The sequence below is a fragment of the Papaver somniferum genome, chromosome 2, assembly GCF_003573695.1.
Source record: "Papaver somniferum cultivar HN1 chromosome 2, ASM357369v1, whole genome shotgun sequence".
Lineage (NCBI taxonomy): Eukaryota > Viridiplantae > Streptophyta > Magnoliopsida > Ranunculales > Papaveraceae > Papaver > Papaver somniferum.
In genome coordinates, this window is record NC_039359.1 from 192,098,027 (window position 1) to 192,170,115 (window position 72,089).

Below are 72,089 nucleotides of genomic sequence, written 5' to 3' on the forward strand. Positions count from 1 at the left end.
CCGTCTAGCATCATCCGTCCCGTCCATTTAGCACCAAATTTTGTGATATTCCAAAAATTGGGTATAACGTGGTTAAATATGAAATTCATTGATACCAATATTCATCACACAGTAAAATGTTTAGCATTGGTATAACAGTTTGCAAAATAAAATATTACAGAGCTTTTGTCTAAAATATTATTTCTTTGATTTTTCTGATGGTGGTGTCTCCGCATTCGATGGATCATTTTGTAACATTCTCGACGCGCCAAACATTGTTTGCATGTGTTTCCAATCCGGAAGTGGATATTTCCTCTAGTCCCCATTTGCATATTTTTACGTGGTGTTTGCTTCTCAGTAAACATTTCAGAGGCTTTTTGATTCTCAGAATGTTGATTGGATGCTTGGTGCTCTGCATTTCGTTGATCATTTGCTAGACTGCAAGGTATTCTTAGATCACTGTCCGGTTTTTTCTCATAATCTTGAACTGGTTCTGGCTGCTTTTGAGGTTTTCCATGCCGTGGAGTTTCATGCAACAAGAGAGTAAATGTAACATATGAATACATCTCAAATCCAACGTGAATTCATCTATCATATGAATTCTCAATAAGACATGGATAAAATCATATTCCAACAATGTAATAAAGCCAACTTTATTGAAGGTTGCACCATTTTTCACAATTGACGCCCATAATCAAATTGGTAACCAATTATCTTGATTCAGTAAATTAATTCTCTAACTTACACTAGTATTCATGTTTCATTTAGTTGCTAACATATTTATGTCTTGTACTTATTCTTTAATTAAACTGCAGGATACACGATTTATGTAAAATTATATACTTGATTAAACAAGCAAAAGAGCTAAGAAACTAACATTGTCATCAGAGATAGTACCGTTAACTTTGGTCATGCCACAAAACTTTTTTCAGCATCGTCCAATGTCTTAAAGTCACCACTTGGTTCGGTCAACTCGAACAATGATTCTACAACCTCCTTAATGTTGTCATCATAGCAGTGATTAGGAAGATCTTTTTTCCATGTATTTTGTTGTTAGGCACCGTAGGTAAAATACTACCTCTAGCAACGATGTCTTCCCCAGATCCATACGAAAAGTGGTATTTTGGTTTCCGCAAAAATATACGACATATGAACATCATATAAAGAGAAGAGGCTAGAATTAACAATACAGATTTAAAAGCCAACAACCAAGAAAAAAAACATACTCCACTAGATGTCTTAGCCAGAGGTTCTCCCATAGATATGCACGACTTTTGTTGAGATATTGAGGGATTTGGTTAGGAATTACTAGTAGACTTCTGCATAAGATTAAGAGACTCGTTCTTGGATCCATCAGAGAGGTTGTTATATGCAGGAGACTTCCATAAAAATATTGATGAAGGAGTGGATTGGAAATTACTGGTAGAGTTCTGCATAATAATAGAAGAATGTTTCTTAGTTTCTTTTGAAAGTTACCACATATTTCGATTAGTCTAGGTTCTCTAATTTACTTTTGGATTCATGATTCACATAGTTGATATCATTTTTGTGTCTCATATATCCTTCTTAATTAATATGAACTAGATGGTCTGGTTTATGTATATTCAATAAACAAAGCAAACAAACCAAGCAACTAACCTTAACCTTAGAAGGCTCGGTAAAATAAAACATCAGACTTTGGCCAAGGAATCACTTTTCCAAGAGTTTGTCCTAATGTTTTCACACTACCACATCATACGGGAGACAGATATTCCCCGTCATTACTTTCCCAATCATAATTTTGTAGCAATCAACATCCATCTCATTCTTTCCATGTACTTGGTGTTTTCCTTTTAACTTGAAAACTTTACCTTTTGCAATGACGTTTGCCATAAAATTCTTTAAAAGGTTGCAACTTATAACCTGTGGGAATACATGGCATATGAACATCGTTAAGCGAAAACTATTAAACAATTTGAGATTCAAAATACATGTAAAAATAAAACAGATACCAGAGAAACTGCTTTAGTTGTCGTAATCCGAAATTGGCTTCGATTAGGTTGAGCTTTTGATTTCACATCTTAAAATATGTTTCCCCAATTTTATTTGACTTACCTGCAACAATAGAGTAATAATTAATATTCATGTAACAAATATAGCAAATTCCAACATGAATGCGGTGTGCATGTGAAAACACGGATAAAATAATATCCCGATAATGTAACTAGCAAACTAGAATGAAGGTCATATCGTTTTTTCTAGTGATTTGATTATGGCACGCTGCACAACTAACTCATAATCAAATAGGTAACCACATATCTAAAATACACTACACAACTAACTCATAATTAAACACAGATTGTTAGGCCTTTTCTTGTTTGCCTGCTCTGATACCAATTCAAATGACAAGGGTACCAAGTATAGTACAATTTTTTAAATATCCACTTATAAGTATGATACCTTGCGTGATCTAATATAGACAAAGACTTTCAAGATGATAGAAACCACAAGGTATACACTTGGTATATAGTTATTAGTTCGAAACCGAACCTAACTATAGAGATCAACCCAAGTGTTTGGATTAACGTACTAGTGAAATTACTTTAATTATAAATTAAACAATTATAATGCGAAAATGAAGTAAAATCACAACAAGATTTTGTTAAAGAGGAAACCGCAAATGCAGAAAAACCCCGAGACCTAGTCCAGTTTTGAATACTCTCAGAATTAAGCTGTTATACAAATACTACTACTAACTTCGTATAGTTGAGACCAAGTAAACTATCCCTAGTTACCTAGTTTCCAGTATCTTTGCGCCTACAACCAATCTGGCCAATGTACGTGAATTCTAAGATAGAGTCCACTATCTTAAGTTGCTTCAGCCGCTGTGAAGACTTCAAGCACTCAACTCCTTTGGATCGTTTTCCAAACAATAAAAGACTAATCTGTTTGGTAACCGCTCTATCAATCTTAAGAAGTAAATCAGAGATTATTTTTGAGTACGACAAAGACTCTTATGTTAAAATCAATAAAGTCTTTTTTCCAGTTTAGATCAATCAAGATCTAGATTACCGAAATAATTAGATCTATATTTACAAACTATCAGAATTCGGACACTGAAGAATACCACCAATAAATTGTCTATCAAAGATAAACGAGATATAGTCGGTACCCAGATGATCAAGTTTGTGCACGAATCAAATTACAAAGATACGAAACTAATCAGAAATCTTCTTGTCTTTTCAAATATTCAATTTCTTCTTCTGTACCTGCACAACAAAATTTGATTCTAACTTATGATCAATCACGCGCAGACCGGAGTGTTAAAAATTGATGATCAGAAGTCAACTCATATCTAAAGACATATCTAAACTTACGTTAATCCCTTGACTAGTTTGAGTGACCTTATGTCAGAAGAGAAAGCTCTCAAGAATAATCAAACTAGGTGCAATCAAAAGTTAACATTTGTTAGTCAATCAAATCAATAGCTGAAAACTAGAATAACAATTAATGCAGATTCTAATTTCCCACCAACGGTACTATTAGATGCTTCTGCATCCCAAAGAAGTCTTCAAACTATCAGACATAAGAGATTTGTCTAATTAGGTTACTCTCCTCTCCAAGATAGTATTACAAGTAATATTATTAGTCGGCTACAACACTAACTATAAAATAAAGTGCCTGCCTCAGGATAAGTTTGTAAGAAGAAAAAACTTCATTATTTATAGACTAAGGTAGTTCGGACACTAAGGAATTTTCATAACCGAAAATGTTCTCAAGATATGTAATAAGCACCTAAATTCGGTTCTGTCTAATTCCAACCAATATCCAACTGTAATACCAAAATCTCTGTTGGAAAACTCAATATTAGCTAGCACTTAACTAATATATCTTCCAGAGATATGTTTTGCTTGCTGGAAAAACAAAACACATATATATATTTTAAAACCTTAACAAAAAGATTCTCAAATATTTCGGTTTGGGATCTCACTTTGAGTATCAAAGAATATCTCTGAACAATAAAATATAATATTTGTGCTCATGTTCAAATTAATCATTATGTCGACATATTGAACTTCCCTATTTTGCAAACCCAATTCCAAAATCACATAAACCTTAAAGTGTGTGTGACAATAAAAATCGGTTTCGCCTATGAGGATCGGTTCTACCTTGATTCCCATATAAGTAGGGATCTGAAAAGATGAGGGTACCCAAATACACCACAATTTTTTATTTATCCACCTATAAGTCCTCTACCGAAAGTGTTTGTCTATGGAAAAAGTCGATACAATGTTACGAATCGATTCACACTTTGTGTGATCGTCTATGGATACAAGATCGAGACAATACGATAACAAGTTAACTTGTGTGATTGACTATGGATACAAGATCGATACAATACAACAACGAAGTATGATACTTGATAATAGGTTCGGACTTAACCAAACTCTATAAGATCATTATAAAGTATATTCGGAATTAACATTTGTGTATTTTACTTCTAATTATAATTGAAAAAGAGGGGTCTAACAACCACACCCAATATTTCGCTTAGCAATCTGTATGGACAAACTCCAATATAATTTTAAGAGAATTAGTCAGACTCAATATTAATAAAAGTATATCAAAGAGTTATATCTCACTTTCTCGATTCAATACTTACTCAAGAAAATAGGAATCTGCGAGTCAAATTGAATACAAGAGAAATCACTTGAACGGTACCAAAGACCAAAGTTCAAGGATCAATCAATTTCAATCAACAACCAAAGGTTGGATTTCCAAATTTATCGATTCAACGCACAACCTGTGATATTTCAATTATATAACCAAATATAATGCGGAAAATAAATAACACAGACACCAGAAGTTTTGTTAACCAGGAAATCGCAAATGCGAAAAACCCCGGGACCTAGTCCAGATTGAACACACATTGTATTAAGCTGCTACAAACATTAGCCTACTACAAACTAACTTCGGTATGGACTGTAGTTGAATCCTAATCAATCTCACACTGATCCAAGGTACAGTTGCGCTTTTTAAGTCTTTGATCCCAGCAGGATACTACGCACTTGATTCCCTTAGCTTATCTCACCCACAACTAAGAGTTGCTACGACCCAAAGTCGAAGGCTTTAATAAACAAATATATATCACGCAGAAAAGTCTACGGTAATAGATAAATCTGTCTCCCACAGAAATACCTACGAGTTTTTGTTCCGTCTTTTGATAATCAAGGTGAACATGAACCAATTGATAACCCAGATTTACATTTCCGAAGAACATTCTAGAATTATCAATCACCTCACAATAATCTTAATCGACTAGTGAAAGAAGATATTGCGGAATCACAAACGATGATACGAAGATGTTTGTGACTTCGTTTATATCTTTCCTATAGGAGAAATTAATCTCAAGCCAATCTTACGATTGTACTCAAACACGATAGAAACAACAAGATCAGATCACGCAACTACAGAGAAAATAGTTGGGTCTGGCTTCACAATCCCAATGAAGTCTTCAAGTCGTTAACCTACATGGTCTCGATAGAATCCTAAGGTTAAAGGAGAATCGACTCTAACTAATACAACTAGTATCACACAGAAGGTGTGGGGATTAGGTTTCCTAGTTGCTAGAGTTATCCTTTATATAATCTTTCAAATCAGGGTTTGGAATCTAAGTTACCTTGGTAAAAAAGCATTTAATATTCACCGTTGGATGAAAACCTGATTAGATTCAAGCTAATATCTTTCAACCGTCAGATCGAACTTAGCTTGTTACACACAAATGAAATGCACGTTAATTTAGGTTTGTATAATCGTACCCAAACATGTACACTTAGTTGGTTCAATAGTAGTTAACCAAATGGTTAGCCATATGAGCACTTTCATATCAACCATATTCATCTTAACCATAACTAGTTCAAATGACTCAAGAAAACTAGTTAGAGAGTTGTTCAATTTCTTAGATCTCATAGAAGTATACAAGACACAATTGAAGCAAAAATAATTTGATTCACTTGAATCAATTCATGAACTTTATAGAACGGTTTGCAAGTATGCATTCCTTAGTTTATATAAGTTTAAGTTTATGAATAATCGTTTTTAGAAACTAACCCACTTAAGTACGCATACTGGTACGCGGACTTAAGTACCATGAATAAGTTTGTTTTCAGTTCAAAAACTCCAGCAGAAATTTACGGGATGTGAACTTCCGACAGTACCCGTACTTGTACGCGGACTTCAGCTCCGGTTTTCCTGAGCAGCAAAGTACGCATACTTTGGTTCAAGGAATAAGGACTTACACACGTATGAGTGTAGATGGGGAAAAACGATTTGCTGGTTTTTACGGAATCGAGGAGATGACCGTGCGGAGGAGACTCCTTGAACCGAGCAAATTTTCAACCGCACACAGATTCACTGAAAGAAGGGAGTGTTTAAGTTCGAGATATAAATCTGTAGGACTCCAGCCTAAACCAAGACAATGTTCGTTCCAGAGTCAATTCGGTCACAAGAGAGGTGGGTTGATTTGTAGGAGGGAAGCTGAGAAATATGTGAGATCAATGGTGATCGAGATTGTAGGTGTGTTGTGTATTATGTGTAAGAAAGTTCTGAATGATTGAATTTTACTCAGTTGAGAGTGATTGCTCATATGATGAGTTCGTGCAGACGAAAGATTGTCTGTGTGAACTTGTCGAGAAATTCTTGTCTGTTTCAATCATGATTCAGAGGCCTTTTATATTTCTGAATTGAAAACACCATGATCCCATGAAGTGTGACAGTTGCTGGAGTCAAAGAGTGGGGAAGTGGAAAATCGTGTTGAAACCAGTTGCTCATCGTGTAGAGACTTGGTTAACTTTCCACCCACTACTTTGCTAACTCCTCCAACTGATTGCACGACTTGCTCACATTCTCATCGTGTGTATGAACACTCGTGTCGTAGACCGCCAGACCAAAATCCCAGTTAATATCCCCCAATGTGACACGATTGATATTTCATGAATGTGGAGTCTGCAAGACAGACGTGTATTTATTAGTCAGTTGCTGACTTTATGGGACTATGAGTCCTTGTATTGCTGAGTTGAACATAATTTGCAAATATTCTGAGATTCATGAATCGAACATGTCTGCTGAGACAGAAAATATCATTGTCGAGTAAATGTTGATAACCTGAGCAAACTGTGCTGCTGCATCGTTGAATATTGATAGTTGAACCAATATTCCTTAGTCTGAGAAAATATTGCTAGTCTGAGGAAATGTTGCTCATCTGATGAATTATTGACTATTGATAGTTGAACCAATATTCTTTGGTGTGAGCAGATGTTGCTCATTTGAACAAATGTTGCTCGTCTGAGCAAATGTTGATTTAAGATGCTGGCATCTGAGCTGAGCATAATTATTAAAATGTTGACCACGGGATTAACATAAAATTGTTAGTGTTTGAATATGCTCAGAATTATGTTTTTTGCAGAGCTCTGGATTCGAAACCCTAATTTTGACCAATTGCTGAATTGATGATTTATTAAAAAACCATTCATGATATGAAGGAGGGACCGGCTACATGGGATGATGAACCGACTGTGTAGCTCCCATATGCTCAAGTGAGCAAAATACCAAAGTCTCATGAAGACCGGTTGGTGAAAAGATGATTAAATGCTGGTTTAATCATTTATTAAAATAGTGCTCGTGTGAGCGTCAAGTAGTAAAACCTGATTATGGAGAGATGAGAGACCGACCAAGGGGGCATGAGACCGGCCCTTGGTGATCATGGGACCAGCTGATGGTCGTTTGAGCAAAACTCCAAGTTCTTTGGGAAGAGTTTGGACCCAATATGAGTAATTGAGTAAATTAGGTCAAAATTGTTAAAACACGTGGGACCGGCTCTTTGCAAGCCTCAGGGCCAGCCATGGTCGGTCAAGGAGACATGCCCGTGTCACCATAATGTCAGTGTCTCAGTCCTGAGAATTTCGATATTTTCCGATGCGAGTTTGAGCAACATTTTGAGAATATATGAAGGATTCAGGGTTTTGCTGAAACTGGGGAATCTTCATGAGATGATGAAAAATAATTAATAAAATAAGGGATTTGCAAGGTGTGGGACCGGCCATGGCTAGGGCATGAATGGCCAGCTAGCAAGCTCGGTCCCGCAACACCTTTCCCAATTTTATGTGTTTTCCCTAATGTGAGGTAAATATCATGAAATTTAGGGAGTCATGAAGTTAAAGAATTTCCATGAGATTATGAAAATAATAATAATAAAATAGGGAGTCATGAAGTGTGGGACCGGCTATGGCCAAGGCATGGCCAGCTGGCCAAAGAGCCCGTCCCAAGGCATTTTTCCCAATTTTATAATATTTTTCATGATTTAGAGAAATATCATAAAATCAAGAGGTTTGTTGAAACCAAGGAATTTGTTGAAATCAGGGAGTTTCCATGAGATGAGGGAAACATAAAAAATAATAATAATAAAATAAGGGGCGTGTCGGACCGACTTGGGCATGGCCTGCCGGTTAGGGCCCGGTCCCATGAGTTTCCCTAATTTTACATGATTTTCATGACTTGAGGGAAATTTCATGAATTCAAGGAATTTTCATGGGATGAGGGAAATAATAATAAAATAATAAAGAGTCATAAGGTGTGGGACCGGCCATATCTAGGGCATGGCCGGCTGGCTAGTGAGCCTGTTCCACAACATCTTTCCTAATTTATTATTATTTCTTTGATACGAGGAAACACCATGATATTGGGGAGTTTCCTTGAGACGAAGGAGATTTTCTCAAATGAAGGGATTCTCATGAGATCAGAAAAAATAATAAAAATATGATAAAATATAAAATTGGGCGTGGGACTGGCCACGGCACGACCGGTCGGCCAGTGGGCCCAGTCTCCCAGCGTCTCAATTAATATTTTATTATTTATTATTTTCTTCCTATTTTGCATAGGTCCATCGTTCCTGCGTGTTTTGGAATGCTTGTTTGTGCATTCAGGTGTTCGTTTGTGCATTATTGCTGAGTACACTTGCACCATTTTGGTCGGGGCTTACTCGAGAGATGCTCAGATGCCCGTACGTTGAATATTTATCACTAACCCGTGGAATTCCGCTGGGAAGAACCACAAATTGAAGTGACGAAATATTACGAAAAATCGTAGAATATTGCTGAATATTCAATTAACGATTTAGAGATAATTAATTGATGTCTCTATACTAGCAGGCATGTTGTCTAGGAGCATTAGTTATCTGAGAATTGAGAGATATGAGCTTGTTGAAACGTCATATTTCTCTTATATATTCAGGGAAAACCTTGTTGCATCCTGAAGACGTTATTGCTCTATACTAGCAAGCATATTGTCTAGGAGTCGTCCAATCTTTCGATTATATATAGAAACAATTACTGAAATTGCTCAGTGTTCATTAGATGTGTTGTTGCCTTAGCTGAGAGACTACACATCTTCATAGACTCTGAGAGACAATATTCTCAGTCAGAGATTTTATGGCATGAGCTTTCATGCTTCAATGAGAGACATGAACCTCAATACTCATCTGATTGCCGGATCAGGAGCATGTATAATTATGGTTTTACGATTTTAACCCTTGTCGAAAATCCACCAGCTACATTAAGTCCCCTGCTTAGTGAGGTACAGTCATGTTCCTCAGTCAGCACTGAATGGTGGTTTTCCAGTTACAGATAAAATAAGTAATTGAACTTAGTCATAAAATAAGACGTTGCCGGATTTTGACTGAATGAGCAAACCATGGTTTGAATGAAAACCCCAGTGGAATAATAGAGCGTAGAGCATAAATTGGTGTAGAACCGCTGATTTGGTGATGGAACCTTGGTCGGTTTAGGATTCACGGATCCGAACCCAACAAAGGAATCTGTTTTATTGCGGACGTTCGTTCGTTAGTTTAAGAAACAAACAAAATAGACCTGAGTCTAATGATAAAAATTTTGTCTATGAGCTTTCACGAAAAACAAAATTTTATTTTTTTAAATACGTGAGATTTCACAAAGTGGAATAAATTCTCATCTCAAAGGTGGATGCTCGTACGAGAGAAATTTTTTTTTAATAGACGTGCGTCTGTTAGTAATAAAATTTTGTTTATGAGCTTTCATGAAATTTTTTATCTTCGAGCTTTCATAAATCTTTGAAAATATACTCTCGCTCCAAAGACAGATGCTCGTGCGAGGGAGCAAAAAAATATATATATATTTTTCAAATTTACGTGAGGTTGACGTTAAATATTTATATATTTTGTAAAATCATGTTTTGATTTTTGAAAAACTGTTGAAAGTAAACCATTATACATGGTGAAATAATGTATGTATGTGAGTTTTCACAATTTTAGAATGGACGTCTGCCTAGTTTTCGAAAGACCAGTGGATGTTAAAATTCACGTGGGTTGTTCACGGTTTTATGAAAATCAAGTCATGATTTTGAATAATGAATTTTTTGCTCGTCTTTGCAGGTTTGAAGGAACGAGAAAGTTTTCGAAATTCTGACGTTATAATCACTACAACTAGTGAAATTGTAAATAGGTAAGAGTTGGATTGTTACCATTTTTGTTGCGTGTTTGTTATCGATATATCCATGACTCCATGTCTTTCACCTCAGATAGTGGGTGACTTCTGGTTACAACCACCCTTCTGGCTCTTTCGGCGAACGCTCCAGAAATATCTAAGTCAAAGATGAAGACTTCTGCAGATGTTTATGCCGAGGTGAATCAACTTTTCAGAGACGCTGGAAAACTGGTACTTTGTATGTCTCTCGATCATCTGGGAGTCGTCCCTTATCAGTAGAAGCACCGCCGACTTCAGCAAATGAGACTATTGGCTGAAGATGAAGTCAGGATTTGCGTTGATGGTGTAGGTCCTGATTCAGATGTGGATGAACGAAGAATTTCGTCATAATTCGTCATCAGAAAATTCAGAAGTCGGTCTTTCAGTAAAAATGTTGTAGAATCTTCGTCCGATGTCGGATTTTCACGGTCTAACCATGTTTTTTCATCCTCAGAAGATTTCCAAGCTCTGGAACAGAAGATTTTCGATTTTTGAGCATGTTTAGGGGCCGAAATAGGCGAAACAGTAAACTTCGAGGAGATTTCCAGAAAATTTTCAACTGGCATGCAGTCCAATGTTTCGACCACATCTCTTTGCTCGTTCATCCAATTAATATGAATTTTGGATATGTTATATAGGACATCCATACGAAGAGAATGGTATATTACCCATCCCTATATTCTTCACCAATTTCTCCCAGCTCGATTATTTGTGCAGGACAGTGTAAAATCATCTCAGACGAGCTTGTTTTAAAACACTCTTGTTTTGTCTTTGGACCATTCGCTTGTATCTTGAACGGTTGATGAAGGATTTCAATGTCATTGATTCACTTTGAGATCAGGACCTATTGATTGATACATGAGCATGGTGCTTGCAGCCATCTTGTTTCTGTTAGTCGTAGAAACATCACTTCTGGAACCCTGGTCACGAGACCATAACTGAGGTTGCTCTCAAGAGGGGGTGGTGTAATGACCATGGTTTCATGTCCCGGTGGTAGCATTACTTTTATGATGAATGATTGGTACATGAGAGTCTGGTGCCACGGGTCTTGGACTGTGAAACTGATCTTCATGATTAGTGGACCGTCAGTCCCCAGTATTTTGTTAAATTTCTCTTTTTCGTTTTCTTTTCTTCTGGCAAGACTTGGATAGAGGACACAGCTAGAAAAATTAATGTAAAGACCTAGGCGTTCGAAGTTGGAGGTACCTTGATGAAGTACTTAGTGGAAAGACTTGGTGGACACCGATCGACTATGGAAGTTGTGAATCCCGTCTAAGAATTGCTGCTTGCATGTTGTACGCTCTAGAAGCTGTAGGAACCTCATACGACGTCAGAATTTGATGCTTGACCCCAACTTTTGAAGATAAGAGACTGAGTTATCACATGAGAAAAGAATCACTCAATTTGGAGTTGTAGAGGTCAGCCAACGAAGCGTGCACATTTTTAATTTGTAATCCCATACAAAAATTTTCAGATTTCGTAGACCTGATGGTAAAGACCAAAACTTTCAGCTCGTATGTACGATTGATGCTCCCTTTTGATATGTTGTATAAGAGATATAGACGAACATCTTTTGTTGAGGAAGTATTGTCCCATTACTCACTCATTGGTACGTTTTTGTAAACCCATGGGCTGAAGTATGTTGTATCTCATTTATAGAGGTGATGATAACTTCTTTTAGAAGACTTGGGATTGTGCCCGCCTGTTGTGCAAGTTTCAGAAAGAATTTCATGTGAAAATATTTCATTTCTACACACCTTTATATGAATCATTAGTGCTTGGAGAAGTCTGATCCATCGAATAACACTTCAGAGAAGGGATAGTTGATGAAGCTGGTCATAAGGATGTTTCCCCTGAGACCGTTGTTGATGCTGGATCACGATAAAATTTTCTCCAGAAATGCTTGTTGATGCCGATACTATGGTCGGAGTTTCTCCAGAGTCCGAAAAGTCTAGATCCATGATTATCGACATAGTCTTTACTCCTTCATCCAGTGATCCTTTACATTCACGAACTAATTGATGAGTTGAGCGTCCCTAAGATGAGGGTGTAGGGTTTAACCCAAATTCTCCCGAACATTTACTGTGAAGTACCTTGTCAGGGAATCGATTTTGTTTCGGTAGATAGCATCGGAAATTTCCATTCTGGATGTGATCGGTGAAGAGAGGAAATTCCTCAGTCGTGCAGGGGTTGCGATGTAGAGAGACCCGTTGATGGAGTTTCATGGAATCACGTCAGGTCGCAATAATTTTTTATGTAGATAACATTTATTGAAATATAATTGATTTATCCAATAAGATCAAGTCCCCGGTGTATGTTGAAGAAGTTTGTGCCATCGATGGATGAATGATGTTGCATCTGCTTCAGAAGTCTTATCATGGGATAATGAAGACTTATCGATTGTAGTTGAGTTGTACATTGATCGTGCTATTGTTGAATCATTGTGTCATCGCCGAGATATTTGTGCTAAAGCCAGATGCGCCATTATCGAAGGTGTACTATTTGATTGGGAGTACAATTTGAAGGCTTCTTAGATGCTTGAGCGTTGAAGCATACATTCCTTAAGCATCGAATGTCTTAGGGGTTTGATCATCTCGGCCTTGGAGTATCTTCTGTTGATTCAACATCCCTTTCGTTGCGGTAGTGGGATTCGACACTTGTGCAGACATCAGAGCCTTCTAGAACACATAGACTTGCAGGAGAAACGCTCAAAGTGTTCTTTGCCATGTTTGGACATCATCTCAGTAATGAATGTTTCAGTGCTTGATTCAGAGAAACGTCAGATTCAACCACTTGGTAAAATACTAATGCGGTAAAGCTATCATTCATGACGTCTTGCGGAGTTTCTAGCAGAATTGAGTCCTCATGCTAGGATAGCATGTGAGAAAATAAATGACATAGACATGGAATGAGACTTTCCTGAGTGTGGAACCTCTTGATGAATGTCTATGTATCTTTTGCAGGTTCTTGCTTCAACCTCGTCAAAGTTTGAAATTCCTCCACGTACTCTGATGATGGAATGTCCGTCAAATCTTCTGGATCAGAATTTTCTTCGTTGGAGAGATGTGCAACCAAAGGCGCTTCATCAGTACCCATCTTTTCAGCGTGGATCCACGCTCGTCTAAAGGACATGTCATATCCTGGATCTTCCTGATTATGTGAAACTTGGTTTCTGTCCAGGTTGAACTTATGTTCACTTTGAGAGTGATGTAGCCATAAGAATTTCCGAGCGTTCCTTCAAGATCCCTGATTGAGATGGGAGCATGAGTAGTTTCTTCTCGAGTGATGCATGTGGATCCGATGGTTTTCAGTGGAATGTTGTTGATGGCGGTGCCAGCATCGATCAACGTTCTTCCAAATTCATTTCTCCTGAGATTGACTGTGGTAAGCAGTCCCCAGTCGTACATCTCTTGGTTTGTGGCTGGAGGCTCAAGAAGTATTTCCGGAATGGACTTCTAGACATGATGTGGTTCAGTGCTGTGAACATGTCTTTCCTTTGAGCCTTTTATAGGTGCATCAATTCACAGGCATGTTCAATTAAGGATTGAACTGCTTCCTTGACAGGTTATTCAGAGAGTGTAAAGGTTCTGATTGGGAGAGGATTCTTGTGTACTCCTTCAGTACCCAGTTGAAGCTATTGTGGATCAACCTTCTCTTTGAAAATGTGCTTCAAAATATTGCAGTTGCTTGTTGGATGATTGATGAATCTATGAAGGTGACAGTACCTGGGATTCTCCATTTCTTCTTCAGTTGGCTCTCTCCTGATGAACGAAAATTTGATTGTACCATCTTGAACCCAGACTTCCAGTAACTTGATCACTCCTTCGTGAGAAGAGAGAAGTTTGAGTCTGTCAGGCCATTTCCCCGTTCGTTGATGTCGGGTCGAGGTTTGTGCATTTCAGGATTGGTTATCTTTCTTTGCGCCTTCATAGGATTCTGGGATGTTGGAGAAGCGCTTCGATGCCGTGTCTCGGCTTTCCTTTCATTCTTTTCAGCAATAACATTTGTTGAAGGCTGGAGATTGTACTGATTATTGACTAGGTGTCGGCTCCTTCGAGGTTCCTCGATCTTGCAGACTTTGCTCTTTCCCGTAAAGCAGGTGCAATAGTTGCCGATCTCTTAGCTGCTTCGTGAAGTTCTGAAAAGGCCTGGAACCGGAGATTTTCCAGTAAAGCTCTTTAGATTAGGATCATTCCATTGATGCACAAGTATACAAGTTGCTGCTATGTGACATTTGGATCATGACAGTCCAGGGTTTGAACTCTGAACCTTTTCACATAATCATTAGGATGTTCTTTGCTCCTTTGAAACATCCTTCCAAGATCAGAGAGGGTGGTTTGCTCTGAAACAAAGAAATATTTTCTGTAGAAAGCATTAATCATTTCTCCCTAAATGGTGATACTTCCTAGTGCGATGTTGTTGTACCAGATGTATGATCTTCCCGAGGCTTTGAGAATTCCTTCAGATAGACGACATGATTGTGTTCATGCCTAATGATTCTAAGAATCGAGAGACATGTTCTCGAGCATTTCCTGTTCCGTTGTAAAGCATGAACGTTGGAGATGTGTAGCCTTTCAGGAGAGGAGTTCTCTGTGTGGCAGCGGGATATATGGAGGTTGGTGACGTTGGACAGATGATGTCTTGTCTTTTCCTCGATCCTCCAAAAGGCGATCCAGGTATTCACGAGTGATGAAACTTGCAGGTTCCTTCGCTGGCGAGTCATCTGCAGCCCTGCGGATTTCTTCATCATCTACAACATGGATTGGAGTGACTTCAGGATCAGCAGCCAAAGATGTTTATTTGGTTTTTCCTTTCTATTGATTTTTCTCTGACATCTTGTCTGTAAGAGTCTTGAGATAATTGCATAATTCCTTCTGAGTGGCATCCATGTCAACCTGATTCTTGGCAAGAGTTTCTTGTATCTTCATGAGATCACCATGGTAGGCGGATTTTCTCTGACTTCTTCAGGGACCAGCCAAAGAGAGGATTGTTGATGGCGCCAGTACCGTCGTTTGCATGGGTGATCACTGGAGCACCAGTATTCAGAGGAGTAGTATTGGCAGGTTGCGCTGGAGGAGTGGTATTAGCGGTACCACTAGAGCTTGTAATGTTAGGGTTGGGTGTTGAACCCGAGTTTGGTAACTGAACCAGACCTAAGACTGACCATCTTGTGAAAGTTTCAGATTGCAACCGAGAGAATGATCTCCCACTGTGGACGCCAATCTTTAAATGGGGGAAAACCATTTGATGGTTTTTACGAAATCGAGGAGATGACCGTGCAGAGGAGACTCCTTGAACCGAGAAAATGCTCAACCTCACACAGATGCACTGAAAGAAGGGAGTGTTTAAGTTCGAGAGATCAATCTGTAGGACTCCGGTATAAACCAAGACAATGGCCGTTCCAGAGTCAATTCGGTCACAAGAGAGGATGGGTTGATATGTATGAGCGAAGATGAGAAATGTGTGAGATCAATGGTGATCGAGATTGTAGGTGTGTTGTATATTCTGCGTAATAACGTTCTGAATGATTGAATTTTTACTCAGTTGAGAGTGATTGCTCAGACGATGAGTTCGTGTAGACGAAAGATTGTCTGTGTGAACTTGTCGAGAAATTCTTGTCTGTTTCAATCATGATTCAGAGGCCTTTTATATTGCTGAATTGAAAACACCATGATCCCATGAAGTGTGACAGTTGCTGGAGTCAAAGAGTAGGGAAGTGTAAAATTTTGTTGAAACCAGTTGCTCATCATGCGGAGACTTGGTTAACTTTCCACCCACTACTTTGCTAACTCCTCCAACTGATTGCACGACTTGCTCACATTCTCATCGTGTGTATGGACACACGTGCCGTAGCCCGCCAGACCAAAACCCTAGTTAATATCCCCCATGTGACACGATTGATATCTCATGAATTTGGAGTCTGCAAGAAAGACGTGCATTTAGTTAGTCAGTTGCTAACTTTATGGGACTATGAGTCCTTGTATTGCTGAGTTGAACATAATTTGCAAATGTTCCGAGACTCATGAATCGAACATGTCTGCTGAGACAAAAAATATCATTGTCGAATACATGTTGATAACCTGAGCAAAATGTGCTGCTGAATCGTTGAATATTGATAGTTGAACCAATATTCCTTAGTCTGAGCAAATATTGCTAGTGTAAGCAAATATTGCCCATCTGATGAATTATTGAATATTGATAGTTGAACCAATATTCTTTGGTGTGAGCAGATGTTGTTCATTTGAACAAATGTTGCTCGTCTGAGCAGCGAACCAGATTAGGGTTCGTGTTTTGGAGGAAATTTAATTAGATACAATGGCTGAAACTTCATGGGATGACTGGATTAAACTCAACAGGGCTGGTAATGGTCTTCTTTTGGACCAGAAATTGCTAGAATAGTGGATTTAATGATTCAACAAATTCTCGGGTTTATCTTCCAGCGGAAACCCTGTTAACAATTTGGACAAGTTTGAGTAAGACTCGAGCGCTGGATTTGGTTGCTTCGGGCCTGTTTGGACAAAACATGGATGGTATATGTGATGGTTTCTATTCAGTTGGGATGGATACTCAAATTCGAACAAAACAGAGAGAGTTCAAACAAATTGGTTTCTGCGGTATTCCCTGGATTTGGTTTGCATGAGTTCTACATGGATTCAGTTGCTGATTTGGTTTGCTATTATCCTGTTGCACTAAAACAGGACCGGTAAGTGACCTGGAATCGAAAAAAAGAAGAAGATATCGTGTCCACACGATACAACAGGGAAGGAAAGAATATCGAGTATTATTGGATTCTATTTCATTACGGAAGGATTTCGATATATCTTAAACAAGGAAAGATATCTTGAGCCAACTCAGTCAACAACGCACAAAGAGTATTCCCATTCCAAACTCGATCCGACAGGGTGTGAGATATTCCCGTGTTTACTGTGTAAATGGCTTGTGACTGCTCGTGTTTGACTCACTCTGTGACTTATTGGAGTTTGTTTTCTGCGAGAATAATTCGTGTAGAAGATATTTGACAGCAGCAGAAGCCGTGCAGAAGTAAAGAAGGAAAGAAAATCTCAAGTTTTTCCAAGAGAAATAATGAGAAGATATTTGCATTTAATCGGAGGATTTGAAGGTGTTATGAGTATAAATAGGCTTCACAGGATTCGTAGAAGCAACATCGAGAGTTTGGGGCAGAGACTGAGCGTAAAATAGGAGGTTGCAGAGTGAATCATCACCTGCAGGAAGAATAAGCCAGGAAGAAAATAAGACTGCAAACTGTTGTCGTTATTTCTAGTGTCTTATTTTTCCAATATCCTAGTGTCTTAAATTTTGTAACAGTCCATTGTAACAAGTAGCTTCAGTTTGCAACAAATATTGTAACAGTGATTTCTGTAACGCCTATACAGCGTTGCAGATTCATTGTTTTATTAATAAAAACACCATTTGAGCTATAAATCATATTTTTTTGAGTGTGTTTTTATCATGAGAAGCTATACCCCAACACTGGGTCGACGGAGGAAGCCGGACTTCATACATGGGTGACTTTGTTTTATTTTCTATTTGACTTTTGCACTTAATTAAAATAGAATTATGATTTGAAAAAATTAGTTATTATTTTATTAGATGGGTCATGCTTGCTTATATGTTTGATGTCCCATGCTTACGATTTATAACTAATGTTTGGAGAATCTACCTTGGCAAGAATAAGAGGCGATGTTGTTTTATTTGTCGAGCGATAATTGTTTGAGAATGAATAATTGAACCTATTGATATGAGTTTGGACGAATCCTAGACCCATTAACTCTCTATTTTATTCCTTTAAAATTAATCTTAACAAGTCTTAGAGTTCGAATCTTTACTACTACAACAACCACAATCAAAAATCTTAATCAATATCCTTCGCGCATGATTGGGTTTTAGGTGTATCAGGCTCTCTCGTGAGTAAGCAGCGTGACAAAAGTACCCATGTGTAATTATCCTGAGCTTATTTTCTCGTGGAAGATGTGCTTCCATTGCATTCGCTGGTAAGGCGGTGACTGCGTTTAAACTACTAAACCTGAAGGAGACTTCAGTTCCCAAGTGCAGCTTACTTTGATTTTACCACCTTGAATCCACGCCTCCGTGATTTGATACAAGTTTATTGTACTCTCCTGGATGGGATTCTTGGAACATCACATGGACGAAATATTCTTTATAGTGGTTGCTGCTATGGTGAAACTCTGGCTGGTATCAACAAACGAGCAACAATGATTCTTGGCAGCAGCTGTGATCAGAAGAGATTTGGCTGGCTGCGATCACAATCCTTGACAGGGAGAAGTGGCGGCTACGGGAACAAACCTTGGTAGGAAGGAGTGACGGCTTCTGGAGAGAACGTTGAAGCGTCTTCTGGAACGAAACGTTGAAGAGGAGCCGCTTCTGGAGGTGAGATGTTGAAGCGTCTCCTGGAGCGAAACGTTGAAGCGGAGCGGCTTATGGAGAGAACGTTGAAGCGGCTCCTGGAGCGAAACATTGAAGCGGAGCGATTCTGGAAGCGAAACGTTGAAGCGGAGCGGCTTCTGGAGAGAAAAGTTGAAGCGTCTCCTGGAGAAAAGTTCGAAGCGCCAACACGACACGGCCGAGGGCTTGAAAATATATCTCGGCTGCACCTTGGAGAAATAAAAATCTCATACACATGCACCATCATAGATTACATGGTTTTGTGAACAGAGTCCCCAGAAAGCATTAATGCACAACTCCACCATTTGATGTTCGGTCACATTTGTTTTATGACAATCTAACGCCCGAATTCTGAATCCCTTGACTAATCATTCGGATGTTCATTGTTTCTTTCCTTTTGAGTTGTGGCCATGTCCGTATGAGCCTTAGCAAAAACTTCTTGTATTTCCATCAAATCAGCAATGATAATAAGGGGTTGGCTTCCTCTGACTCCTCCGGTCTCTCGTCCTGATGGTGGAGTGACAACAGCTCTGGTGACGACTAGGAGCATGACACTTTAAGAAACAATGAGGGTGGCAGCAGCGGCTCTGGCTCTGGTGATCGGAGGCGTAACGCCTGAAGGAACATTTTCTGCGCCGCTGGTGTTGACAAGTGGCGTATTAATGCCACTGGAAGGAACGTTAATACCGGGTATGATTTCAGCGCTAGTGTTTTCAGGGTTTGTTTCCGATCCGGACCTGAGTTCTACCATCTTGAGATCGGGATTGAAAAATAAAATTGGAAATTGAAATTGTAACCGAGAGATTAATCTCCCACTGTGGTCGCCAATTTTTTGTGGGTGAAAATTGTTTCTGCTGGTTTTGGTAAATTCAGGTGTGTGGATGATAAATGAGTCTAAAACCTAAACAATGCACTGCATGGGAGTAATTTTGATTCGAGAGATCAATCTGTACAATCCTGGCCTAAACCAAGAAATGGCCGTTCCAGGCTTGCTTCAGTCACAAAGTGAAGGAGAAGGGTTGGTCTTAGGGAGGGAAGCAAGAGAGTGTTGAGACCAGAATGGTTAATTCTGAAGGTGTGGCTTGTTTTATGACTTGTATCAGAAATATGAACTGGCTTGCAGAATGAAAAGCTATCAGTTCTTTTGTGATTCCTGGATACTATGTTGTTGCCGGCCAAAAACTTGTTTTCTGGTGGAAATAGGTGAAACCTATTTATACAAGTCGTAATAAAACGTACCCTGGTCTCGTAGGAAGTGGAAACGATTGAGTGGTGGAAGAGTGGAGTAACGTGTAACGTCAGAATTTATGCTTCCATAATGAAGAAAGTGGATCCGTTTACACCATTACTTCTTGCCATTACTAACCGCCCTACTTCATGACACTTTCTTGTAACGGGCGTATTGCACGCCGCATGTTGTAAACCGCCATACCAATACCCTGATGAGTATCCCCCAGTTTGTGACATGTTTGATGTCTCGAGTGTTTTTGTGGAAAACATGTAGCACTTTGCTACCTGTGGCAAGTTAAAATCAAGAGGCTTGCCGAAGGAAAATAACATGTGATGTTATTAGGCTCGTCTTGGCTGGTCGCCTAAAACTTGCCACAGGCCTGTCAGTTCGGTAGCGAACTTGGACGAACGAGATTACATCTCGTGAGGAAGGGTAGCCATTGATTATGGATACCTTATGTTGGCGCCTGATAATGGTACAGTGGCTCCTTTAGCGCATGCCAGTGGTACTGCGGCATGGCTGGCATAGTTCGTGCATGTCAGTGGCACAATGGTGCAAGTGGCGCCTGGCGTAGCCATGGCCACTGGATTTAGGCGGTTGGTCGCCTAAAACTTGCCACAAGTCTGTCAGTTCAGTGGCAAACTTGGATGGATGAGATTGCATCTCATGAGGAAGGGTAGTTGTTGATTATGGTACCTTATGTTGGCGCCTCATAATGGCATAGTGGCGCCTTAAACACATGCCAGTGGCACTGCGACATGGCTGGCATAGTTCATGCATGCCAGTGGCACGGTGGAATGGCTGGCATAGTTTGTGCATGCCAGCGGCACTGTGGTGTAAGTGGCGCCTGGCATAGCCATGGCCACTAAATTTTTGGCACATTGGTGTTAGACTCGAATGTGGCGTGGAAACATCAGTTTCGGTGGCCACATTGATCCCAATGTTCTGTGGAATATTGTTTGGCTCGGTTGGCGTAGAAACTTTTCCTAAATTAGGGTTTGGCATGCCGAAACCCTAATTAGCGCATATGGCATGCGGCATGTGGACGTGGCACAACGGCGTTTCATGTAAACGGTGCCAGAGCCATGCCAAAAGAACCATAGTCAGACCGTTATGTGAAAATGGCCACATGAGTCAATATTTCCACGAGTGGCATGTTGTGATGCCTTTATTAAGGTTTCCACAGCTTGTGGCATGTTGTGGGCCCGGAGTGGTATAGTTTGTGCCACAACTAGAAATTATGGTTTCATCCACCGCCACTAGAGCATGGTCGTGCTTCTGGTTAGGATAGCCAAATTGAAGTCCATTGTGAAGCTGGTCACGCATGGAGAGTGGTTTGGAAGGCTTGGCATGTTTTTGCGGTAAGTGGCGCGTTTTGCATGTTCACTTGGCATGCCTGTTTGGCGTGTGCGATTGGCATGCTCGTATGCCATGTTTGGCATGTTGGCGCGGTTTTGTGAAGCTAACTTGGTATGGCGACCTCTTGACACAATTTCCACCTCTTTTAAAGTTGTGGCAGGTTTAGAGTAACCTGATTGGTCAATGAAAGTAAGGGGTCGGCCAAGCACGGGCGTGGCTACCCTTTTGGCGCGCGTGGTAGGTTTAATGTGACCTGATTGGTCAATAGAGAATAGGGCCGGCAAATATGGGCCCAGCCACAACTCATTGGGAGTGTGACAGTTTTAAAGCGACCTGATTGGTCGGAAAAGGAATAAGGGCTGGTTGGGTATCATGGGGCGTGGACAAGTGGCATCGGCTAGCCTATGGCATGCTACGCTTCCCTCGTTGTTGCTCCTACTCCGCGTCTCTGTTTATTCTTTGCTTTCTGACTGAGTATTCCATGCAAGGATCTTAATCTCGATACTTGGAAATTTGCGCTACTCTGCTGCGAGTGAACACAAATCCGTCATGCCATACCAATGTTAAGAGTTCTGCTGGGGAACTGAACACGGGAAAAGTACTCAGGGGGTCATACATTAGGGAATAATATAAGCAAGGTGTTGAAATTTACAAAGTATCTGGGATTTTTACTACATGCACCATTCTGGGTAAATTTCATGTGAATATATTGAATTGCTCAATAAATGCGCCAGTGAAGAGGTTGGATACTCATTACTTTTGTATGGATACGTTTCTTTACGAAGTGACGGAACATTAAATTCCAGGTTTTACAGTTTTATCCCTGACCTAAAAACCACCATCAACAATTATATAGCAAGTCAAAAAGACTATTGATGAGGTTCTCGACACTTGGATAACAATATGTGTGAAACGTTTTCCATGTCTCCGTCGCCTAAACAAGCGTGGAATGCAGGATCCAAGGCAACTATCACATACTTGCTGAAAAGGAACATGCGCTTAGAGTATCTAATCATGTGGTCAAATTAAATGGGTGCTTCTCTCAACTATTGCGTTATAAATAAGAATCATTTGACGATATTCATACAAGTATTGTGGGTAACATCTTTCACTTTAGTCAACATTTGCACACTTCACTTTTCTATTTCCGTTCTCTTATCTTTACATGTGATTTCAGTATGCGAGTGTTGTGGAAAACGTTGCAACAAGTACGATGACTATCTTAGTAGAGTTTTGCAATCAGATTGAGTGTCACACGTAAGTAATTGCTTGTGTGTGATGATTGAAATGTATGTGGGATGTTTGCAGCTAAAGAACTTATGCAGGCTAATCATTTAGCTACTACTGTGTGTTTATCCTTAGTGGTTCTTACAAGGCGAGAAATTGGAGTAGATTTTGTGGGTATACCTCTTGCAAACCCCCACGAGACTAAAAATCGTCCACTAGGGACACCTAGGGGTTTAAAGGCTTGTTATACATGCTAAGTGTAACCGTTTTCTTAACGACATGGAGTTGTTGTATTTAGGATTAGTTTGATTTAGTTTTCTCGAGGACTAGCAAAAGATAAGTGTGGGGGAATTTTATAAGTGCATAATTCATATGATTTTAGTATCCATTCCATACTTGTTTTAGCTATTATTCTTGCATGTATTCGTATTATTAGTATTGTTTTCTCTTATTTGCCTCTAATAGGTGAATCATCCAAAAAGGAGGTACAAAGTGATGAAAAGAGCTTAGAAGAGATTTATTCCAAGAATAAAAGTGCCCAAGTCCAAGAGAAGTGGAAGAAGTGCGACAAAAAGGAGCAAAACGCTCAAAATCGAGAGATGGGCCAAAGACCGATCTTAAGGCTGAGTTTGGTAATGCTTTTATTTTTTCCAAAAGCACTTTCGAAACCTATATATGTCAACAATCTTTTGAAATTAGTGTTTGGTAAAACAAAGTTAAAGCGCTTTTTATCCAAAGCACTTCCCAAATTCTTCAACTTTTTAAAAGCTGGGGTGGAGGAGCTTTTAAAAGCTACAAAAGCATAATCTCTGGCCCCACCTAAACTTAATGCTTGATTTGGCATTTTTATCTCTACTTTATTTTATAAATGACAAATGTTACCCTTAAATTTATATACAATCAATTTTTCATTTCTTAAATTTTATTCTTTAAATATTATTATATATTATTTTCAAACTATTTTATATACCATTTCGTTTAATTTGTTAATAATAAAAATAAAAATAATATTAAACAATCACTTTAATTTAGTTTGGACACCAAGGAATTTCCAAAATCGAATATTCTCAAGATATGAAATAAATGCCCAAATCAGTTTTCATAATTCCTAGAAATGCTTTGTCCAATATTTCCGAAATCTCATTAGAAAATCTCCAATTATTAAATGCACATTAACATTTTTTATTCTCTAGAGATATGCATTTAATTGCTGGTAATTAAAGCATATAAAACTAACAACCTTAATTAAAATATTCTTAATTTATTTCGGTCCGGTATCTCCTTGAGTTATTAAGGAATATCTTTGAACAATAAAAGATAAGAATTACTGAACATCTTCAAAGTATGTCGACATCTTTTCTTTGTAAATCCTCTTTCATATTTACAATCTTGGAACCGATTATACCACACTTCCAAACAAGTTAGAATTGGTTCATCTGTATTCCAAGAACTATGTGATTGATCAAATATCAATTCAGTAATCATGGGTTTACGGTTTTACCAAACACAAGGATCGGTTCTACATTAGTATGGTTACTAGGAACGGTTACATCAGTTACCAGGATCAGTTACATCAATTACTATGACCAGTTACCATATTCTCATGTTATTACTTATGATCGGTTACACAAGTCACTAGGATCGGTTAAACCAATTACTAGGAGCGGTTACGCCAATTACAAGGATCGACTACACAACTATTTTGTGATCGGTCACACCAATTATTAAGATCGGTCACACCACTTACAAATATCGATCATAACATGTTAGGTGATTACTTAGGATCAGTTACATTAATAAAAGTCAGACCAATACATAAGTCAGGCACTGTGATTAGTTTTACCAAGATACATAACAAACTATGATCGGTTCTACTAACTTACACATATTGGTAATCCAAAGATATGCAATGAATAACAATACCAATAAGCCTAGCGATTTTCCTTTCGATTCATAAAACAAATTCATGAATGTACTTCCTTTACACAAATGTCGATCATAACATCTTAGGTGATTACTTAGGATCAATTACATTAATAAAAGTCATACTAATACATAAGTCAGGCACTGTGATTAGTTTTACCAAGATACATAACAAATTATGATCGGTTCTACTCACTTACACATATTGGTAATCCAAAGATATGCAATGAATAACAATACCAATAAGCCTAGAGATTTTCCTTTCGATTCATAAAACAAGTTCATGAATGTACTTCCTTTAAACAAATGTAAACATTGTTTCCTAGGATGAAATATTCACCTTTACCCGTACACATAATCACAATAGCATTCATACGATTATATCAATGTCTTATATATGAAGTTCAAAAGATAAGTGTTATACTTCGTATCCTAATTCCTAACATTATGATCATATGATCATGTCTCACTACTAGAGTATAATCATTCACAGCTTCGCAGTTATTTTTTCAATATAGCACGACTTGAAAGACACGTTAGGAATGAAATAGTTCAAGTCAAAATATTACTAACCTCAAGAGGAAGGATGATGTCGTCGTTGTAGCTTGTTAGTTCTTCACATTCTTCAAGTCTTCGAGTAATACTTGTAAGTCTCATAATCCTAGTCTTTATAGTATAACCTATACGAAGTTGTCTCTGGTACATAATCAAGCGACTCTTTAAATGAGTTTTGATTCACTAAAATATGACAACCAAACTTGACATACCAACGCTTGGTGGGTTTAACCGATCTATGCTCTAACAATCTCCCCCTTTGTCAATTTTAGTGGAAAAACACTTAATACCTATGGATACACAAATTACAAGAATTTATTAATATATACGCTTGATTCCAGGTTTCAACAGCACAATAACCTGTATACATTCAGTCCATAAATGTCGTTTTGGACATTTGAATAACAAAGCTAATACTCCCCCTAAAGGTGAGATAGGTATATTTTCAATCCGAACATCTTTGTTATTCCCCTTTTGTAGTCAAGATAACTATAATAGAAATATGATATGTTGCTCCCCCTTAATTAGTCAATACTTTACTCTTTCGTTAGATGTAACATTTAAGCACAATTGTCCTTTCCTTAGTGATTCCAAATCACTTGTTTACTTCATATATTTCTTCCCCTTTTTGTCAAAAAATGACAAAAGTTCGAGTAAAATAAAGGACAAACCGAAAAGATCTTACAAATCTAAAAGACTTGTACAACCTATAAGAGTTAAGCACGAAGGTTTCACATACCATTTTATATAACCAATATCAAAACTGAAACTACAAGTAATTTGGTTTTAATAATGTTATGAAGGATAAAATTGCCCGAAGCAATTTTCCCTAATAGTTTAACAAATTGACTAAGAAACTTAGTTCCCTTGCTAAACCGATTGCACAAATACAATCGCCTATTTCGATAAGATAAAAATTAACTTTATTTTTCTCATCAGGCTCTAATTATTCAGACAATAACTTAGACCTTTATGCTTTAGAAAAGACAAGTACTAGGTTACTTAACTAGTATTTCTTGTCAAGGCATTCGATTAGACTTGAATAACTGAATTCTTCACTTTGATAAGTCTAACTAAGATCAGAATTAACTTAGTTTCTCTTATCCGGAATCGAAATGGACTAAACAAATGATCTCGTATTTTGTTAAGCCGTAAACAATACATACGAACCAAAGAAATTGACTTGCACCATTATTTTTCTTAACCGGAAGCAATTGAAACAGACATAAACATTAAAGCACCAAAATTGCACCAAAATTTCGTTAAGCCAAAAACAACTGATACCAAACAAAAATAAAGATAACAATAGCTTTTCTCAACCGGAAACAATTGAATCACATACACACATAATGGAATAAACATCAATTATACCGAATTTCGTTAAGTAAAAGCAAAATATATGCAATAAAATCAGGCTTTTATTAAACAGGAAAATGATTAACTAACAAATTCGTTACCTCAGATTCCGCATCCTCTTCTCTCCAGAAAGATATATCATTAAGCGCAAGTTCAAGTTAGAACTCTCCCCCATTATGTTTTCATCCTCTCAGAAGAACAAAAGAACAACAAGAAAAGAAACCTTTACCAGAGAAAGGTTGAATCGGTTTTAACTAATGTGTGCCAATATCAAAAGTTGAAAACCTTAAAAACGTATGTTTATGCTAAACACAACTCATGTAAACACAAATTGATTCAATACATTGTGACTTTTTAAATACGAGTTTCAATCAGAACACTTTATGATCCTTTGATACATCCTACCAACATGGTCTAGAACTTAATCCCGTTAAATCAAAAAGTCACACAAACCATAAGGGTTCACACATATATATGAGATCGTATATTAAGGTTATGAAAACCGAAATCAAACATCCCATAAACACATAGCAATAATATAAAGCATTCAAGCACAGGTTATATAATCAGAAAAATTATCACAAGAAAATTTATAAGTTAATAATTTTATTCATTAATAATAGATAGTCTTATTCAGAATAGACCTTATATAATAATTGAAATAAATACAAAACTGATGTCTATTTTCTTGTATTAGGTATTACAACATATAACTTAATCTCTAGTGGCACTCTTATTGTTCACTGAAGTTTCTTCAGTGTTCAAACTCTTTAAGCATGTCTCAAGGGACTTGTCTGCAACCACTTATTGTTTCTCAAGATTTTCAACTTGAACCTTCATATTAACAAGATCAGCTTTTGTTTCTTCAATCCTGTCCTTGAGCCAATCTTGATGACGAATCGTCATTATGAGGTTGGTTCTTAGTTCTTCAAAACCTTGGATATAGTCAATCATACCATCAAAAAGTATTCACTTGGTTTTTGTTGGATCTTGAAGGTTATAAGCCAACAGACATGACTCATCTTGTGATCCAGCAGAACTATCAAAATCATAATCAGACATGATTTTTGATATGATTTTCTTCTTCTTTTCTATATTGATTCCTTGAAAATCCTTAACCTTTTGAGCTTCCTCCTTATTGACCTTTGTACACTGCGAGTTATTGTAGGCATGCTCGGGTATTTAAATACGGATTAATCAGGGTTTCTTAATACAAACAAGAGATTATTTCTCTTAAGAAGAAACAATCTTAGGACTGAAAAATACTTGAGAAATTCCGAAATATACAAAAAATATATTTTGTTTCCCTTGTCTGAACTTCTCATGCTGGAAGGTTTATTAAAGTTCGAAAATTTCAAATAAAACCTATTTTTGGAAGATCATGATAAACATGAACAGATTTTAGACAAAAAAAGGATTCGCAGTTATCCAGTGGTTGTCACATAATTTTTATGATACGGAATACACATAAAAAGTGTGCTCTCGTTTTTATGTGCTTCTCATCCAGATATAAGAGCACGGATAAGGATGAGAGTGCATTGTCTCCATACAACTAGGTTGCGTCAGAGTAAGCCTTTTCTTGCTTACAGCTAGTATCAGAAACATAGTTCATGTTTATCTTTGGAAATTTATGTCCAAAGTACTTTCTCCCAAGAAGATGATCCTTCCTTGATCTAAATGTATGATCATGTGGAGAACCAGTGTTGATGTGAGACTTTTCAGAGATAGATAAATCTCTCTTAATTCTGTCAGTGAGATTTTCATAAGATTTTCTCATTCTAAGTATTTCCTTATGATGCACATCAGTATGGTTGTTTGAAACAATTATCGGAAATTCGTAATTATTTCCTTTGGCAGAGATTCTCTCTTTCCTTTTCTTCTGGAATCGTTCTTCACGTAAACACGGTCTATTTCGACATGAGTGAGGAGGAACCTTTTTCCAGAAACGATTATCAACTCTTACTCCTGACTCTTTTGAGTTGATTTTATCGAATTTGGGTATATTCTGTCTTTCCACTAAGGAATGATCTTTCAGTTTTTTAAGACAAGAAACTTCTTTCAATATTTTTACCACTGTATTTTGAAGAAGTATAAGTTTCATGTCAAGTGGCTGAAAGTTGTATCCCTTAAGATCACGTTCATGGAATCGGTTCAAAGTTTTCTTTGGACAGGATTTCGTTTGATCATCAGTAGATGTAAAAGATGGTTTATCATCCTCTTCTGACTTGATGTAGTTAGGCAGACACTATCATCATGATCTGTTTTAGATGTGACTAAACAACTTTTGTTATCACAATCTCCAAAAGTAGAACTAGGACTTTTTGCTTCCTCATTATCAGAAGAAACTAAAACAGCATCATTAGTCAGAGTCACAGGATGCATCTCTTGATCTTGAGTAAGAGATTTACCAAGAGCTTCTAATTTGACAGTGAGATCCATATTCTCTTTGGATAGAATATTTAGTTGATTGTTTTTTTTCTCTGATCTCATGTTTAAAAAGATTAGATTCTGTCTTTAATATTAACATCCGTGTAGACATAAATCTTATTGGCTTTAGGAGTTTTACCAACTTTATCAGTATCTTCTTTTCCATCAGAGATAGACTCTTATGTGTTCGGAACTCTTGAATCATGAGTTAACGAAGTAGTAACATCTTCAAATTTTGAGTATTCATACTCTTGCATAACGTTAGCTGAATCAGACATAGATTCAATTTTTATAGGTTGGATTGCACCAAACACAGATTGTTAGATCTTTTCGTGTTTTCCTGCTCTGATACCAATTGAAAAGATGAGAGTACCCAAATATACCACAATCTTTTATTTATCCACCTATAAGTCCTCTACCGAAAGTGATTGTCTGACAAAGTCGAGACAATGCTACGAATCGGTTCACACTTCATGTGATCGTCTACGAATACAAGATCGAGACAATACGACAACAAGATAACTTGCGTGATTGACTATGGATACAAGATCGAGACAACACAACGACAAAGTATGATACTAGATAATATGTTCAGACTTAACCAAATTCTATAAGATCACTATCAAGTATATTCGGAATTAACGTTTGTGTATATTACTTTTAATTATAATAAAACAATTATCATTGCGGAAATAGGAAAGTAAAAGACACAACAAGATTTTGTAACGAGGAAACCGCAAATGCAGAAAAATCCCGGGACCTAGTCCATAATTGAATACTCTCAGATTTAATCCGCCATACAAAATCTAACAAACTTCGTATAGTTGAGACCAAGCAACTAAACCTATAGTTCACCTAGTTTCTTAAGTATCCCCGCGCTTCCGACATTAAATAAGTGCACGCACTGGAACAATTCCTTTGGATCGTATTCCAAACTATAAGGGAAAAACAAATCTGTTTGGTAACAACTCTCTTGATTCTTTCCAATGAAGATATCTCACGTCATATGCAAAGGCTCTTCCGTTTAACCAATAAACTCCTTTGCCTAGTCAGATCAATCTATCCAACAACTACCGAAGTAGCAGAGTTTAGATTTGCAATCAATCATTATAGAATCAAACAAAAAACTATAAGGTGATGCCGATCTTAGAAAACTAACCAATCGAATAAATCTGATTCTAGTTGGATCCCAGCCGATCAAGGTTTGTGCACACCAAAGATATATAAACCAAATAAGAAATCTTATTTGTCTTCAAATTTTCAATAAACACCTGCATAACACCACTTGAATCTCTTGTGATCAATGACACAAAGAACGGAGTCTGTTAACATTGGATTATCACAAGACGTTATTAGATCTAAAAACAGTTCTATAGATCCCGTCGATACTTTGATCTAGTTTGAGTGAATCTTATATCAGAAGAGAATATTCTCAAGAATAAACAAACTTGGTGCAATCAAAGTTCAACAACTATTAGTCAATCAAATCAATCCAAAACTAAAATAAACTGCAATTATACAGTTTCCCGCCAATGATACTCGTAGACGCTTCTTGATTCCACAGAAGTCTTTAAACGAGCGGTCGTAAGAGATTTCGCCTAATTAGGGTACTTTCCTCTCTGATTAGACGGCTCCACCAGAAAAAACAAAAAGATGAAGTTTGCCTGGCTCTTAGGATAATTTGCTCGAAATGCAAACTTCGGTATTTATAGACCAAGGATGTTTGGACACCAAGGAATTTCCAAAACTGAATATTCTCAAGATATGCAATAAATGCCCAAATCGGTTTTCATAATTCCTGAAAATGCTTTGTCCAATATTTCCGAAATCTTTCCAATTAGTAAATGCACATTACCAATTTTTATTCTCTAGAGATATGCATTTAATTGATGGTAATTAGAGAATATAAAACTAACAACCTTAATTAAAAGATTCTTAATTTAGTTCGATCCGGGATCTCCTTGAGTTATTAAGGAATATCTTTGAACAATAAAAGATAAGAATTACTGAACATGTTCAAAGTATGTCGACATCTTTTCTTTGTAAATCCTCTTTCATATTTACAATCTTGGAACCGATTATACCACACTTCCAAACAAGTTAGAATTGGTTCATCTGTATTACAAGAACTATGTGATTGATCAAATATCAATTCAGTAATCATGGGTTTACGGTTTTACCAAACACAAGGATCTGTTCTACCTTAATATGGTTACTAGGAACCGTTACACCAGTTACCAGGATCGGTTACATCAATTACTAGGACCAGTTACCATATTCTCATGTTATTACTTGTGATCGGTTACACAAGTCACTAGTATCGGTTACACCAATTACTAGGACCGGTTACGCCAATTACAAGGATCAACTACACAACTATTTTGTGATCGGTCGCACCAATTATTAGGATCGGTCACACCACTTACAAATATCGATCATACCATCTTAGGTAATTACTTAGGATCGGTTAACTAATAAAAGTCATACCAATATATAAGTCAAGCACTGTGATTAGTTTTACCAAGATACATAACAAATTATGATCTGTTCTACTAACTCACACATATTGGTAATCCAAAGATATGCAATGAATAACAATACCAATAAGCCTAGCGATTTCCCTTTCGATTCATCAAACAAGTTCATGAATGTACTTCCTTTAAACAAATGTAAACATTGCTTCCAAGGATGAAATCTTCACCTTTACCCATACACATAATTACAATAGAATTCATACGATTATTTCGATGTCTTATATACAAAGTTCAAAAGATAAGTGTTATACTGCGTATCCTAATTCCTAACATTATGATCATATGATCATGTCTCACTACTAGAGTATAATCATTCACAGCTTCGCAGTTATGTTTTCAATATAGCACGACTTGAAAGATACGTTAGGAATGAAACAGTTCAAGTCAAAATATTACTAACCTCAAGAGGAAGGATGATGTCGTCGTTGTAGCTTGTTACTTCTTCAAATTCTTCAAGTCGTCGAGTAATACTTGTAAGTCTCATAATCCTAGTCTTTCTAGTCTAACCTATACGAAGTTGTCTTTAGTACATAATCAAACGACTCTTTAAATGAGTTTTGATTCACTAAAATATGACAACCAAACTTGACATACCAACGCTTGGTGGGTTCAACCGAGCTATGCTCTAACATGATCGGTACTACCTTGATTCCCAACATAGGTAAGAATAGGTCCCGCCTTATATTTTCAATGAAAACCGGACCACAAATCCTATTAATTTCTTTCAATTACGAAACAAGTTCGTAAGTCTACTTCCTTAAACTCATGTAATCAAAGATAGTTTTCTAGGCAAGAAATCAAACCTAAGTTCATTACATAATCCAGTAAACAAGTAACAAATATTATGCCTATGTCGCAATTACAAAGTTCAAAACATAAGCATTATACTTCATGAAATGATTGCAAAACAACTTGTATATTCTTCCTTAACACTTTGATCATAATAAGATGATCAAGTATCTAATACTAGAGTTTCATGTATATAACTTCACATGTTATGTTTTCAATCTAAACGACTTGAAAATAATGTAATATAAACGGAAACAAGTCAAGTATTTTATTACTAACATCGGGTGGAAGGATGATGTATTCATTCATGTCGATACGCCTTCGGATTCGTCAGATCTTCAGAGTAATACTTGTATGTCTCAACATTTCTATACTTCATAGTCAAACCTAATAAAGTCGACTCTAGTAATATAATCAAGCGAATTTTGAGTTTTGATACTATAATATGACAACCAACCTTGACATACCAACGCTTGGAGGATTCAACCGAGCAATGCTCTAACAAGAGTGATATTTAGGATTTGTGTAACAAATACACCAAAGTCAAATGTGAATGGTTGTCATGTGAAGACACAAATAAATTCATTTCCTAACAATGTAACTAGAAAATTAGAATGAAAGATGTACCTTCTTTTTAAAGTGGAGCCATTTAAACACACTGCAAAACTAACTCATAATCAAATAGGTAACCTCATATATTAGTCTATACGGTTCTATAATATATACACTAGCATCTGAGATTCATATAGCTGATAGTATATTTTTCTTTACTACACCTCTTTATACAAACAAGATATAAGACTTGTTTGTGTAAAATATATTCAATGAATAAAGAAAACAAGTGAAGCAACCAACCTTTTGATCCAATATGGTTTGACCTAATGTCCAAGAAATTACAGCGTCACCGACATCTTTTAAAGTTTTTATCCTAGCTTCGGGTATGGTAATTTGATATTTTCATTTAGTACTTCACCAATTCGTACATGATAGCAGGTAAGTGCACCAATAATTCCTGACATTATTCTCATAAGTTCTCTCTTTGAAGATAGTAATCTCTACCAATGGAAACAATGTTGTCTTTTTTGTTAGAGCACTGCTCGTTCGAACTCGCAAGCGTTGATATCTCAAGCTTGTTTTTCAAGTTTAGGTGATCAAAACTATAAGCCTTGATTTCTAGTCTACTTATAGCTATATCTTGGACTAGGATAGAATGTGTAGTTGAGCTTTAGACTTCACGAAGTTCATCGATTGAAGACGAAGATCTACTGAGGAGAGCATGGAGGAACTTCATCAACAAAAGATATGTGGAAACTAAAACCTATCTATCACTCAGAAGTCTATTCTATTTTATCTCCTATTGAGATAAGTCGGATAGCTATATAGACTTTTACATTATACACATTTAATATTTAGAGATGAGTTTAACTCGCTTATATCTTTCTCGAAATAATTTATTTGTTGGAAAATAAATAATGAGTCAAAAGATGATCATGTGAAGATTGCCTTGAAACATCTTACATAATCTGTGCGAGACAGTCATTTGATATAGACTCGGAATGTTTCATATTGATCATTCGATCACTTGAAAATTACTTATAAGCTAATAATTTGTGTGAGACATCTATTGTTGTCTTCTAAGGATGTTTCAATGATTGAAATGGGAGTTTAGAATAATTAACCATTGTCTGGATATAACACAGTATGCAAACCAGTATGAAAACTATTGTAGTATGATTCAGGACCCGAAACCATGTTTGCGTACCATTATGCGAACGGTGTTAACTGTTAAAATCCGGGAACCAAGTGTGCATACAAGTATGCGAACGGTTTTACCTGAGTTAGGTCCGGCATGATAGTATGCATACCCGTTTGCGAACTGTCAGACAAGACCAAAGTCCGGAACTTAAGTTTGCATACCCGTTTGCAAACTAAGTTGGTTTATGTTCTAAAATCGGTTAATTATGATTTCATACTCATGAACAAATACATATATAAATTAAGGAATGCAATCTTTGCAAACCGTGGCTTAATGTTCATGAATTGATTCTTTTGAATCAATCCGATTTTGTTTCAATTGTGTCTTGTATACTTCTATAAGAATATAAACAATTGAACAACTCTATGAGTAACACAATTAGATTCATTTGATCTAGAAGTGTTAGATGAATATGGTTAATAGAAAAGTGTTCATGTGGCTAACTTCGGTTAACTATTGTTGAGCCAACTCATTATACACGTTTAGGTACGGTTACCCATATCTAAATGAAAGTATATTTCATTTGTGTGTAACAAGCTAAAACCATCTAACGGTGAAGAGATATTTCTTTGGTTTTAAGCAAACTTAGCTTGAATCTTAAATCATGATTTCATCTAACGGTGAATATTGATTGCTTTGTTTCAAAGCTATCAAACCCTGATTTGAAGACTATATAAGGGAGAACTCTAGCAACTGGGAAACCTAATCCTCACGCCTCCTGTGTGATACTAGTTGCATACAAGATTCAATTCTCCTATAACCTAGGTCTTTCCTAAAATCGTTATAGGTTAACGACTTAAAGACTTCATTCGGATTATGAAGCCAACCCAACTGTTTTCTTTATAGTTGCGTATTCTGATCTTACTTGTTCTATGGTATTGAGTACTATTTTCTCTAAGATTGGCTCGATATTTATCTCTGATAGGTAAGATATAAAAAGTAATCACAAAGCTCGTCCTCTCATTATTTGTGATTCCACAATAACTTATTCTACTACCATATAATTAATTTACTGTGAGTCGATTGATATTTCTAGGTTGTTCTTCGGGAATATAAGACCGGATTATCAACTGGTTCCTGTTCACCTTGATTTATCAAAATACGGAACAAAAACTTCGTATGTATTTCTTTGGGAGACAAATTTATCTGTCATAATAGACTTTTCTGTGGGATACAAAAAAATTTATAAGGTCTTCGACTTTGGGTCGTAGCAAATCTTAGTTGTGAGTGAGATCAGCTAAGGGAATCAAGTGCGTAGAGTCCTGCTGGGATTCAGAGGCGCAAGAAACGCGACTGTACCTTAATCGGTGTGAGACTTGGTTAGGGCTCAACTACATTCCATTCTGAAGTTAACTTGTAGTAGGCTAGTGTCTGTAGCGGCTTAATACAATGTGAAAAAGCGGGGTTTAACAACACCACCCAATATTTCGCTTAGCAATCTGTATGGACATACTCGAATATACTTTTAAGAGAATCAAAAAAACTCAATCAATTAAAAGTATATCAACGAGTTTATATCTCTCTTCTTGATTTGATTTACTTAAGCAAGAACAACGAGTTCAAATCAAATACAAGGAATAACTTGGATGGTACCAAAGACCAATATCCAAGGATCAATCAATATCAATCAACAACCAAAGGTCGGATTTCCAATTGATTGATTCAAACGCACAACATGTATTATTTCAATTATATAAACAAATATAATGCGGAAATAGAAATAACACATATACCAGAAATTTTATTAACAAGGAAAACGCAAAAGCAGAAAAACCCCGGGACCTAGTCCAGATTGAACACACACTGTATTAAGACGCTACAGACACTAGCCTACTCCAAGATAACTTCGGACTGGACTGTAGTTGAACCCCAATCAGTCTCCTACTGATCCAAGGTACAGTTTTACTCCCTACGCCTCTGATCCCAGTACGATACTCCGTACTTGATTCCCTTAGCTGATCTCATCCACAACTAAGAGTTGCTACGACCCAAAGTCGAAGACTTAACAATAAACAAATCTGTCTCACGTAGATAAGTCTATCAAAGGATCAATCTCTCTCCCACAGATAAACCCTAAAAGGTTTTGTTCCGTCTTTTGATAATAATCAAGGTGAACAGGAACCAATTGATAACCCGGTCTTATATTCCTGAAAAACAACCTAGAGTTATCAGTTACCTCACAACAATCTTAATCATATGGTAGCGAAAAAAGATGTTGCGGAATCACAAAAAATGAGACGAAGATGTTTGTGATTACTTTTTATATCTTGCCTATCGGAGATATCAATCTTAAGATAATCAATCTGATTGTACTCGTACGATAGAAAATGCAAGATCAGATCACACAACTACGATAAAAGTAGTATCGGTCTAGCTTCACAATCCCAGTGAAGTTTTTAAGTCGTTAACCTGGTTTTAGAAGAAGAAAACCAAAGGTTAAAAGAGAACCGACTCTAGTATGCAAACTAGTATCACACGTGAGGTGTGGGGATTAGTTTTGCACAATACTAGATGTCTCCTTTATATAGTCTTTCAAATCATGGTTTGCAATCAATGTTATCTTAGTAACAAAGCAATCAATATCCACCGTTAGATAAAAACTTGATTTAGATTCAAGCTAATATTTCTCAACCGTTAGACCGAAAACTTAGCTTGGTACACACACTTGACAATGCACGCTTCTAGGTTTGTTAATCGTACCCAAACATATGCACTTGTTGGTTCAACAATAGTTAACCAAATGGTTAGCCATATGAGCATTCTATATGAACCACGTTCTTCTTCACCATAACTAGTTCAAATGATTTCAGATGAACTAGTTAGAGAGTTGTTCAATTGCAAGGAAATATCATGTACTACACAAGACACAATTGAAGCAAAGATGATTTGATTCACTTGAGTCGGTTCATGAACTTTTATAGCCACGGTTTGCAAACTGCATTCCTTAGTCTTTTTAAGTTTAAGTTCAGAAATCATCTTCAGATATATAACCTTCTCATGTTCGCAGACTAGGTTCGCGGACTTAAGTTACCGGGCAGAGTTTACAAACTCCAGCAGAAATTCTTGGGTATGAGAACTTCGCCTGTTCGCGGACTGAGTTCGCGGACTTAGTTTCACGCAAATAGTTTGTCAACTCTAACAGAAATTCTCGGGTTTGAGAACTTCGACAGTTCGCCGACTGAGTTCGCGGACTTGGCTCACGCCATTCTTCCGGTTTTCTTGATCAACAAAGTTCGCAAACTTTGGTTCAAGGAATAGGACTTATACATAAATGTGTTTCCACAACAATGTTTATGTCCACCGTTGGTTATGTAATCTAAACTCTCATTTTAATCGTTGAAACACTCTTAGAGGACGTTATATAGTTGTTACACCATTTCTCGTCAAAGCAATTTTCAAGATGATTGAAACATATCATGACTTTCGTCACATGGTAAAGATAAACTTGGTTAAAGTGAAAAGATTACCAACTCATATTTCGAGATATAGATAGGCGAGGTATACTCGGCTCGAAATACCAAATGTGTATAATCAAAGTCTATATATAGAGAGCATACGACTTCTTGTCTCAAAGAGTAGATAGACTTTTGAGTGATAGATAACTTCAAGTATTCACATACCTTTTTGTCGAGAAGTTCCACCGGTTCCTTGAGTAGTTCTGCTATTTGTATGATGAATTGTCATGAAGTCCTTGAGCTCAACTACACTTTCTATCCTAGTCCGAGACTTATCTATAATAGACTAGAAATCAAGACTTATAGTTTTGATCACTAACATTGACAAACATGCTTGAGATAGCAACGCATGCGAGTTCGACCGAGCAATGCTCTAACACAGTGTGGTGTTCAAATATGGAATAGGTCCTGGGGTTTTTCTGCATTTGCGGTTTCCTCGTTAACAAAACTTCTGGTGCCTGTGTTATTTCTTTTTCGCATTATATTTGTTTATATAATTGAAATATCACAGGTTGTGCGTAGTTCAATCAATTTGTAAATCCGACATTTGGTTGTTGATTGAAATTGATTGACACTTGAACGTTGGTTTTTGATACCTTTCAAGTTATTTCTCATATCAATCAGGCTCAAAGATTTCTATCTGTTCGATTGTAGATTGTATTGAGAAATTGAGATATAACTCTTGGATGTTTTTCCTTGATTGAGTCTGACTGTCTAGTTGATTCTCTTGGAATTATGTTGAAGTTAGTTCGTACAGATTTCCGAATGAAATATTGGGTGTGGTTGTTAGACCCCCGATTTTTCACTTTTTACCGACCAAAGTGTGCAACCTACACCTTGCAGAATCACATGATATATGAAAATCGTATAGAGACAACGAACATAAAAGTAAAAATTTAAATACCTGGAAAAACCATATATATATATACTTCTCCATCTGTGACTTCTTCATATGGCACATTCTGAGATTCCCTATAGGCCTATCAATGGATGACCAAATATCTGACAACCGTCTATGTCATTGCCGGAAATTTAGGATATTCTCCGAAATATCGGGTATCGGATACCGAATACAAATAATTTTTCTTATCAGATATGGATATGGAATTGACATTATCTTGTAAGATAGTTATCCGATATCCGATAACATGAATATATTCATAAGAAACTATTATTATAAGTTAGGATATATCTTATTTTTGATACTTGTCAATAATTTTGATAGAGACGAAACAAAGGAATGACAAAATCATCAAAATTAATTTGATGATTAAAGACACGATTAAAGACAAACAAGAAAATTAGGTGCTTTTTAATATAAAATGTAATATTTCGGATAACTATCGGATACTACCGGATATGCTTAACCATAAAGGAATGGATACAAATGTCAATTTTGAAAACCCGTCGGATAATTATCGGACGCGGATATCCAAATATTCTATCGGATACAGATACATAATTGGCAATATTCGTTATGATAATTACCATTCGCACCCCTAATTCCCTCGTGGATGGAGGATATAGATACTTCTTTTTTGATATTATAGACACGGGGGATTTAGTTGAAACGTTCGGCATTTTAGTATAAGGAGAGTCTCGCTTAGCAAACCCTTCCATACTTTCAGAAGACTTCTCTGGTGCAGATTTCACATGGTTTTTTATGGAAGTTTTTGCAGTTATTTTTGGCAACCGACCATCTGATTGTGAACTTGTCTTATTCTTAGATCGACCGGAAGTGTTGTTAGGTACTGCATCATTTGCATGTGGTTGAACATTGTTAAAAAAAAAATTAGGTAATGTCCTCCAATTCATTAAAAAAGTTAATCTAGTATATTAAACAAACACAATATAATCAAAACTCAGTTTACTTACTTCTCCTCCAGACTTGCTGATATTGTTGTTCAAAATGCTCGGTTCGTCGAATCTTTGAGATGTCAAGTTCTCTATTAATCTCTGACATGCAATTACCAAAGACTCTAATTCTTCCACCTTAGATTTTAGCTGTTCACGTAGTTCATCATTCTCTTTCGAGGGCTTTCTTGGTTTTCTGCCACCTTATCTCCATCGATCACAAGTGTTAGGAATCCTGGTTATGACCGACCTATGTTTCACGGACACGCCTAGAAAGATGTCGTAGCTGTGTCGGACACACGATCAAACACGACACGGTTAAGACACTTCTCGACACGCGATGGACGCGCCACATCACGTGTCCCGTAAAAATCAACATTGGACGGTTTGCGGACACTATTTAGACACATTGAGACACACTATAAATGATTAATTTTGATTTGGAAAATCAAAATAGACTAAATGTGAAGCCAATTTATTCATCTTTCGATCAAATTCAAACATTATTTATGAAAAACTCGATCTTAATTCTATTAGTAATCAAGTATTTTGAAAATAAGAATAATTAACATTTGAGTAGATTGTTGTAAAATCTCATTTTAATGGTGTGCGTAATACATATAACGTGTCTCCGTAATCATCTTTTTTGAGATTTGACGTGTCCCCGTAACCGCGTCGTGTCGTAACCATGTCCCGTGTCCGTATCTGTGCAACATAGTGACCAACCTTTTGAGTTTCCTCTTGGATCATCTTCCCAAGCAGTTCCACCAAATTATCATTTGGATTTCAATCCTTCTACTCTTACACATGAAAATTTATCAGTTGGATCTCAATCTTACAAAGGATAGCGATATACTACCTTAAATAATTAAATAAGCTACAATAATTATCAGGCAACCCCAAGACGATTAACCCGAGAGGAGCAAAGAAGATGAAATAATTAAAATCTTGAAACAAAAAATACTTAACCATGCATTATCAGTTGAGCCTGGTTTAGCCCACCATCCATAAGTTCGTCAGTAGGTTAAGTTTTAAAATTAGCCCATGGACTAGTTCAAAATTAATATATGTAAACTGTAAAATTAAATTGTGGATTTGGATGCATGAGCCCCAGTTACTGTCCATTTTATGTAACCTGTAACTCGAACTGGCGTGTCTGAAAAACTTACACTTTGGACATGCATACCCTAGAATTCAAATTTGCGTGTTTATAAAAGTTACACTTTGGACACACATGCCCTGTAATTCAAACTGGCGTGTCTATAAAACTTACACTTTGGACACGCATACTAACATGTACAATAAAACTAACATTTTAGCGACGCATTAAAATTGGTGGGTCTATAAAACTTACATTTTGGACATGCATACTAGCGTGTCCAGTAAAACTAACCTTTTTGGCGACGCATAGAGTGGCGCAGTTATTATACTGGGTACACCTCAAATGCTTAGCGCGACCATATAGCGATCAATAGACACACCCATTGACAAACTCAAAGTTAACGTGGCTAAATGGTAATTTTGGACTCGCGCTTTGAATAACATCGTTTTAGATGAATACAATGGACACGCTAATAACCATGACGTGGCTGAAAGTACCTCAATGGACATGCCAATAACTCATGGTGTAGCTACAGGATATATTTCTACCATATAAACACGCCAAAAAAAAAAACAAAGCGTGGATAAAAAATATTATAAGTGGCGTGTCAAAAGCAAGAGTGTCCATATTCAAGCTCAAGTAGGAGAAAGCTTACAAATGAAAATGTGTTAACACCAAGGACTTGCACATATTCATCACAAACTACTCCATAACTCACGACCATCAAGCTCAGATCAAACATTATATCTTAATGAAACTCTCGTCAAAATTGAACTTCATGAGATTTGAGCCAATTGAGTGATTCATATCTTTAATTTTTCCGGTTGTCTTGGGACGCCAATAAAGTGGTTTATTAAGTGATGGTGAAATTGGATCATGCACCTTCTTCCAGCCTCTGATTGTTTCTTTATGCATGACTAGATATGAAAAATCACCCAACACATTATCAACATCATAGGCAATATCCCTAAGGTGTTTTAACCATTCTTGCATAGACTCGTCAGTTATTTGACGTCTCTCAGCTTCCTTTATGACTCCTTCAATCCTAGATCAGGTATTTTCAACAAGATCTTTTAGATCATCTTTTAAACCCCAGAAGACACTCTTAATGTATGTATAAATGATTGGAATCAATAACTTCAAGAGTTCCACCAGTGCGCTGGTAGTTAATTTGGCTGCTGACAGTTATAAGAAGATATTTCAGCAAAAGTAATAAGGACTTCGCAAGGAAGGTATGCACCATCAATATACTCAACACGCAACACTAACGGTTGCTCGCTGATTAGGGGACTTAATATAGATGGTGACTTTTGGACCAAAGGAAAAATGGTCAGTTATGATCCAGGGGTAAAACCGTCATGATACAGTCCAAAGGCAAAATTGTCATTTTGCTAAAAGCTTAACCTAGTCCAAGTACTCAAGCCCATGAACGCATTCAACTACTAGACTATGTAAAAGAGTGTTTGAACATGAGCACGATTTTGGTCAAGATAAAACCCAAAACTCAAGCCAGAAATAGGTTCAAGATGAGGTTCGACTTCTGAACGAAGAAAAGCTAAATCAAATCCGAAGGAGCCCCATTATCCCGAGCAGAGAGACTCAATCATTTTAAAGAGTCTCTGTCACTTCGAGGCGAAGATCCTCTGTCACTTCACCCAAAAGTGAAAGACCTCCGTCCCTCCGCTCAAAGGCGAACCTTAGTCGCTCCGTTCCGAGTAAAATCTTTGTTAGTGTTACACTGGATATCGGGTGGCTTTAGCACCGAGTGCTAGGCCTATGCTATAATCCCTCTTCTGGCACGATTACGTTTTCTTAGTGCTGAGCATTTCGTCCATCGCACTTTACGATGTCCTTGAGGGCCACGACTTTCTTAGTGCTGAGAACTACACATGTTGTACCGAGTACCACACCTTTGGCATAATTCGTCTTTCCATACATAAATAGTCGTACTGAGTACGGAAGGTCACATTAGGTTGATAATCAATCACATCCCTTCAGTCATACTGAGTACGACAAGCCTCCGCTAAGTATGGACAATCATGCTAGGTTGATGATCAACCTTAGCTTTTCAGTCGTAGCGAGCATGACTCACCTTTGTTGGGTACGAATGACCACATTAGGTTGATAATCAACCACAACTCTCATAGCTCATACGACGAACTATGGATTTATATATCTAACCACACCTCTGCTCAACCACTAGCATACGACCATAGTAGGTCAACGTTCGACCATTATCTGGTCATGCCCCCCCTTTGGGCCCGACCTTTCCCTAAATCTCTTAACAGAGCCGTCTCCATACTCCTTCAAAGGGAAATGTTTACAATTAGGTCACACTTTATGTCAACCAAGCCTGTACTCTCCACATGATGCAAACGGCTACAGTAAGCCTCTCAAATATCTTCACACGACTCTGAATGGCCTCCATCTGCAAACACATGTATTCCTCCATCTAAAGTTACGACAATTTGAGAGAATACTAACAGAATACTAACACGTCATATGACGCCTCATATATAACAAAATAGTAAAATTGTCGAAAAAAATTTATTCTAGTCAGATATATTCCCAACGAGTCAGGTACAAAATAATACCTGACTCAAATAGATCTAAGTCAGATGTATACGCCGAGTCAGAGTTCGAGTTAGACATTAGAAAAGGAAAAAAACAAACAAATGATCTGACATCTGAGTCGGCCCAAGTCATATGCCTAGTAAGATGCAGATCGTGAATCAGATCTAAACAAAACGATAAGTGAATCTCCCGTTTATTTTCCGGAAACGAAGGTAGTATATTAGATGAATGCTCAGTCAGGGGATATGCATAAAAAAGTAAATCTGATTTTTTTTTATTATTATTAAACAAAAAAGTTTTCAGTTTTTTTTTTTTTTTTTTTTTTGATGTAGAAAAGTTAAAATTTTATTAAAAAGAAAAAGAAAATTACCGAATAAGAAGCACACTAGGTGCACAAAGGCATAAGCAAAATCTAGTCAATACAACAACCCCAAGGCAAAAAGCCTCTCGGAACAAGCTACATCGAAGTGCAACGCCTACGATTATTTCTTATTTTTAGCAGAAATTCTCTTACCTCTGCCTAAATTCTCATTTGACTGCTCACCTTTCCAACCTAGCTTAGCAAGTTCTCTATCATCGGCTGGTTTGTAACTCTTATGTTTCTCAACAATTTCAGCAAAGATGTTGTTAGTTTCATCTTTATTAGTATCCCGAATTCCAAGTAATGCACTTACATTCAAAAGCTTATCCACATGTTGCTTCTTTGTCATTGATTGTCTAAGTGGAATATCTTTAAGAGTCTTCAATTTTCTATTTCCGTTTTCATCACTTGAAGACATTATGTTCTCTTTGTCTGTTTCAAAATCAGAACCTTCATTTGACTCTTCACAAGTCTCAACTGCCACATCGTCCATTGTTTCCGTGGAAAGGTCTTCATCCTTGTTTCCAAGAGTTCCCACCCTCAAATTAGTAGCTTCGCCTTCCTGATATAAGATACCGCAAGGGTTGAGATAGGCAGTTGTCACTTGCTTTGGCTTAGCACTATGTCTGCCCAATTTCTTAGACCTTCTAGCGTAAGTCCACTGTTTTGCAATGGTTTGAGTCTCTGCCTCCAAAGTTCGGCCTTCAATCCCCTTGCCATTTGTTGTAGCAGGATCAACAGGCTGATTTTCCATATGTGTTCGCAACACATTAGACTCAATTTCTTGTATATCATCTTCTCTAGTACTGCAGCCTCCTTCAAAATGCGTCCATCCAACTCTTCATTTGTTCCATCAGTAGAGTGAATGTCATTCGTTTCCTTTACTGCATCTGTTGCATGCCCATCTACCTTTGTCACTGACTTTGGAAGTAGTTGCTGATTTTTCTTGTTTGTCCAATGAACCTTTTTCTTCCCCACTTGTGTAGAGCAAGAGTTAGGTTTATGTCCAAAAGATGAGCACTTCATGCATCTAGTAGGTTGCCATTGGTATTCTACGGGTAGATCCATGATATGCACCCCATCAATCCATAGTGGAATGAAACTAGGAAAAGAACAATCAAAATCCACTTCCACACACACTCTAGCATAGGTGAGTCTAGTTTTCTTCTTAGTGCATTCATCCATCATCAATGGATTTCCAAGATAACTAGCAATCACACTCAACCCTAATTTATTCCATAAATGTAGAGGAACATTGTAGATCATAACCCATACTGGAATAGTTTTCATTTCTGCAATTGATTGCTCAATCAACAGACTCCAAGGAAAAAAGTTTTCAGTTACACCCTGTGAGATATTTACAGATACAAAATGGAGGATTGAGTATCCATATTCTAGAGTGAGGTACTGAGATGGCTTCTTTACCTAGTGCATCAGCCATCTTTTTTAGTTTTCGTTGTACTTGTACATAGATACATTTCCACTTATCAGAAGTCTGGAGTAGGTATTTACAATCAAAAAAAAAAAAACTCTAGTTATTCCATAGGACTCTCTATTAACAACAGTGTCCACTGACTGGACTACGTTCTTATTGTCCCCTAATATACTGATGGTCCTCTGCACCATTTTATATCTTCCAGCAAGGCTATGACTTCAGCAAGGCTGGGATGTTGAAGGATATGACAGAATGGAAGGTACCTGCATAGTCAAAAATTAATATTCCCACTGCCTCAGTGCTTGATCTCAAATGCTTTGCGACATCAGTATAAATTTTATAACTAGTTTTGTCATGCATAGCATAAAAGGTAGAGCAGCATTAGTATTCGCAGAAAAATATACATGACTTGCAGTTCTATTTATTTCATCTCTAAATCTGGGATGTACTATATTTATGTAGTGCAGAGTGTCATGAAGATTCTGCTGATATTTATCGAAGGCACAGTTGCATCTACTTCTCAAGATCTGCTGCCAAAGTATGATAGCAGCACTATAATAATCAAACCCTATACCAATCAATCCAAGAGATAATCCATTGTCGGATTGTGGGATACAGCTGCATAGAAAAGTCAGCTAAAGGATTTGTAGCAAACCAAACCGCTCGATGCTCCGATGTTTATTCCGAATTCATGCATAGAGGGTACTATAGGGATGAAAGACCCCAATAGTTTCCTGAAAGGAAGAATTCCACGTATTTCTTTCCACAAGAAAATAAGAATTCTCTCGGGAGACTTTCTATGCCAGAAAACTGAGCCATTGCTTTCTCTGTCGTAACCATAACCTGTGTGTTAATTCCATGTTCCTTGAAAATTTGTTTGTTGATAGAGTTAACAGAGAACTCGCCTGATCTGATAAATGTCCATTTAAGTTGACATGCTCCTTGAAGAGGGATTCTAATCCCATAATTTGAGTTACTGTTTCTGAATCCATACAATGTCTTAGTAGTTGGAGATTCCATCTGTTTGTACGAGCATCAATTACTATCTGAGACTTGCATGATTTTCCATGTATTTGATTCGTCGGACATCCAAAACGGCGTTAATCTCTAGATTAAGATAAATCTAATGGTCAGACCAAAAGCCAGCAACCTCGTTAATCAAAAATCTAATTATGAGACCAAGCTAGGTGTTCTTTAAGTTCCAAGTTCTGGATCTCTTCTTAACCTTGTGGTCAAGTCAACATAATGCGAAGTAGCTGCACATGACTGATTGTCAATGGAATTTGTATGACCAAGGATGGAACTGTTAATTGATAATTAATAGGGGGAAAGTCACTTTTGCTAGAGGGAAAGTCACTTTTACTAGAGGGAAAGCTGATTTTGGGGTGGATCTAATCATCTAAAAAAATTCCCTCTATTAATAATCAACTAGCCAAATACCACGAGTATATAGCAAGTATATATACATATACAGTAAAATCGCCGCAAAAGGAAAAATGTCATTAGCTGTGAGGTCGTGGGTTCAATTTGGACGACTTTATCTCAAACTATCTGAACAAGTATGGGCATATACATTCGATTGCTGAACAACAACATTTCAAAGGACTTCGGCATCTTCATGGGCTAACTTGGAAGCCATTACGCAAAGATCCATAAGATGACTGTCGTCTCTAAAGATGTTATTGCTGTTTTTATCATTCTTAACCATCATGATCCCATTATCATTAGCATCAAGAGTGGAGGAGCACGGCAGAAGTTGTTGCAAACCCATACATTACAAAATAATCAAATAATAACTCATAATTTGTCTACGTCATAATTTATTGACCATCAAAATACAAATCAACTTTAATCATGAATTCTCGCTAAGATTAAGTCTGGCTGATCATGTTGGCCTCATGGTCATATGAATGCACGGATCAACGTTGACATAATTTTTTACAGGTGACACCAATACGTAGCATACCAGTATTTTAAGTAGGGCAAAGGTGATATAAATGATCAAAATAAAAATAACTATTGATAGGAGAATTTATTTGTTTTTGAATCCACCCCGGAATCAACTTTCCCTCTAGTAAAAATGGCTTTCCCCCTAATAATTATCGATAATTAATAGGGGAAGTCACTTTTGCTAGGTTCTTGAAGACTTTTTAAGGTAAAATAAATTAGTATTCAAATCTTATTATCAACCTAAGATAGCATACACAAGTAACACAACCATATAACGCTAATGAGCTTTATAACTAGAGCACTGCCGTTTAGGACTCTAGGGCTCACTTTAGTATTTCACTATTTCTATGAAAAACTATGAAGAAAATTGGTCAAATTTGAAGAAACAAAGAGACAACAAAAAGTGAGTGAGAGAGAGAGAGATCAAATGTCTGTCAAGATCAAGGATGATACAATCATTACATAAGCAAGAACAAAGAAAATGGCTATCTGAATAAAGAACTTGGGATTTTCCCTCATGTTGGGTGATGTAACGGCCCTGCAAGCAGAAAGGCTTTGTCAAAACTAGTGAAGAATATACTTCAAAGAAATTAATCAGTGGTGATGCTCTTTGGAGAAATCACATTGCCGCAAATGAAAGTTACCTTGCAATTCGCTGTGAAAACCTATAGAAGGGTAAACTCTGAAGAAAGACCATGCCAGGGCCAGTTAGCTCAACTGAAATTAGGTTCTCACCCTGACATTGAAATTTCAAATATGACAATCAGCATGAGGTCTATCATTCAAATTTAACCCCAGAAAATGCTCAACTCAGACAAAAGAGATATTTCCTGTCGGTGCTGAACGGAACCGACTAACATACTGTGCTTATTTCATCTTCTCAATATTTAGTAAAATCTAAAGTCCGTAGAACAACTAAAGCTGGATTTCAGCAACTAAAGTGAGAGTTGTCGCATAATATTCCACATGACACTCACCTTTACGCTTATCAAGGAGGACGTAGTGGCCAGATGAGAGAATAAAAGGAAAAGAAACAGGAGAAGTTTGAAAGATTAAAAGGTCAAAAAAGTAACTCACCCCGAAGACCATCCTTCTTATGGGACCAGTGGATTTGATTTGAAAATTTACTGTAGCAGTCATGGCAACAATGCAAGATGCATCAACAATTAGTACTTCACCAACATCAAGATTTTTCTGGACAACTGCAATAGGAGGAATCCAGAAGGTTCCAGAGTTAGTACATATCGAAGCTGATTCAAAATATTTAAACTTCAGGCCTCACCGTGCGGCCTGTTCACAATTTCATTTTTCATGAGCATACTACAACCAGACAAACATTCAAAACACATCAATTTCAAGTTGAGTAACCAGATGGGAACTGTGTAACAGTTCTTTTGCCCGGCACAAAAATTGGTGGCATATCTTCCTGGCATGATAATATTTAATATCTATATCTAACTACTATAAAGAGAACCCTTTTTTTGGCCTGTCACAAACAATATGGACTGGACTAACCTGATATTACAAATATAACCTCCAACATCAACTTATAACAACTGACAGATATGCTTTCAAGTGTAAAAACACATATTAAGTCAATCTTAACATACTTACAAAAATGACAATGTATTAAAATAATATCGAAAAACTTAAAATCTAATGACAAAGGATGGGCGGAGCACATACCAGACCCACTAGCAACTATGAAAGCTAGACCTTGACCTTCAATCTTCTGTCTCAGAATGACCTATAAGATTTTGAGCAAAATCTTAAATATAAGTGTATTTGGAAAGAAAAAGAAAAATCATGAAATTGAAAGGACAATAAAAGATGCACACGAGGGCCGTTGACATCTGTTTTTCAACTATCAAATGATAATCAAAGAAATTCCAGCTTGAGAAACCATTTTCTCACCTCTGGTCCGGCGACAACATTACGAACCCTTTGATCAATCGAGTTAGTGACTCTCACATCATTGACAGAGCATAGAAATGCATCTGGCTACAGAAACCATTTCAACTAAGTCAAACACAACGGTAGAGGAGCATCTTCTGCTAACATGAATGAGTAACTCATAATTCATGATCTCACGTATACTATGTGTGTGGTTGTGCATATGTATGTGCAAAGGAAAGGAGGGTGGGTGGATGGTGATCCAATTTCTTACAGTAACTAAATAAACGTAATGAGTAATCAGCTCTACCTGGCACAACAGCTGTCCACCAAACATCACAAGATCAATCTGTAATGAAACATGAATGGAGCAATTAATCCACAATTATCAAAACATATTTGCCTAAACTTACAAAGTGTGTTGCCACTAAGTCATTGAGCAGAAAATGCACAATTTGAATATCGAATCTATTAGATAAACCATAAATGCTTTAAGAACACAAACCGGAAGTATCCTTGCAAGGGAAGGAGCAGCAATTGCAACAAAACCATCATTTGCACCTTGATTGAGAAAAACTACGCTAGTTGCATTCTTGCCAAAAAGCCAGTGCCATATATTTCCTTCATTTTCAGGGAGAAACAAGTTGTCCATTTGGATAGACCCAGACATGTAACACATGGAACCTGCAATAGCCCAAGGTCAGATGTATAGTTTAAACATTAACTGCAGCCATTCAGTAGCCTCTGAGAAAAAGAAAACAATATAAAAATTCAAATCCATAAAATAAAAGCACGTTGATCCATATATTAACTTAATTATGTTACAATGAACTAAGCCATATAAGGAAGGTCTTTAATTTAAAAAATCAACAGCTTATGCGGGCCTAATTCATTTTCTGAAGTCAACAGTTAAATCTGCAATCAGCACAGAGTATTGGCCGTTCCATTTATTTCCATAAGCGACCCAAGATAGTGACGTAAAAGAGAAGAATGGAAGCTGCTCCTAAATGACAATGAAAATTAATCTGTGACTTTGATACGTGATATGGGGTGGGGGTGGTGGAAAGAAGACACTGCCGTATGTTGTACAACTGCCTAACCTCATACTTACTTTTATTTATAATTTAAAAGGAAACTCCTAAAAAGATTATAGCTAACTAAATGGAAATACTAACAAATCCGCTGCAAGAAAATAAGTGATATAAGAAGCATTAAGAATGTGCAATTTCGTGTTAAAGAACTCATTTCATCAACCAATACTAACGAAAAGTGGTCAACAAGTTTCATCCACATTTGATTTCAAAAAATAAGGCCCTAGTGCCAGACTATTTGAAGCTTTGTCAATGAAGAGATCAAAGCAATCTTCCCACAATAATGTTGACATCAGTAAAACTTACCAGGCTTTGCAATTACCTTCTCTTGTGGCTTTAACATAATCTGATAATAACAGAGCAAAGACAGCAGGTATTCATAAGTCGAAACTTTATACTCAATTATTAAACACGCTAACAAATGTAGATGGAGAGGGAGCCATGGTTCAACAAAGAACTTATCAATCACCAAAACTCAAACAAATAGTTAACAACTACCTGTACAATCTGAGCTTCGCCTCCCAAAATTTGAAAAGGTACGCAAGCTGCTTGGGGACTCTGAGCCAATGATGAAGTCTCGTGAGTTTAACCAATAACTAGCAAGTCAATGCAGTTTAAAAACTTGCATCGTACATTACGATAATCTTTTCGATAAAAGCAGATTCTACCATGCAAGTCAATAACAACAAATTCTAGTTCAAATTTCCAAGTAAAAGTCAAAAACTCACAGAAGGATATTAGACATTTACAGTTCATAGATTTATGCTTATCAGCAACAGCAACTCCGGATGGTCATACAAATGCCAAATTATCTTCGCGGCACAAGTAAACTGCAACATCAAATACGGCGTGTCCAATCTTTGGGTTCTCAGTTTAGAGCCCAACTAAGAATTTTGAAATGGTACCCCCCCCCCCCTTCTAAACCCAACAATGATAACTAATAAAGCAGGGTATCTTCATTGTACAAAGGAGGTGTGCTGAACTTTTGTGATACTGCTCTAACTATTAGGTGCATAGAAAGGTGCATTGCTCCAGAAGCAATGCTATACACTAGCATTTGTTTCTTCAAACTAGAAAGCTACGGAAACTGGGTGGCAGAGAGATCCATGGATTCAGAACATTGAATATGGAACCCACACCACACACCCAACATCCAGTTCCATCTTACAATTACACATATTCAATAGCTAGCCTAGTTATGTTTGTGAGTAAGAAAGGAGCAAACGATCAAAGTATTCAGGAACAAGCCTAGTTGCGTAATATAGACGAGATTACCACTACAAACTTTTATTCCAACATTATTTCCACTCATTGAAGTGGAATGAACCGTCTAAGAGATCTTCAAAGTTTTACTAAGAATTAAGCCTTCTTCAAAATGGTGAATTAAGACCTCCGATTTTCGCCAGAGGGTAGGTAAGGTAAGTCCGTGTATGCATAACTAAAACCTACCATTCAGATTCTAAAGCAGTGAAGCACCAAATAATCATGAATTTGATCTAAATACATCTTTCATTGTGACAGCTGGTTTACTAGGGTTCCTCTGTTATCAGAACCTTAAGTATGAAACTAAATTCAGTGTAGAAAGTTCCCCACATCTAAGTAATTTTTCTTGGCTATCATATTCAGTGTCATCATAATACGGCATTCCACCTTGAGAAATCCTCTTCCAAGAAAATCTAATAATTCTTAGGGAAACTAACATTCACCACTACTATTTTCACTTGAAATTGATCAACGCTATAAAACTTACCCCTGAATCTCTAGTTCTTCATAGAAAAACATTCCAGTGCAATTTCACTATAAAACTTACCCCTGAATCTCTAGTTCTTCATAGAAAAACATTCCAGTGCAATTTCACATGTGCAGACATCACGATCCAAAAAAAGGAACTACTCAATTGACACGAAAATCAACGATTAATGCATCAAAATTGACTAAAACAACCCTAATTTTCCACACAGACAAAGATCTTCAAACAATGAAACATGATTATAATGAAAGTTAAGATTACCTGATAAACATAGGGTTGAAAAGGAGTAGAGAAGAAAGGTGCAGCCATTTCTTAATAACTCTTTCTAATTCTTCAAAGAGTTTTAAACTTCAACCATTACAAATTTCAGAACGAAACAACGAGACACTCAGAAACAGATCCAAAGAAGACGAAATTCAACTGAAAGTCTGTCTACACCAAGTTTTTGTTAGGAATGTTATTTTTCTCACTTCTAATATCGGTGTTATTCTGAATTCCTGAACTACCCTGCTTAATAGTTACAGAAGTAAGCTGCGTTTATCAAAAATTGGTTTTATCTGGTATTGAAAGGTTTGCCACGTCATATTATTAGATGATACGTCATGTTTTGATTGGCTACACTTGCTGTCTCAGACGTGTTTTAGGTTTTCATTTTTTTTTTTTTTTTGTACATGCGATGCGAGCGGAGTTTTTACGAGATCTTCACCAACTGGGCTACCCTGTTAAATTAGTCCCCTGTAGTAATCATCTTTGCAAAGCCGCACTCCCCCGCCGCAGAAAAGATTCTCAGTGAAAAACACATCTTAAGGTGCTCATAAAGTCGCAGGCTCGCAGCTTTATTGGAATCACAGAGTAAACCCTAAGCCATGGCTGCCAACAATCCTCCATTAACTCCCCAATCCTTGTCTGCCTTCTCTGAAGGCATATATCTTGTTCTATCTCGGTGGACTGCTCTTCAGATGGCTATTCAAAACGAATGGGGAGGAAGAGATTCTCGTCAGAAATCAGACCAATTCTCTTATGATATCCTCTCCTGGTTTACCCAAACTAAAGGTATAATTAGGGTTTTAAATAATAGTTGGGGTTTTGCAGGTTTAGAGGGGGTGATTATTTTTTTTCTACTTTCTGTTGTTTTTGTTTCGCAGAGCCGCTTTATATTGATGATTTGGAGGAGAAGATATTGTTCAAAACCATGACAGATGAATTCAATGTTGTGCTTGACGATGGGAGCGAGAAAGAGGTATGAGTAGAAGATTGACATTTAAACTTGAATTTATAATTTTCACTTACGTATCCGCCGTTTTCCTCTCAATCGGGGAAACCATTTCCCCTCAATTAGAGCTTGTAATTCAGGCCAGGGTTATTGCTTTTGTTGTCTGCTTGACACTGTAGATGTTTTCTAGCTCGGAAATTTGGAGCATCTTGCCAAACTTGCCCATGTACCTTCAGATTTGTCAAGCAGAAACGCTATGCAAGTTTGATTTTGGTATTTTGATCCTTGAACATGTGATACATTTGTATTTATAAGAATCTAAAGGATAAAGATTAGAAACAAACAATGGAACAACTGACACTGTTATCAGTACTCTATAGCTGGTTGCATATGGGAGATTTAGAGAGATCTATTCTTCTGATGTTCTGTTTTTTTTCGTTTTATTGGACCAAGCAGATAGCAGAAGAGCTTATGATTATGCATGAAGAGTGCCTGCAAGAAAATTATGAGTCGATTCAAAGACTAAGGATATCCAGTAATGGAGCGCAAGCTGTCTCTCAAAGTAGACAGGTAACTCATTTTAAAGTTACTTTTCAATTACACTACAAGTTACATTTTGGATTGCATCAAGGTTTCACACTTGCACGTATCATTTGTTAAGGAATCTGTATTGTCTGTTTTCACACTTGCTTTGTAGATCCTGGCAGAGGCTAGAAATTTTAGTTTCCACGAACTTGGGCAGAAAATATGATTTATAGTTGTGTGTATGTTACAATCTTGATAGTTAAGGATCAGCATAAAATTCAGAATGGCTACTGATAGTGTGGACTAAGTAGTACGGTTGACATATATCAGAATGGCTACTGATAGTGTGGACTAAGTAATACGGTTGACATTTAGGTGCTGCTGATTGCTGTATTGCAATTATTCACCAGAATGGCTGTAGTTACTTTTATGAGATTGGTTTTCAATTTTCCCTGAAGGATTTGCACAGGGCGAAAGAAAATTATGGTTGTTTAAGCTGTAGAGGTATATATTCCTTTACCAAATTACTAGATTCACCAGAATATCTGAGGTGACATAACTTAAACCTCATCTGAGAATTTTAGAGGTATATATGCATTTACTAAAGGACTAGATTCACCATATACACCTTTGTAGAATGATTTCGAGAAATGACTTTATACATATTGCTCCCAACTCATGCTGCATTTTGGTTGTAGCTTAGTGGTTTGAACTTGTAAGTTTATGCCCGTAAATCTAGAGTTTGCTCATTATAGCATGTTGTACATCAATGCTTGGTGAGAAGTGTGAACATAAGACTTATAATAGTCACTGTTGCATCTGATAAGTGATATCTCAAGTTCAACCCCTAAATTATGATGTTTTTGGTTTCTTGATTACATATGGAAGGGAAGGAAAGAAGAGGACTCCAGTCACTGTATTTTACTCTTTTTTTTACTTGGAATCATGATCTAATATAGAACAGGAGTTCGATGGTATACAAACTCATTGTTGCCTATTTTAAGCACACTACACTTTTATGTCTATTTCCCCAGTTGGTTGATGAAAATGTGGATGAGAGTTCTGATGACGAAGAAGCATCAGACATGGCAGTAGATGAGCCGCAGGGGCCAAGCTCAAATTCAAAAACAAATAACACATCGGTTGATAATCAGAACCAGACAGGACAAGCAGATGATGGATGGTCTGTCGTCCCCCCTAGGCGAAACAAGGGCAACCGCCAAAATTAGTTTGAAACTCAATCATGGTCTTTCCTGTTTCTGCAACTCTTCCAATTTTGTTTGTATAAAAATACTACTAGATTTATATAAAAATAACATGTCTAAGGTATTTTGTGTACTAAGCTTTGTGGTTTTGAAGTTTATGTCAATTGATGAGCTTTGTTTCTGAACACGACATCAGGGTATTTCTCGATATTGAATGTTAAGTACGCTTTGTGAGTACTTTGTGATAGTTATCTTCCTTGAATTCCCTCCGTTGCTTATCTCCTACTTTCATCATCACTAACATAGGAGAGAGAAATCGATATATTCCCAACTTCGAATGAATCTTGATCATTTACTTTTATTGGTGTCGCTTTGTAGTGGTTTTAGTTTCCACAAATTTGGGTTGAAGAAATTGTTGCCAAAGCTTCTGCAGTCATTTAGTCATGTGTCATCACCCACAAGGTATATCTTGGTCATTTGGAGTACATTTAGTCATGTGTCATCATCACCCACAAGATATATCTTGGTCATTTGGAGTACAAATTCTTAGATATTAGTAATTAGTTGGGAGTATAACATTTTCATTTCCATCCTATAAATTCTTTATCTTTATTTACCTTTTCAGCTACGTGTCAATCTGTAATTGATTAAAACTATTCCTATCCTTTAATTATTGTCGAAATACACGTGCCATGTACATGTTTGAGCTTTACTCTTTTAACAACACCAAGTCTGATAACAATGATATTTTTTTCGTAAAATAAAATAATATTTTTTTACTTCTACTCATTACGCAGGTAATTTAAAGAGCTTTCCAAATATATTAATTTTACAAAAAATTGGTGTTTATTTTAAAAGATAACAAGTTTTTAAAAATTTTGATCTATTTTTAAAATAATGATATTTCTGTAAATATATAAATTTAATGGACGTTTTTACATTTAAATTCATATGTGTAGTGGTAGTTGATATTGAAGGTCATATTAGCAATATCAGGGTTCCACCAAACCTGTATTTTGTCATTCTGTAACCAATCGAAATACCTCTTTCTTTTAGATTAGTAAAGTATGCCTAAGACGGGGAACATCCTCTTGGTAAACCTATAAAACACGAGGTTCACCAACACGGTGCCTTCACAATTGTGTGCCACTTCGTCCTCATATACATAAGTTGGAGATAGTTTTCTTGTGTGAATGGTTATTTATCCAATGTGGCCTAACACCTTGTATCTTCGGGAAAAAAAAATTCATAAGAAGAATCATTCATTCAAATAACAAATATAAATGCCAGTTTCATTAACAAGTTTAGTCTTATCAAGAAAAGCGAGTTCAAGTGAGCAATAATAGTACGCAAAGATAACATAATTTATTTATTTTTGGCATCATCAAACAAACAAATCTAGGATCACAACATAAATCACACCAATCAATTAAACAATTTCAATCATTTCCTGGTAACGATTAGATAGTATTGTTTGGAAAGAACCAATATTTTTCAAAACGAACAACGATCATGCACAAAACTAGAGAGTTAGGATCATGGAATAATACATCCATCTCTTAGGGTTTTGTTCATAAAGAACTATCGAGGGGTTAAAACGTGAAGACGCGTCAAACTCGTACCTTCACAAATTTCCTATTGTTGTCCTCTGTTTTGGATGCGGTCTCGGTGGCTACTTTGTTCTCTAATCTGTGATCAGGATTCCGGCGGTATTAGATCTGGATTTTCTGATTATCTTCTAAGTCAGTTGAGGTTAATGGCGGTTAGAAGAGAATCAAAGAGAGAGGAGAGAGAATTGTCTGAAGTATATTTCTTATTATCAGAATGAACTTGTTTACATCGTCAGCCTTTCTGGCAACTTGTACATCGACATGAACACGACAATTACATGTAAATGACTAAGAACGTGACATCCTGGACATCAATAATTTACCTCCTTGTGCTTGTACCGACCTGGGATTGGTTTCATGGTCTTCCCTTAGCTGAAAACATCGAGAATCTTCTTAGCTTCGCATTTGGACTCAGAGGCCAACGACTGATTTTTAGGCACTCTTAGGACAACGACTGATTTTCATTCTCTCTCCTAAGAATATGGGGTCATGATAGGCGTGGCGAGGCCAACGATTGATTTTTAGGCACTCTCCTAAGAATTTGTACTTGGAAATACTACTAGATTTATATAAAAATAACATGTCTAAGGTATTTTGTGTACTAAGCTTTGTGGTTTTGAAGTTTATGTCAATTGATGAGCTTTGTTTCTGAACACGACATCAGGGTATTTCTCGATATTGAATGTTAAGTACGCTTTGTGAGTACTTTGTGATAGTTATCTTCATTGAATTCCCTGCGTTGCTTATCTCCTACTTTCATCATCACTAACATAGGAGAGAGAAATCGATATATTCCCAACTTCGAATGAATCTTGATCATTTACTTATTTATCGGTGTCGCTTTGTAGTGGTTCTAGTTTCCACAAATTTGGTTGAAGAAATTGTTGCCAAAGCTTCTGCACTCATTTAGTCATGTGTCATCACCCACAAGATATATCTTGGTCATTTGGAGTACATTTAGACATGTGTCATCATCACCCACAAGATATATCTTGGTCATTTGGAGTACAAATTCTTAGATATTAGTAATTAATTGGGAGTATAAAATTTTCATTTCCATCCTATAAATTCTTTATCTTTATTTACCTTTTCAGCTACGTGTCAATCTGTAATTGATTAAAACTATTTCTATCCTTTAATTATTATCGAAATACACGTGCCATGTACATGTTTGAGCTTTACTCTTTTAACAACACCAAGTCTGATAACAATGATATTTTTTTCGTAAAATAAAATAATATTTTTTTTACTTCTACTCATTAAGCGGTAATTTAAAGTGCTTTCCAAATATATTAATTTTACAAAAAATTGGTGTTTATTTTAAAAGATATCAAGTTTTTAAAAATTTTGATCTATTTTTAAAATAATGATATTTCTGTAAATATATAAATTTAATGGACGTTTTTACCTTTAAATTCATATGTGTAGTGGTAGTTGATATTGAAGGTCATATTAGCAATATCAGAGTTACACCAAACTTGTATTTTGTCATTCTGTGACCAATCGAAATACCTCTTTCTTTTAGATTAGTAAAGTATGCCTAAGATGGGGAACATCCTCTTGGTAAACCTATAAAACACGAGGTTCACCAACACGGTGCCTTCACAATTGTGTGCCACTTCGTCTTCATATACATAAGTTGGAGATAGTTTTCTTATGTGAATGGTTATTTATCCAATATGGCCTAACACCTTGTATCTTCGGGGAACAAAAATTCATAAGAAAAATCATTCATTCAAATAACAAATATAAAGGCCAGTTTCATTAACAAGTTTAGTCTCATCAAGAAAAGCGAGTTCAAGTGAGCAATAATAGTACGCAAAGATAACATAATTTATTTATTTTTGGCATCATCAAACAAAAAAATCTAGGATCACAACATAAATCACACCAATCAATTCAACAATTTCAATCATTTCCTGGTAACGATTAGATAGTATTGTTTGGAAAGAACCAATATTTTCCAAAGCGAACAACGATCATGCACAAAACTAGAGAGTTAGGATCATGGAATAATACATCCATCTCTTAGGGTTTTGTTCAAAAAGAACTATCGAGGGGTTAAAACGTGAAGACGCGTCAAACTCGTACCTTCACAAATTTCCTATTGTTGTCCTCTGTTTTGGATGCAGTCTCGGTGGCTACTTTGTTCTCTAATCTGTGATCAGGATTCCGGCGGTATTAGATCTGGATTTTCTGATTATCTTCTAAGTCAGTTGAGGTTAATGGAGGTTAGAAGAGAATCAAAGAGAGAGGAGAGAGAATTGTCTGAAGTATATTTCTTATTATCAGAATGAACTTGTTTACATCATCAGCCTTTCTGGCAGCTTGTACATCGACATGAACACGACAATTACATGTAGATGACTAAGAACGTGACATCCTGGACATCAATAATTTACCTCCTTGTGCTTGTACCGACCTGGGATTGGTTTCATGGTCTTCCCTTAGCTGGAAACATCGAGAATATTCTTAGCTTCGCATCTGGACTCAGAGGCCAACGACTGATTTTTAGGCATTCTTAGGCCAACGAATGATTTTCATTCTCTCTCCAAAGAATATGGGGTCATGATAGGCGTGGCGAGGCCAACGATTGATTTTTAGGCACTCTCCTAAGAATTTTTACTTGGAAATACTACTAGATTTATATAAAAATAACATGTCTAAGGTATTTTGTGTACTAAGCTTTGTGGTTTTGAAGTTTATGTCAATTGATGAGCTTTGTTTCTGAACACGACATCAGGGTATTTCTCGATATTGAATGTTAAGTACGCTTTGTGAGTACTTTGTGATAGTTATCTTCCTTGAATTCCCTCTGTTGCTTATCTCCTACTTTCATCATCACTAACATAGGAGAGAGAAATCGATATATTCCCAACTTCGAATGAATCTTGATCATATACTTATTTATTGGTGTCGCTTTGTAGTGGTTCTAGTTTCCACAAATTTGGGTTGAAGAAATTGTTGCCAAAGCTTCTGCACTCATTTAGTCATGTGTCATCACCCACAAGATATATCTTGGTCATTTGGAGTACAAATTCTTAGATATTAGTAATTAATTGGGAGTATGAAATTTTCATTTCCATCCTATAAATTCTTTATCTTTATTTACCTTTTCAGCTACGTGTCAATCTGTAATTGATTAAAACTATTTCTATCCTTTAATTATTGTCGAAATACACGTGCCATGTACATGTTTGAGCTTTACTCTTTTAACAACACCAAGTCTAATAACAATGATATTTTTTTCGTAAAATAAAATAATATTTTTTTTACTTCTACTCATTACGCGGTAATTTAAAGAGCTTTCCAAATATATTAATTTTACAAAAAATTGGTGTTTATTTTAAAAGATATCAAGTTTTTAAAAATTTTGATATATTTTTAAAACAATGATATTTTTGTAAATATATAAATTTAATGGACGTTTTTACCTTTAAATTCATATGTGTAGTGGTAGTTGATATTGAAGGTCATATTAGCAATATCTGGGTTGCACCAAACCTGTATTTTGTCATTCTTCGATCAATCGAAATACCTCTTTCTTTTAGATTAGTAAAGTATGCCTAAGACGGGGAACATCCTCTTGGTAAACCTATAAAACACGAGGTTCACCAACACGGTGCCTTCACAATTGTGTGCCACTTCGTCCTCATATACATAAGTTGGAGATAGTTTTCTTATGTGAATGGTTATTTATCCAATGTGGCCTAACACCTTGTATCTTCGGGGAAAAAAAAATCATAAGAAAAATCATTCATTCAAATAACAAATATAAATGCCAGTTTTATTAACAAGTTTAGTCTCATCAAGAAAAGCGAGTTCAAGTGAGCAATAATAGTACGCAAAGATAACATAATTTATTTATTTTTGGCATCATCAAAAAAAAAAATCTAGGATCACAACATAAATCACACCAATCAATTCAACAATTTCAATCATTTACTGGTAACGATTAGATATTATTTTTTGGAAAGAACCAATATTTTCCAAAACGAACAACGATCATGCACAAAACTAGAGAGTTAGGATCATGGAATAATACATCCATCTCTTAGGGTTTTGTTCAAAAAGAACTATCGATGGGTTAAAACATGAAGAACGTCAAACTCGTACCTTCACAAATTTCCTATTGTTGTCCTCTATTTTGGATGCGGTCTCGGTGGCTACTTTGTTCTCTAATCTGTGATCAAGATTCCGGCGGTATTAGATCTGGATTTTCTGATTATCTTCTAAGTCAGTTGAGGTTAATGGCGGTTAGAAGAGAATCAAAGAGAGAGGAGAGAGAATTGTCTGACGTATATTTCTTATTATCAGAATGAACTTGTTTACATCATCAGCCTTTCTGGAAACTTGTACATCGACATGAACACGACAATTACATGTAGATGACTAAGAACGTGACATCCTGGACATCAATAATTTACCTCCTTGTGCTTGTACCGACCTGGGATTGGTTTCATGGTCCTCCCTTAGCTGAAAACATCGAGAATCTTCTTAGCTTCGCATCTGGACTCAGACGCTAACGACTGATTTTTAGGCACTGTTAGGCCAACGACTGATTTTCATTCTCTCTCCTAAGAATATGGGGTCATGATAGGCGTGGCGAGGCCAACGATTGGTTTTTAGGTACTCTCCTAAGAATTTGTACTTGGAAATACTACTAGATTTATATAAAAATAACATGTCTAAGGTATTTTGTTTACTAAGCTTTGTGGTTTTGAAGTTTATGTCAATTGATGAGCTTTGTTTCTGAACACGACATCAGGGTATTTCTCGATATTGAATGTTAAGTACGCTTTGTGAGTACTTTGTGATAGTTATCTTCCTTGAATTCCCTCCGTTGCTTATCTCCTACTTTCATCATCACTAACATAGGAGAGAGAAATCGATATATTCCCAACTTCGAATGAATCTTGATCACTTACTTATTTATTGGTGTCGCTTTGTAGTGGTTCTAGTTTCCACAAATTTAGGTTGAAGAAATTGTTCCCAAAGATTGTGCACTCATTTAGTCATGTGTCATCACCCACAAGATATATCTTGGTCATTTGGAGTACATTTAGTCATGTGTCATCATCACGCGCAAGATATATCTTGGTCATTTGGAATACAAATTCTTAGATATTAGTAATTAGTTGGGAGTATAAAATTTTTATTTCCATCCTATAAATTCTTTATCTTTATTTACCTTTTCAGCTACGTGTCAATCTGTAATTGATTAAAACTATTTCTATCCTTTAATTATTGTCGAAATACACGTGCCATGTACATGTTTGAGCTTTACTCTTTTAACAACACCAAGTCTGATAACAATGATATTTTTTTCGTAAAATAAAATAATATTTTTTTTTACTTCTACTCATTACGCAGGTAATTTAAAGAGCTTTTCAAATATATTAATTTTACAAAAAATTGGTGTTTATTTTAAAAGATATCAAGTTTTTAAGAATTTTGATCTATTTTTAAACAATGATATTTTTGTAAATATTTAAATTTAATGGACGTTTTTACCTTTAAATTCATATGTGTAGTGGTAGTTGATATTGAAGGTCATATTAGCAATATCAGGGTTGCACCAAACCTGTATTTTGTCATTCTTCGATCAATCAAAATACCTCTTTCTTTTAGATTAGTAAAGTATGCCTAAGACGGGGAACATCCTCTTGGTAAACCTATAAAACACGAGGTTCACCAACACGGTGCCTTCACAATTGTGTGCCACTTCGTCCTCATATACATAAGTTGGAGATAGTTTTCTTATGTGAATGGTTATTTATCCAATGTGGCCTAACACCTTGTATCTTGGGGGAAAAAAAATTCATAAGAAGAATCATTCATTCAAATAACAAATATAAATGCCAGTTTTATTAACAAGTTTAGTCTCATCAAGAAAAGCGAGTTCAAGTGAGCAATAATAGTACGCAAAGATAACACAATTTATTTATTTTTGGCATCATCAAACAAAAAAATCTAGGATCACAACATAAATCACACCAATCAATTCAACAATTTCAATCATTTCCTGGTAACGATTAGATAGTATTGTTTGGAAAGAACCAATATTTTTCAAAACGAACAACGATCATGCACAAAACTAGAGAGTTAGGATCATGGAATAATACATCCATCTCTTAGGGTTTTTTTTTCAAAAAGAACTATCGAGGGGATAAAACGTGAAGATGCGTCAAACTCGTAACTTCACAAATTTCCTATTGTTGTCCTCTGTTTTGGATGCGGTCTCGGTGGCTACTTTGTTCTCTAATCTGTGATCAGGATTCCGACGGTAGATTTTCTGATTATCTTCTAAGTCAGCTGAGGTTAATTGCGGTTAGAAGATAATCAAAGAGAGAGGAGAGAGAATTGTCTGAAGTATATTTCTTATTATCAGAATGAACTTGTTTACATCATCAGCCTTTCTGGAAACTTGTACATCGACATGAACACGACAATTACATGTAGATTACTAAGAACGTGACATCCTGGACTTCAATAATTTCCCTCCTTGTGCTTGTACCGACCTGGGATTGGTTTCATGGTCTTCCTTTAGCTGAAAACATCGAGAATCTTCTTTGCTTCGCGTCTGGACTCAGAGGCCAACGACTTATGTTTAGGCACTCTTAGACCAACGACTGATTTTCATTCTCTCTCCTAAGAATATGGGGTCATGATAGGCGTGGCGAGGCCAACGACTGATTTTTAGGCACTCTCCTAAGAATTTTTACTTAGAAATACTAGATTTATATAAAAATAACATGTATAAGGTATTTTGTGTACTAAGCTTTGTGGTTTTGAAGTTTATGTCAATTGATGAGCTTTGTTTCTTAACAGGACATCAGGATATTTCTCGATATTGAATGTTAAGTACGCTTTGTGAGCACTTTGTGATAGTTATCTTCCTTGAATTCCCTCCGTTGCTTATCTCCTACTTTCATCATCACTAACATAGGAGAGAGAAATCGATATATTCCCAACTTCGAATGAATCTTGATCATTTACTTATTTATTGGTGTCGCTTTGTAGTGGTTCTAGTTTCCACAAATTTGGGTTGAAGAAATTGTTTCCAAAGCTTCTACAGTCATTTAGTCATGTGTCATCACCCACAAGATATATCTTGGTCATTTGGAGTACATTTAGTCATGTGTCATCATCACCCACAAGATATATCTTGGTCATTTGGAGTACAAATTCTTAGATATTAGTAATTAATTGGGAGTATAAAATTTTCATTTCCATCCTATAAATTCTTTATCTTTATTTACCTTTTCAGCTACGTGTCAATCTGTAATTGATTAAAACTATTTCTATCCTTTAATTATTGTCGAAATACACGTGCCATGTACATGTTTGAGCTTTACTCTTTTAACAACACCAAATCTGATAACAATGATATTTTTTTCGTAAAATAAAATAATATTTTTTTACTTCTATTCATTACGCAGGTAATTTAAAGAGCTTTCCAAATATATTAATTTTACAAAAAATTGGTGTTTATTTTAAAAGATATCAAGTTTTTAAAAATTTTGATCTATTTTTAAAACAATGTTATTTCTGTAAATATATAAATTTAATGGACGTTTTTACCTTTAAATTCATATGTGTAGTGGTAGTTGATATTGAAGGTCATATTAGCAATATCAGGGTTCCACCAAACCTGTATTTTGTCATTCTGTAACCAATCGAAATACCTATTTCTTTTAGATTAGTAAAGTATGCCTTAGACGGGGAACATCCTCTTGGTAAACCTATAAGACACGAGGTTCACCAACACGGTGCCTTCACAATTGTGTGCCACTTCGTCCTCATATACATAAGTTGGAGATAGTTTTCTTATGTGAATGATTATTTATCCAATGTGGCCTAACACCTTGTATCTTCGGGGAAAAAAATTCATAAGAAAAATCATTCATTCAAATAGCAAATATAAAGGCCAGTTTCATTAACAAGTTTAGTCTCATCAAGAAAAGCGAGTTCAAGTGAGCAATAATAGTACGCAAAGATAACATAATTTATTTATTTTTGGCATCATCAAACAAAAAAATCTAGGATCACAACATAAATCACACCAATCAATTCAACAATTTCAATCATTTCCTGGTAACGATTAGATAGTATTGTTTGGAAAGAACCAATATTTCCCAAAACGAACAACGTTCATGCACAAAACTAGAGAGTTAGGATCATGGAATAATACATCCATCTCTTAGGGTTTTGTTCAACAAGAACTATCGAGGGGTTAAAACGTGAAGACGTGTCAAACTCGTACCTTCACAAATTTCCTATTGTTGTCCCCTTTTTTGGATGCGGTCTCGGTGGCTACTTTGTTCTCTAATCTGTGATCAGGATTTCGGCGGTATTAGATATGGATTTTCTGATTATCTTCTAAGTCAGTTGACGTTAATGGTGGTTAGAAGAGAATCAAAGAGATAGGAGAGAGAATTGTATGAAGTATATTTCTTATTATCAGAATGAACTTGTTTAAATCATCAGCCTTTCTGGAAACTTGTACATCGACATGAACACGACAATTACATGTAGATGACTAAGAACGTGACATCCTGGACTTCAATAATTTCCCTCCTTGTGCTTGTACCGACCTGGGATTGGTTTCATGGTCTTCCCTTAGCTGAAAACATCGAGAATCTTCTTAGCTTCGCATCTGGACTCAGTTCTTCCGCCCCAACTCCGTGTCTCTATCTTGTTTGATCACATGTGGATCGATCAATGGATATATGGTTCAGGTCTTCTACGTATGACCTTGAGTCCTATTTCAAATCTCAGTTGTATTACTCTTCAGCTTCCACTTCTTGGGTAGATGTTATATTTTGTCATCTACAAAAAGCATTGGTATAAAAGAATTAATTTCTTCTAAAAAAAGTTATCAGGAGGTTAAATGACATTGTTTTGAAGTAAATAATTTATTACAAACCAAATAACAGTCCAGCACAAAACATGAAAGTTAGGATCATTCATCCATCTCTCAAGGTGATAAAGTCTTTGAAAGGATCAAAATCGGGTCAAATCTCAGTGATAAAATCTTGTTTTTGTTTCTCTTAAAGTTTTTTACATCTTGGTGTTACTTTTGTGATTGTTATTGTAATTTATGATTCTTGTTGCTTCTGTTGTGAGTATTATTTTAGATGCTGCCTTTGCCATTTTTGAAAGTAGTGACGTCGTTGCTACGGTTCCTATTGTAAGTGTTGGTGATAAAGAGGTAGATGAAGCAAGAGAAGCTGGATATATTGGTGAAACAAAAGATAGAATGGATGAAACTTAGAAACTTGAGAGATTTTCCCTGCAAAATAAAAAATAAAAACTGATATCCCCACGAATTATAGTCAGAAAATAAAATGCGGAAACCAAGTAAAACCTAAGCTCTTGAAGATCTAAACTAAAACAGGAAATCAAAACCTAATACACACTAAACAAGGGAGATTTTTCAACAAGAAGTGTAAAAGAAAAGACCAAAAGTGGGGTTTCTGGAGTTACTTTGTCTCTTATAAAGAAATGAACTTAGGGTGTTTGATCTTTTCTCAAAACTTTTTTGATTTATCTTCAAAACTAACTATTTGTACCATGTAGTTTGCTACATGAGAATTTGGATCCAACAACTCCTTAGCTTAGTAAATATGGCATCAATTAAGACAAGACACCTAATCAGGCTCCTGAACTGAATCACAAGTCCATTAAATATTAGTATCCCAATATGTCGGGACCTTTATAAAAAGAAGATCATGTATGTTATATCTTTAGAGTAAAATGAACTGGGATGACAAGTGTGCCAAGTGCATATTCAAACTTAAGATAAAACTAAACCTAGTTGAGGTACAAATTTTTAGCCTAATTATCCTAAAAGGTGAGATGAATTTAGACGGCTGCTTGTTTAGATACATTAATATTATCGAGATATATACATAATATTAATTTAATTATCCTTTAGATAAGGATAAGGATGAACCTAGAGGATACATGGTACATGACTCCATAATCAAAATGATTCATAGGATTTTAAGGATGGATACATGTTCTCTGTAACCTATAAATAAAGGTGGAATTAAAAATGGAAACATACAAGTTTTCGTATAAATCGTTAAAACCCACCGGACAAAAGTCTTTCCGAGTAGAGATCTTAGTCCCCTTTGTAGCATGGTAGTCGATGGGTGAAGTGTTTGCAAGAAGTTCGCATCCATTTCGTGAATTTTTACTGCACCAGTCGTATGGATAACTTTTTGATAGTACGTTATTGAGAGTTATCTATGTGAAAATATGTTTTGGAGTTGCGACATGACTAAGAGGAATCGAGATCCTTTTTAACTAGTTTGAATTCATGAGAGAAAACAAAAATCTAGTTATGAGTCTCGATTAAAGAGTCGGAGTAAGGAGATTTTAGTACGGGATGGGAAGGTATTAGGCACTGATCAAACGCTCAATCATATAATTGGAACTACTTCATGATTAAATGGTTAATGATTACTATATAGTATTTGTAATTTAGTGCTAATCTCTGAAAAATTTAAAGGCAATACTCGACTGATTGTTTCCAAAAAAAATTAGGGTTTCCCCAAATTAAACTATAAAATAAATGGAATTATAATAGCTAAGAACACATGAAGATGGAATTTCTATTTGATTGAAAAGAAAAAGATACTCATGTATTTTTATGCAGGATTTTAGGTTGTGTAGATTTGGAGTCCAAGGAGGAACTTATAAGAAAGTGGATTTTCTAATTTGGGGTAGATAATAGCTTCTCTTTTTTTGGTATTGTGTTTCTAGATATATGGTAATGCATGAGTTAGACAAGGACTAAAATGGGATGCGGTTAATGGAAGTATTAGGCATAATGGGGTATAATAAAATTAGATATTTTTTTTGTAGGTGTAAAGGAGCTTTGTAAGCATGAACGGGTTTCGATTTTTTTTTTGAAATGGGATTTAAAATACTGGTTGGATAGCGGGATGAAGGAAATTTTTATTTTTTTTTATAGAAATGATGTTTTTTAAGTAAGATTTGAGAAGGATATTTTTTCTTTTTTGGGTAATGGAGTTGATCGGATAATGTAAGATTTTTTTTTTGTGCTTGTGTTTGTTGGATGATGGGGAATGTGTTGTAGGGGATAATCCAAAACCACCTACTCGATTGACAGGCATAGATTTTGTAGCTGCTTTATCTACCTAAAGTCATGTAAACCAGAAATGAATTAACAAATATGAAGCAAGACCTACTACCTCCCATCCCAGGAATAATTGAAGAAACTTATCTACAGTCTTCTAGGCCAGAATAAAATAAGAATACGTAACGAACTAAGCCAACGGGCACTTCACTTGCGTTTAGGCGTTCTTCTGGAGTAACTAAGTTAGCAAAACTAAGAATACTGATAAACTAGAGGCAATGAAAGAGACTCTCAATCCCTCTGTATATGTGGTTCATACCTAGGGAGCAGGAAGCTTCTTAAACCAGATCGACTCTTCTGACCCTACTATAGAAGGTTCCTCCTCTACAACACTGAGGATTTAGCTTCAAGACTAGGCACATTCGTTAGTCGAGTTAGTGTGGTTATTTTTGGTTAATACAAATTGTATTAAAAGAGAACCTTAGTTACAAAATTAAGTACAAGATAAATTTACAAGAAAAGAGTGTTGATGGTGGTATTTAGTTCAAGGGCTAAAATCGTAAACCCTATATTTAATGCGCTATCATCCTGCAAAGGAACAGAAGCCATTTAAAAGAAATGAGTGCTTAATCCTCTTCGCTCAGATATGTATTGAGCAATTCAATATATTTGTATATATTAAATTTATTCAGAATGGTGCGCACAACAAAAATCCCAAATATTCTGTGAATTTTATCTTCCACCGACATTATTCGCTAATGCATTACTTTCCTAGTATCATGAGTCTCCCGAAGTGTTCGTATTGAGATCTGCATGGAAGTACCCACATAGGCTGCATCACTCTCTAGCAAAGATAATTTCGTATTGACACACTTTTAAGTTAGATCGATCACGCTTAAATTCCTTGAGGAAAATATAGACTGTCCATATCAGTCTCAAAAACGATCACGGACACACAATTTGGCCACACAATCCAACAAGCATAGCCTACTCCTAACAGAACTAGGCAACCACCGTAGTGACCACCGGCGGGCCAACTAATGCCCTAGTCGATCGAGTCCTATTTAATTAACTTCCAAGCGCTCCGAACGTCAACCCTAATATGGGTTTTCGCGTTATTCAAAAGTAAGCTCAAACGAGCTAAGACCGTCAAAAAAGGTCTTAAATACATCATGACCGTTCAACTTAGCCAACCTAGTTGGGCGGCTGAGATATTCCCTGGAATGATCAAAGAGGCGCCAGCATGCACATTGGCGGCCCAACTTCTCCGTTGCTCGATCGACCTGCCCGCGGCAAGTCTGTAGAGCAACAAATCGTTTGCCCAAACTAGGGCAAACACGCTGTTTTCAAAACCCTAAGTTGGGCCGCGACAGTATACAACTATCACAAAACAATCGTGTCCGTCCAACTTAGCTAGCCTAGTTGGACGACTTAGATCGTGTTTCGGGCGATCAAGGAGGTACACATAAGTTCACCGCCGGCCCAATTTTATTCCCTCTCAAACGACTTACCCGTGAGAAGTCAATGATGTATCAAATTGCTCGATTGAACTAGGGTAGACGCGACCGTTTCTAAAACCCTAATTCATATTTGCGATAATATGCTACTGTCGCAAATCGATCGTGACCACTCATCTTCGCCAGCCGAATCGAGTGGCTTAGATCTGATTTCAGATGACCCAGGAGATATCAACATACTCACTAGAGTCTCGTATTCACACATGGCCGATCGGCATGTTTGAATCAGTGCCCGACGTTTGGATTTGATCAACCAAAATAGGGTAGCCGCGCGACTACCAAATCCTAAATCAAAGACAGCTGACAGCTTCCTCAAAACCGTCTCGTCCGTCCATCTTCGCCGGCTTGGTCGGATGGCTTAGATCGAATATTAGACGATCGATGGGGGCGCAACAATGATTACCGTCAACCTCTCCTTCACAGGAAGTGATCATCCAAGTGATAGCTCGCCATACGGTTCTCAATTGATACTCAAAGGTGATCGATCATGATGCCCTTTTAAGACGCCAAGTACGTGACTTATTCATTCAAACTCTAATACAACGATGCTTCATGCACATCGATTATTTTTGAGCTGCTTAAAGGCGATGCTTTACATGCATCGAATACATACGATATTTTATCGGCCTCATAAAAAACTTAGTTGTTTAACCTAATATCACCATATGCTATTCTTTGCGGAAAGTCCCACGACTTGACCCACGTACTCGAGACATCAAACATGTCACAAACTGGGGGATACTTACTGGGGTATTGGTCTGGCGGTTTACAGCATGCGGCGTGCAACGTGCCCATTACAAGAACGTGTCAGGAAGGGACGGACGGTTAAAAAAAATGAGGGTAGTGGGTGAAGATGTGACCACGTGATGATCACCACCTCTTACACAACCCCACTACTCCATTACTTAATCTTCTCCACTTTCTACGAGATCAGGGTTGCGCTCAAATGACTTGTATAAATAGGTTTTCAACCTATTTCAACAAGAAGACAAGTGTTATCAACACAATATCCAGAAAACACCAAGAACTGATAGCTTACATTATGCAAGCCAGTTCCGCATTATGATACAAGTCATAAACAACCACACCTTCATAATTCAACATTTTGGTCTCAAAACACCTTCTTCGCTTCCTTCCCTAAGATCAACCCCATTTCCTTCACTTTGTGACCGAATTGAATCTGGAATGGCCATTTCTTATTTTAGGCCAGAGTCTTACAGAATGATCTCTCGAATCTAAAAGTACTCCCGTGCAGTGCATTGTTTAGGGTTTGAATTCGTTTCTCATCAACACACCCAAATTTACCAAAAACAACCGAACCTGTTTTTATCCTCAAAAAATTGGCGACCATAGTGGGAGATTGATCTCTCGGTTACAAAATCAGTTTCTCGATATTAATTCCAATTTTCTCAATTTCAAAAGGGTGGATCTTGGATTCAATTCAATCGTTAAATTCAATTTAGGTTCAACAACCAATTTCAATTCTGGTATTCCATTCACTAAGAAGCTTCACAAAAATGATTTTTCAAGCAATGCTACTGGAAATGCCTTGGATAGCTGAGCACCAGTAAATCTCCCAGATGAAAGGACCAGAAAGTCGCGTGGAGACACAAGACGTGACTACTACTTAGAAGAACGCAACGGCTTCTCTCGAGATCCGGATGGAGCGACCGCCTTTTCTGCAACACCACACGTGTTGTATGGAGCAAGCCAGAAATGCCTCAAAGGGTCCACACCAGAAAGACGAAGTGAAGATTCGCGTAGCCGTTGTTCCAGCATGGAGATAGTCGACAACAAACTCAACACCAATGGAGTCCTGGGAAGATACCTGCAGAGGTCACAAAAGAAAAGGTCTATCTCTATTCCACCAATGCTACCAATTTAAGGTCAGGAGTATCCGCTATCACTTCATCAACAAAACTTGTAGATCCAGAACATGGTGTAATTCCGAGAATGCGTACATCTACAACAACAAAGGAGGCTTGACACATCTTCAAATCATCATAAAGAGTTCGCCTATTATGTCAACCCGGACAAGAGCGATCTCGGGATATCTTCAGATCTACTGGAGCTGATACCTCATGAGATCAGCCTCAAGAAGATAACGATGCTCGCGTCATCATGTCGAGAAAGAATCCGCAGTTTGGGCGAATCAAGTTAGGAAGAATGTTTCTGCGACACGAAAACATCCAAATGATTATGTGAAGAGGTCCAGAATTCAGGCACTGGAGATTCACGATTCAAATATGACTGAACAATAATTGGTGTAGTTATGCATCAATAGGATGGTACCTATGTATTGTGCTCTGCTGAAGAACCTGCGCTTTCATATATCCTCTGAACTTCGTGAAGCTGTTAAGCGCTCAGCTGCAACGACACCTGCCCTGCTAGAAAGAACCATGCCTGCCAGAAATGAAGAGCCTCATGATATTCGTGGAAGCATACATCTCACCAACAGGCAATACATAACCTTCATCGTTCTATAAGCAGTTTCACTGAAGCAGCAAGAGGAAAACCACCGAGATACAACATCTTGAGCGTCCAAAATCGCCAATTCCAAAACCACATGCACGACTACCACAATGATAAAACAACGTCCAAGATATTACATATCTGGCTCGACGACAACAACATCAATGAGAGACGCTTTCAGAATTTTGTCTCCCGTATAAGAAGAAGTTGCGTTACTGAAGGAGATCACACTTGGGACTTAAGAGGTACATACAGACTCCCCATGTAAAGAGATTCATCATATTTTGCAGAACATATTAGTTAAGTCATTGGCATGATGGAACTTCCATATTCCTCAAAGACACGGTCCAAAGATGATAAAGGCAAAGGAGAGTCGTTGGAGAGTGCTCAGCACTACCCATCTCGAAGCTGAATTCAGAGAGACGCAAGCATGCTATCGTTATGATTCCAAGATGTCCAAAGACGTAGACATATTCAAGAAAGCAGACGTATTGTTAAAGACCAGCGATATGCCTGGATGTCTATGAAACACAACGTAGAACACAAATACGACCTCATGATCAGCAACTTGTACGATCCTCATCTACATTGGGTTCAACTCCAACTCTCATCCGAATTATTTCTTCAGAAACCCAGCGTGACAACATCTATCAAGTTGAAAGATCAGTAGACACTCGTGGGTAGGGGACTATCTCCTTCTTTTCCGTTCCATGAGGAAATATCAAGGAAGCTATCAATTCCATCATCAGCTTCTCCCTCTAATAATGAGACGATATCTACCATTATATGAAGACTGCCAAGATCGTGCAAGAATCTATCACGCCTCTCCCTGAAAGTCTCTTATGATCACAGTTGATGCTAAGAACTGTTGTTGCTCGTT

The 72,089-nt window shown here is 36.7% G+C and overlaps 2 protein-coding genes across 2 annotated transcripts; one reads left to right on the plus strand and one right to left on the minus strand.

The window, feature by feature from the left end:
- Positions 1–47,020: 47,020 nt before the first annotated feature.
- LOC113350079 lies at positions 47,021–52,083 on the minus strand. Its single transcript, XM_026594153.1, has 10 exons — positions 51,819–52,083; positions 50,306–50,365; positions 50,114–50,153; positions 49,222–49,400; positions 49,027–49,065; positions 48,738–48,824; positions 48,510–48,570; positions 47,901–48,025; positions 47,468–47,559; positions 47,021–47,361 (listed from the first exon to the last, which is right to left on the minus strand). The coding sequence occupies exons 1-10, from the start codon at positions 51,864–51,866 to the stop codon at positions 47,247–47,249; spliced, it is 846 nt and encodes a 281-aa protein (XP_026449938.1). The 5' UTR covers positions 51,867–52,083; the 3' UTR covers positions 47,021–47,246.
- Positions 52,084–52,232: 149 nt separating this feature from the next.
- Positions 52,233–54,737, plus strand: LOC113350080 (pre-rRNA-processing protein TSR2 homolog). The gene is made up of 4 exons (XM_026594154.1): positions 52,233–52,610; positions 52,703–52,797; positions 53,227–53,340; positions 54,330–54,737. The coding sequence occupies exons 1-4, from the start codon at positions 52,424–52,426 to the stop codon at positions 54,522–54,524; spliced, it is 591 nt and encodes a 196-aa protein (XP_026449939.1). The 5' UTR covers positions 52,233–52,423; the 3' UTR covers positions 54,525–54,737.
- The last annotated feature ends 17,352 nt before the right edge of the window (positions 54,738–72,089 follow it).

Coding starts and splice junctions, on each gene's coding strand:
- LOC113350079 (XM_026594153.1), bottom strand. CDS start 51,866: ATGGCTGCACCTTTCTTCTCTACTCCTTTTCAACCCTATGTTTATCAG. Junction 47,560..47,900: donor TAAGAAGGATGGTCTTCGGG/GTGAGTTACTTT, acceptor TTTCAATGTCAG/GGTGAGAACCTAATTTCAGT. Junction 47,362..47,467: donor TTTTCACAGCGAATTGCAAG/GTAACTTTCATT, acceptor TTCTGCTTGCAG/GGCCGTTACATCACCCAACA.
- LOC113350080 (XM_026594154.1), top strand. CDS start 52,424: ATGGCTGCCAACAATCCTCCATTAACTCCCCAATCCTTGTCTGCCTTC. Junction 52,798..53,226: donor ACGATGGGAGCGAGAAAGAG/GTATGAGTAGAA, acceptor TGGACCAAGCAG/ATAGCAGAAGAGCTTATGAT. Junction 53,341..54,329: donor CTGTCTCTCAAAGTAGACAG/GTAACTCATTTT, acceptor CTATTTCCCCAG/TTGGTTGATGAAAATGTGGA.